Source organism: Mesocricetus auratus, unplaced genomic scaffold (genome assembly GCF_017639785.1).
Source record: "Mesocricetus auratus isolate SY011 unplaced genomic scaffold, BCM_Maur_2.0 Super-Scaffold_100003, whole genome shotgun sequence".
In the NCBI taxonomy this organism is placed as follows: domain Eukaryota; kingdom Metazoa; phylum Chordata; class Mammalia; order Rodentia; family Cricetidae; genus Mesocricetus; species Mesocricetus auratus.
This window is the reverse complement of record NW_024429188.1, coordinates 103780696-103841643: the sequence shown is the minus strand read 5'-3', so window position 1 is coordinate 103841643 and position 60948 is coordinate 103780696. Positions and strand designations below refer to the sequence as shown.

The following is a 60948-nucleotide window of genomic DNA, read 5'->3' as shown; positions in this document are numbered from 1 at the left end:
GCGGGTGGATCGCTGTGAGTTTGAAGCCACCCAGGACTAGCTAAATAATTCCAGGCCCCCAAGGACTACACAATAAAAGTACCTCTCAGAAGGAGGGGCTATCAATCACAAGTACTTTGATTTTAAATAGCTTTCCTTGTTATGGGGCAATAAATAAAACAATGCGAGATTTTTTTGTTTTGTTTAAAATTATTTTACCTATTATTTTTAAATATGGCTACCAAAATGGGGATATTTTATTTTATTTGACTCCGTAGCTATGACTGGCCTGCAGCTTGCTATATAGACCACGGTGGTCTAGAACTCACAGAGATCAGCCTTCTCCTGCCCCCCACTGAACTCACAGAAAGCTGAGTTTTTCTGCCTACTGGGAGTATTAAAGGCATATACCACTGTGCCCTGCCTCAAAAGGTTTTTTTTCCTTCCTTCCTTCCTTTCTTTTTTCTTAAGACAGCCTCACCCTTTCTCGAAAACACCAAAAAAAAAACCCAAAAAAACAAAACAAAAAGATAATCTCATTATATATCCCTGGTTAGCCTGGAACTCACTATGTAGACCAGGCTAGTGCCAAATTCACAGAAATCACCTGCCTCTGGTCCAACAGAAACCCTGAATATGTTTTTTTCTGGGTTTTGAGACAAGAGCTAAGTTGCCCAGGCTGGCCTTGAATTTACCCTGTAGCTTACGTAGGCATTGAAATTGTGGTCCCCTTGCCTCAGCCTCCTAACTTGGTTTACAGGTCTATGCAACTTGGCCTGGCCTATACTATACTATAAAATGGGGGCTGTTTTCTTTTCATTTTTCTTTCTTTTTTGTCTATTTGTTTGATCCACGTTGTTACAATGTAGACCAGGCTGGATTAAAGGCATGCACCTCTGTACAGACCTTGGTTTTCTTTTGAATCTGTATGTCTTTGTATTTCTTTTTCTTCTTCTGTTGGCCTGGTTAGGAATTTCCAATAGAATATTGAACAGAAATGCAGAGGATGGATTTCCTGGTCTTCTTTCCCACATTTGGGGGGATAGGGTTCAGTCTTCCATTACTGAATATTGATATTAACTGTATTTTTTCATAGAGCTCTTTAATGGGTTAAGAAGTTTACAACCCTTTCTAGTTCACTGAGAATCATCTTTCTCTTGCCATGAGAAAATACCTGAAATAAACAACCTAAAGGAGGAAAAATTTATTTGGGCTCATTCTTTCAGAGGTTCAAGGCCTACCTGCTCACTTAGTGTTTTCGTTTCTATCTTTTAGGAGTATGGGTGCTTTGTCTGTGTGTATGTGTGAGTACCGATTGTATACACTGCCTGTGGAGGCTAGAAGAGGTATTGAATCTCCTGGAACTGGCATTAGATACAGTTGTAAGCTGCTGGTGTTGGGAACTGAACCCACGTCCTCTGGAAGAGCAGCCAGTGCCATTAACCACTGAACCATCTCTCAATCTCCATGTCCCATGTTTTAATTTCTTGAGGTATTGTCTTAATTACTTTTGGGAGGTTGAGACAGGGGTTTTTCTGTAGTTGTGGAGCCTGTCCTGAAACTCTGTCTGTTAATTTGACAGTGGATGATTCATTATTGTATCTTGTACATGAAGTACCCCCTTTCCAAGTGCCTATATTTCCAGAACTCAGGAAGTGGAGGCAGGAGGGTCAGGAGTTCAAGGATGGAAGAAGTATATAGGTCACGAGACATCCATTGTCTCCTGTGAATTTTCCAGTGTCCATTTTTCCAATGCAAGGTTGTAATTGGTATCTCCATTTCATGTGAAGTAAATGATGCCAGGAGAGGAAAAATTAATTGGTGCTAGGCAACCCAGCTCTAAGAAAAGGAGAAGTGAGTCAGTCATGGACCATGCCAGTCATCCCAGCAGGAGGCAGGAGCATCAGAAATACAGACTAGCCTGGGCTAGACAGCAAGTTTGAGGCCAATCTGAGCTACATGAGACTGTGTCAAAAACAATCAAAGGGAAATTAACCTAATGCTAATATTGATACTGATAAACAAAAGAAAAAAAGAGGAGACCAGAAAGAAGGTCTGGTGCTTAATATAGTTATGAAATTTAATGGTAGAAAAGGGAAATGCGAAGTGTGTAGCAGTACAAAAATAGCCTGATATATCTGCTAAATTTCAATCTATATCAATTGAGAATGATTAAAATATAAACAACCCAAAGGTTGCATGAAACCTGTGAACTCGAGGGAAGAGATCGTGATGATACCTGGGGTGGTTCGAATGAGAATCATCCCCAGAGGCTCATGTATTTGATGGAAATGTTTGGAAAGATTAGGAGATTTGGCCTTGTTGGAGACGTTGTGCCACTGGGGCTGGCTGGCTGGCCATTGGGCTCTCAAAGGCCCACAGCATTCCCAGTTATTGCTCTCCAGTACCACCCCTCTCTCTTCTTTCTCTCTGACTTGTGGTTGTCTCAGGATACGAACTCTCAGCTACTGTTCCATTGCCATGCCTCATGCCTGCCTGCTGCTACGCTCTTTTGCCAGATGGCCACATTCTAATCATCTTGGAACCATGAGCTCCAATTAAATGTTTTCTTTTATACATTGCCTTGGTCATGGTATTTTGTCATGTCAACAGAAAAGTAACTGAGATGACAGGCGGTGGTGGGACATGCCATTAATCCTAGCACTTGGGAGGCAGAAGCAGGCAGATTTCTGTGAGTTTGAGACCAGACTGGTCTGCAAAGAAAGTTTCAGGACGGGCTTCAAAGCTACAGAGAAACCCTGTATAGAAAAACAAAACAAAACAACAAAGTAACTGAGACAATACCTCAAGAAATTAAAACATGGAGCTCAGTGGTTAAGGGCACTGGCTACTTTTCCAAAGGACATGCGTTCCGTTCTCAGCACCAGCAGCTCTCAACTATATCTAACTCCAGTTCCAGGAGATTTAATGCCTCTTCTGGCCTCCATAGGCAGTGTACACACTCAGTATTCACACATACACGCAGACAAAACACCACCCATACTCCTAAAAGATAGAAATTAAAACACAATATTTGTGATACGTGGTGATCACAAACAAGGGTGTTCTGGTCACATTAAAGAAAACAAATAACTATATTAGCGCAGTGACTAGATCTTAAACAGTTAGTTTTCTAAGTTTCTAACCACATAAGACTATATGTATCCGACAGTTCCTTGGGTACATGCCCATTTCAAGTACTGAGACACAGAAGTGCTGTGATGCATGGGATCATGCTGTATTCCAGCCATGTTCTTAAATCAGCACCATAGAGTGTCACAACAGGAACAAGGGTGCCATATAGAGCGAGCACCGTTTCCAGAGGACACACGCTGTCTTTCATATGTGCTAATACCGCCACACTACGTAATCTCTGGGGCTTCCAGTCTTGGCTTTTAAACAGATTAACTCAAATCAGATCAGTCCTCTTTAGAGCACTCTACTGACTGGGCCTGGTAGTACAATCATGTAAGACCAGCTACTCAGGAAACTGATGCAGGAGGATAGAAAAATCAAGGAGGAAGCCCAGACAACTCAGACCCTGTATCAAAAGAAGAAAATATAAAAGGGAGCTGAAAAAAAGGGCCAGCAATAGAATGCTTGGCTAGCATATGCTGAACACAGGCTGTGAGGACACTTTGTGGTGAGAAACTGAGGTGTGTGAGTTAGTAGCCAGGACAGAAACTGAAAGCTCAGCTCTGTTTATGATTTGGAGCATGAGCTCATATATATGCATATATATTTATAACATGTATATATAATCAAAAGGATAGTAGTGCAGTCATATTCTGGGTGATCTATCCCCTGTTTCTGTGAGACCAGGGGCCAGATAGTGTCCTACTGAGAGGAGAGGAGATGGAGAAATTGGCCTCTATCATCACCGTTCTCTTTAAGGCAGTGGCAGTAGGTCATGAGCCCACAGACTCAGAAAGAACAAGTGTCTAGTGCGTCTCCAGGGCTAAGCATATTCTAGGGGTACAGCTAAGATGCCTGGCTAGGTGGGATCCTGGATGACCAGCGGGGTTACGCTCACTCATTATTCATTAATTCTTTTACTAATGTGCAGAGTACTAGCTGTTGACACTGGAGCTGACTATACTTTAGTTCATGGAAATCTAACTTGCTTTCCCTGGCCAACCACATATGTAGGCAAGTATGGTGGTCATATGGTCAAGCCAAACTCAGTGACTTATTTTGGGTATCTGTCACTTGACCTCTAGCTATATACAATGTATGCTTCTCTTGAGGCTGAATATATCCTAGAGGCAGCAAACCTCCAAGAAACCACCCAGGAGTTCTAACTGCAAGTGAAGAATATGAAACCAATGGGGAGAGGCCACCTTCCTCGTCCCCAAGGGCTGCCAGCACCAAAAGGAGTGGTCACATCCACCAGGACCCGTTGCCTGCTACGGGTAGTATGGCAGTATTATTTGGGCAACACATAGCCCTACACTGCCCCCGTGTGGTCACGTGTAGAAACCAGCATGACAGTGGCCCTTTAATGATAAAGAACCAATTGTCTTAAAGGGGGTGGAATGTGGGAAACAATGCCTTAAGGGCCAGCTTATGTTTAGACAACATGGCACTCATGAAGATAACCAATAGGAATAATTAAATATATGGCTGTCACTAGATGTCCTAGAACCCCAAAGTAAACAGTAATCTAGTATATAATTGTTTTGGCAGAATGCCACTTTTTGTGTGATTCTGTATTAATACAGCCTTGAGACCTGAGCTTTCATCTCCTCCTTCACCAGCCTGATTCTCTGTGTCTGTCTTTAAGTCTGGTGCCACCCGCCTGTGTATGGACATATGTGCCAAGATGTGCCTGGGAGCCTGATGACAGCTGCCTATGTAACAGCCTTTGTCTAGAAGGAGTAAAGTAGTCTCTGATTTTCTAGCAACCTCTTCAATCTCCCAGTCTCCCATGACCCTCCTCTCTTCCTGCATTGGGGCATGGTCTTCATAGCTCCTGTGGTTGACCTCTGGCCTTCATATATATATGAGCACACATGCATGTATACCCACACAATCACGAACAGAAAATGAGAAAAACTGAAAAGAGCTGGTGATATAGCTTATTAATAGACTACTTACATCATATGTGTGAGACCCTAGGGTCAATCCCTACTACTTCATAAAGTAATTAATCAAGTGATTAGTATGCGTATACATACATACATATATACATACATGAACGAATCCTTTACCGAATAGACAATTAAATGTAATGTGGGAACTTGCAACTTAAAAGGGCATTAATGAAAACCTTTTGAAACCCAAATAAATCCTGTAGTTTACTTAATTATATTATACTAATACTAATTTTGTACTTTGGTCAAAGTATCAGGATTGTGTAAGATGGAGACATTAGTAGAATTTGGGTGAAGAGTATACAAAACCACTCTGAGCTATTTTTCATTTGTAACTAAGCCTCTTTGATATTTTTTGTTTTGTTTTTATTTGTTCGGAGACAGAAACTCACTGTGTAGCCCTGGCTGACCTGGAACTTACTAGGTAAAACAGGCTGGCTTCAAACTCAGAAATCTGGTGCTTCTAAAAGATGTAAAATTCATAGTATGTATACAAACTAACTCAAAATAAATAACAACACATTTTGGGAGTTAAAACAATGAAATGTTTAGAATAAAGCACAGGGAAACACTTTGAAAATTTGGGTTAAGTAAATATTTTGTGGATAAGGGGCTGAGAGATAGATCCGTGGTGTTCAGTCCCCGGCATTCCTACAAAGCAGCTCACAATTGCTTGTAACTCTAGCTCCAGGGAATTAAATATGGATTCTTATGGGTCATGTGGGGCACACACACATATATGAGTAAACAAAAAACTAAGATAAATAATACTTTTTAAGTTTCATAGTTAAAACACCGTATTTGTCATTTATAAATATAATTTTGGGCCTTATCGATGTGTAAATAATTTGCATCTCAAAATTATCATTAAGGAAATGGAGCCAAGTGTAGTGGCGCTCATCAGTAATGTTAGCAAGATAGAGGTGAAGACAGACGCAGGAGGATCCAAGGTTCAAGCTCAGCATCTTAGTTAGGGTTACTGTTGCTGTGATGAGACACTATGACCAAAAAGCAAGTTCTGTATCACTGTTCATCATCAGAAGGAGTCAGGACAGGAACTCAAACAAGGCAGGAACCTGGATGCAGGAGCTGATGCAGAGGCCATGGAGGGTACTGCTTACTGACTTGCTTCCCAAGGCTTGCTCAACCTACTTCTTCTTCTTCTTCTTCTTCTTCTTCTTCTTCTTCTTCTTCTTCTTCTTCTTCTTCTTCTTCTTCTTCTTCTTCTTCTTGTTTTTGTTTTTGTTTTTTGAGACAGGTTTCTCTGTGTCTACAACCTTCTTTTTTGTAGAACCCAGAACCACAAACCCAGGGATGGCACCACCCACCATGGGCTGTGTCTTCCCCCATCAATCACTAATTAAGAAAATGTTCTATAAGCTTGCCTGCAGGCCAATCTTGTAGAGGCATTTTCTCAAATGGGGTTCCCTCCTCTCAGGTGACTCTCTAGTTTGTGTCAAGTGAGCACAACAATCCTCAGCTATCTATAAAGCCTGAGGCCAGGCTAGGCTTCATGAGACATTGTCTCAAGCAAAACATTAAAGAGAGGAAAGGGGAAAGAAGAAAGAAGGAATGAGTAGAAGGGCTCCAGGTGTGTTGAGCAGCTACTTGGAGACTGACGGTAAAGAAAAGAATGATGACTGCTTGCCTTGGTAACATGATAAGACCCTGAAAACTCAAAATTGAAGAAAAGGTAAGCCAGGCATAGTGGCACACACCTTTAATCCTAGATCTTGGGAGGCAGGGGACCAGGAGTTTACAGATAGCCTCAGCTAAGGAGACCCTCTCTCTCCATAGACGAGTGGTGGCAGCACATCCCTTTAATCCTAACACTGCAGAGACAGGCAGATCTCTGTGAGTTCGAGGTCAAACTGGTCTACAGAGCAAGTTCCAGAACAGCCAGGGCTACACAGTGAAACCCTGTCTTGAAAAAAACCAAAACTCAAAAACAAAAACACACAAACAAGAAACCTCTCTCAAATAAATAAATAAATAAACAAATATATAAATAGAGCTGGCATGATGGCGCAGTAGGTAATGGGCCTTGCTTCTAACCCTGATGACTTGAGTTTGATCTCCAGGCCCCGCATGGAAGAAAGAGAAAAACTAACTCCTTAACTTGTTTTATGCCTGCTACACATGCCACATGTGCACCCACATACATACCCAAAAGTAAATAAATGTGATGTATGAAGAACTGTAGATGTAATTAGATACACAGAAAATATAAGAGAGAATTTCAGCCAGGTATAGTTGGAGCATGTTCGCAATCCCAGCACGTAGGAGTAGGAGACAAGAGTAGCACAAGGCTAGCAAGCTCCAGGCCGGGCAAGCAGAGTTTTCAGTAGTTTTGGTATTTGATGGTAAGTAGTACAGAAAGGGAAACCTGTGCCACAGATGACTCACTGGTTTCAGGTCAAGACCTCGTATTCAAACACAGAATACTCTGATAAGCAAGTAAAGTTAAAGACGAATGTTTTGCTCTGGAATGTTCATAAGTCTTGGGAGGTGATGGCTTATGAATAACAGAAGAGAGAGTACAGGAAAAGAAGACGGTGTAAGAGCAAACTTTGGAAAATTCGGTGACTTGTGGTCTGACAGAGGATGCACTGCAGATTTGGTGAAGCAGCAGAAATGGATCCAGTAAAAACCTGAAGAACATGATGTAATATAGAAATGCGGAATTCGGTTGCCAGGGGGAGAGACAGTTTCACAGAGGAAATGGGCCAGAGAATCAAAGGCCAAATTAAATAGTAGAATTTTTCTTTTTGGCTTTGTAACAGATATGGAAAGCAAGCTCTTGGTGCTGGGTGTGCTGAAGCCCAAAAGTAATTCCAGCACAAGTGGGGGAAGGAAGAGCAAGGGAGAATGGAAGTGTGAACTTGTCTTTGGCTACATAGGGAGTTCAAGGCCAGATTGGGTTACATGAGACCCTGTCAGATGGAAAGAAGGGAAAGAGACATGGAGAGAGGGAAGGAGGGAGGGAGGGAGGGAAGGAGCGCAGATTATCTATTTGGGGGAAATGATCAAGATAAAAGAAGGGAGTAACTTTAATCCCACCTGCAAGGCAGAAGCAGGTGTATGTCTGTGAGTTCAAGGTCAGCCTGGTCTACAGAGCAAGTACAAGGAGAGCCAAGGCTGTTTGTTACACAGAAAAATCTTGTCTTGAAAAAAAAAGACAGGAGTGGGTTGAGAATTGAGTGAGAGGTGATGAAATGGAAGTGCTTAATATAGATGGCTCATTTTATTAGCTATTTTTTAAATTACATAAGTACAAGAAAACTATGTAACCTCCTTTAAAAAATCAAAACAGCCATGTATTGTGATATACATACACCTTAATCCCTGGTCTACATTGCCTCAGTTTCAGAACAGCCAGGGCTACATAAAGGAACCCTGTCTCAAAAAAAGAAAGAAAGAAAGATTATTGGGAAGACAAAGCATTCCTTTGCTAACTACCATTAACCTGAACTTCGCTCCCATCTTCCATAAAAAAGCTTTGTTTCATCATTGCTGTGTGTCCTTCCTGACTTTTGATTTATATACACACATACATATGCAATGGTGCATATACTTAATTAAGTTAGTTTTGGTATAGCATGACATAAAATGGACTAGTTAATTATTTTAAGATATGGTATTAAATCAGCGTACCATGGTCTGGAGGGATGGCTCACTGGTTAAGAGCACTTGTTCCTCTTGGAGAGGACTCCAGTTCAGTCCCAGCAAGCACATCACGTACCTTACTTACTGCCTGTGCTTCAGTTCCAGGATGTCTGTCTCCATTTGAGCTCAGCAGGCACTTGAATGCACACGGTATGCATAAACCAATGGAGGCACATTGTCAATAAATACATATTTGTGGGTTTTTGTTTTTCTTTGAGACAGGGTTTTTCTCTGTGTCACAGCCCTGGCTGTCCAGGAACTCACTCTGTAGATCAGACTGGCCTCAGACTCACAGAGATCCACCTGCCTCTACCTCCCAAGTTCTGGGATTATAGTTGTGAGTCACAATACACAGCTATATTTGTGGTAATTTAAGTTGTAATATTTTTTTCTATGATCACTAACAGTTCTGTAAAAAATTATCTTATGTGCTCTATACCCTTGACCCGTTTGATACCTTTCCAGAGCGAACAAGAAATTTAGTAGAGCCAGGTATGGGGATGTGTGCCTTTAATCCCAGAACTCTAGAAACAGAGGCAGGGGATCTCTGTGATTTCCAGGCCAGCCTGGTCTGTCAGACCCTGTCTCAAGAAAAAGAAAGAAAAGAAGGGAAGGAAGGAAGGAAAGAAGGAAGGGACTGAGGGAGGGAGGGAGGAAGGAAGGAAGGAATGAAGGAAGGAAGGGAAAGAGAGAGACATTAAGAGAAAAAGAAAAGAAAGAACTAATGAATATCACCTGTACTTTTTAAATGTATTTTCTCATTTCATTGAAAATGTTTTTTTGGGGGGTCTCAAGACAGGATTTCTCTGTGGCTTTGGGGGCTGTCCTGGAACTAGTTTTTTTTTTTTTTGGTTTTTTCGAGACAGGGTTTCTCTGTGGCTTTGGAGGCTGTCCTGGGACTCGCTCTGTAGACCAGGCTGGTCTCGAACTCACAGAGATCCGCCTGCCTCTGCCTCCCGAGTGCTGGGATTAAAGGCGTGCGCCACCACCACCCAGCCTGAAAATGGTTTTTTAACATATAATATATCCTGATTATGGTTTCCCCTCCCTCTGCTCCGCCCAGTTCCTCCCCACCTCCCTCCCATCTGGATCCACCCTATTCTGTCTCTCATTAAAAAAGAACATGATTCTAATGGATAATAATATAATATAATAATATAAAACAAAAAGCATCACATCAAGATAGATCGAAACAAACAGAAGGGAAGTTGCCAAAAAGAAGGCACAAGAAACAGACCCACTGGTTCACACACTGAGGAATCTCATAAAAACACTGTATCAGAAGCATATATATATGTATATATATATATGCAAAGAATCTGTAGAATAAAAGAATCTGTAGGATAAAAAGAAAGAAAAATATGAATATAATAAGATAAAAATAAAGACAAAATTATAGTGTACATTTTTTAATTATAAAAAATGAAGCCATGAATTGGTGGCACACGCCTTGAATCCCAGCACTCCAGAGACAGAGGCAAGTGGATCTCTGTGAGTTTGAGACCAGCCTGGTCTACAAGAGCTAGTTCCAGGACAGCCTCCAAAGCCACAGAGAAACCCTGTCTCAAAAAACCAAAAAAAAAAAAAAGGAAGGAAGGAAGAAAGAAAGAAAGAAAGAAAGAAAGAGAGAGAGAGAGAGAGAGAGAGAGAGAGAGAGAGAGAGAGAGAGAGAGAGAGAGAGAGAGAGAGAGAGAGAGAGAGAGAGAGAGAAGCCCTAACACAGCATTATGAGACAAGGAACCTCCAAAGATATTGTTGGGTTCTGGGCATGCAGCCTACACTTTAGAGCAGTTTGTTACTGGGCAGTGGTGGCACACACCTTTAATCCCAGCACTCAAAGAGGTCAGGCTGGCCTCCAAAACCACAGAGAAACCCTGTCTCAAAAAAACAAACAAACAAACAAATAAACAAAAAAGAGTAGTTTGTTTCTCCAGTGAGGCTCCCTTGGAGAAAAGTAAATTTGCATTTGCAAGTGATTATCATCTAGAGAGGTTTGGGATGGGAGCCTATCTCCAGGCTCCTTTCAGCACTAGGAACCTATTTGGCACACACCTACCTGTGCAAGGCCCTATGAAGGCCCCCCAGTCTCTGTGACTTCATACGTTCATAGATCTTGTTGATTTAGAGAAACTTGGTGTTTTGGTTTTGTTTTGTTTTGTTTTTTGCTATCCTCTGTTGCACCCTTCCCTCATGGGGGTCTGCTGACCAGCTTGTGACTAGGAGCTTCTAGCAAAACACTTCTTATCCCCACCTCCCAGTAAAGCCTGTATGCAAGTTCCTGTTTTCTGTCCATCCTTATTGTCTAAATGGGAATTCATCTTTTTGGCCCACCCTTTGCCGGAGGGCCCCGGGAATGTAGGCTTCTGACCTTGGTGGTTTTCCACCATGCCTGCTATCGGTATATAATGCTCCTCTCTTGTTAAAATAAATGTCATTCTCCTTGTAAGAATGAGCCACTGTCTTTGTCTTCATTTACATCCTTAGCCCTTTGCCTGGATTTGAGAAGTGTTGTAACCGAACCAGAGGCTACAGTCCTCTATCAGAACATGGTCAAAAGAATGATGCATGATGAACAATGCCTTGGGGAAGTATGAGAGAGGCTCTAGGCAAAAAGGCAGGGGGGGCTTTACCTCAGGTGCATTTTGTTCCCTGAATTGTTCTTGGATGTGATTTCGTGACGCTTCTGACAAACATTTACATTCAATTTATGAGACACGTTTATTCTTGTTGGAACCCTATCTGGTCAGTATATCCTGAATCTGGACATTGCCTTCTGCCTTGCCTTCATACTTTCCCAGATAGAATCTGTAGCATTTGCCAAGCAATTGTGTTTAGATTTGTCTGTCCTGAGAAAGTTCTGGGAAGGGGCTGCTCTGTTAATAATAATAATAATAATAATAGCATGTGCTTGCTGATGTTTATTTACATGTTTATCTGATCATGTTTTTCTGAACTAAAACAACCTTCCTTAGATCTTTGCTTTCTTTGTTTCATCCATGCATAAAAGTACACTGAAACTGAAGTAAGGTTGTCACAGCATTAGATTGTAGTATGCCCGTTCTGTCAGGTCCGAAGACCCCAGGTCCAGCAGACAAGATCTGCATAGGTTGGTGAAAGTTAACAGTCCTTCATTCCCTCTGGCTCTTATATTCTTTCAGCCTCCTCATCTGAGCCCTGAAAGAAAGGATTTGCTGGAGACACCCTGTTTAGGGAAGATGGTTTCAAGGTCTCTTACTTTCTGGATAATGTCTGACTGTGGGGCTCTGTATTCCCATCTATTGCAGAGGGGAGCTTCTCTGATGATAGCTGTGCAAGGCACTGATCTATGAGTATGGGAGAGCATCGTTAGGAGTAATTTTTTGTTTTTAGAACAGTAGTATTTGGCTTTACACTAGGTCTCTGATCTGTCTAGTCTCAAATTCGTGGTCATCCAAGTGGTGTGATGTATGGGTTTTGTCCTGTGGAGGGAGTGGGCCTTAAGTCAGATTACATATGGGTTGGTCACTCCCACAAGCTTTGTGCCACCATTTCACTAGCATACCTTGCAGACATTGTAGATCAAGGGGATTGTGGCTGCATTTGCATTGATGTTCCTTTTTAGACAGCATGCAAAGTACCTTTATGTACCAAAGAAGCTAGAACATTGTGGTGAAGTGTCATCATAGGCACCAACTCAACTCCTCCATGTTCACTGAATTGTGTAGCTTCTGTCTTTAGCAATGAGATCTTTCTGTCAGTTTGTGGAGAGAAACCTATAGTCTTGGCAACAGCCTGGGCTGTTTAGGTGTTCCCATGGGACACTGTTAGCCAACATCTGGATTAGATGGAACCCAATCCTGCTACTGGAAACTCCATTTGATGACAAAAGATGGCAAGTTGGGATTCTGTCTCCCCTATTATTTGGAGATTTCATTTAGATCACCTTCATATATGTATATGTTTTAGGAAGTTTCTATTGCATTAGATTTCCATATTATTCTTCAAATGGCTCATAATTTTAGTTGTCTCTCCCATATTCCCTCCTTTGTCCTCTTTCTGCCCCCCCAACTTGATCCTCTCTTTCCAGTCAGCCCCATCCATCCATACTGTATATTCTATGTCCCTTTCCAAATGATATCTATTACACAGACACACACACACCTTATTCTATACATAATCTCTGTCATCCAAGATTATAGCTTGGTTATAATCAAATTTATTAGCTAATATTCACATATAAGGAATACTTAACATGTTTTTCTTTCTGCATGAGTTACCTCACTCAAGATGATTTTTTTCTAGTTCGATCAATTTACCTGTGACTTTTATGAATTCGGTATTTTTTTAAACTAATACTCTATTGTGTATTGAGGGATATCTTGTAGGTGGAGTTTTTCATTGGAACTGCTGACCAGCTCCCAAATAACCACAAAGAGACTTAATATTAATTTTAAATGCTTGGCTGATAGATTAGATTGTTACTAACTAGCTCTTACAACTTAAATTAACCCATATTTATTTTTTAATTAGAAACAAGTTTGCTTCACATGTCAATCCCAGCTCCCTCACTCTCCCCTGTTCCCCCACCCCTCCAATCTCCCCAGCCCCCCCAATACCTACTGTGTTCCCCAGGGAGGGTGATACCCTCCATGGGGATCTCCAAAGTCTGTCACATCATCCAGGGCAGGGCCTAGGCCCTTTCCGTGTGTCCAGGCTGATAGAACATCCCTCCATGTGGAATGGGCTCCCAAAGTCCATTTGTATGACAGGGATAAATACTAATCTACTACCCGAGGCCCCATAGACTGCCGAGGTCTCCTCACTGACACCCAAATTTAGGGGATCTGCATCAGTCCCATGCTGGCCTCTCAGCCATCAGTCTGGGGTCCATGAGCTCCCCCTTGTTCAGGTCAGCTGTCTCTGTGGGTTTCACCCACCAGGTCTTGACTCCTCCCTCTCTGCAGCTGGGTTCCAGGAGTTCAGTTCAGTGTTAGCTGTGGGTGTCTGCCTCTGCTTCCATCAGCCACTGGATGAAGGCTCTAGAATGGCATATAAGGTAGTCGCCAAGCTCATTATTGGGAAAGGCGTTTAAGGTAGCCTCTCCACTATTGCTTAGTTTGGCGGTTGGTGTCATCCACGTAAATCTCTGGAAATCTCACTAGTGCCAGAACTCTCCTCAAACCTTTATGATTCTGTCTATTATGGCATCCCTTATCCTGCTCTCCTCTATTCTTCCCCTGACTAAACCTTCCTGCTCCCCCATGCCCTCCTATCCCCTCCCCCCTCTCTTTTTCCCAGTTCCCTCTCCCCTCCCCTATGCTCACAATCTGCTCAGGAGATCCTGTCTCATTCCCCTTCTCCAGGGTATCAGGCATATCTCTATTAGGGTTCTCCCTGATTCCCAGAATCTCTGGCAGTGGGACTGTAGGCTGGCATTCCCCTTATCCATGTCTAAAATCCATATATGAGTGAGTACATACCATGTTTGTACTCAATTATGTAAATGTACATTTTCTCTATCCACTCTTCAGTTTAGGGGCATCTAGCTTGTTTTCCAGGTTCTGGCTGTTATAAATAATGCTGCTATGAACATAGTGGAACAGACATCCTTGTTGTATGAATGGGCATCTTTTGTGTATATGCCTAAGAGTGGAATTGCTGGGTCTTGTGGTAGATTGATTCCCATTTTCCTGAGTGCTTTCCAAAGTGGCTGTACGAGTTGGCACTCCCACCAGCTGTGGGGGAGTGTTCCCCTCTCTCCACATCCTCTCCAGCATAAACTGCCCTTGGTGTTTTTTATTTTAGCCATTCTGACAGGAGTGAGATGGTATCTCAAAGTTGTTTTGATTTGCATTTCCCTGGTGGCTAAGGATGTTGAGCACTTTCTTAAGTATCTGTCAGCCATTTTAGACTCCTCTATGGAAAATTCTCTATTTAGTTCTGTACCCCACTTTTTATTGGATCCTTTGGTGTTTTGGAGACTTGCTTCTTGAATTCTTTGTAAATTTTGGAAATCAGCCCTCTGTCAGATGTGGAGTCAGTGAATATGTTTTCCCATTTTGTGGGCTGCCATTTTGTCTTGTTGACTATGTGTTTTGCCTTACAGAAGCTTCTCAGTTTTAGGAGATCCCATTTATTAATTATCGATCTCAGTGTCAGTACTACTGGTATTATGTTCAGGAAGTGGTCTCCTGTACCAATTCGTTCAAGGGCACCCCCCACTTCTCTTCTAACAGGTTCTGTGTGGCTGGATTTATGTTGAGGTCATGATCCCTTTGGACTTAAGTTTTGTGCATTGTGATAGACATGATCTATCTGCAGTCTTCTACAGGCCAGCATCTAATTATGCCAGCACCATTTACTGAAGATGCTTTTATTTCATTGTATAATTTTAGCTTCTTTGTCAAATATGAGGTGTTTGTATGTGTGTGGGTTAATATCAGGGTTTTCATTCGATTCCATTGGTCTACCTGTCTATTTTTGTGCCAATACCAAGCTGTTTTCAGGACTATACCTCTGTGAAGAATTGTGCTCATATTTTGATGGGGATTGCCTTAAATCTGTAGATTACTTTTGGCAAGATTGTCATTTTTACTATGTTGATCCTACCTATCCAAGAGCATGGCAGATCTTTCCATTTTCTCATATCTTCTTTAATTTCTTTCTTTAAAGACGCAAAGTTCTTGCTATACATGTCTTTCACTTGTTTGGTTAGTGATACCCCAACATATTTTTACCCCAAGATGTTTTATGTTGTTTGTGGCTATTGTAAAGGATGATGTTTCTCTGATTTCTTCCTCAACCCATTTATCATATAGTAGGGCTACTGATTTTTTTCAGTCAATCTTGTATCCTGCCACTTTGCTGAAGGTGTTTATCAGCTGTAGGAGTTACTTGGTAGAGTTTTTCAGGTCACTTATGTAAACTATCATATCATCTGCAAATAGTGAAGGTTTGACTTCTTCCTTTCCAATTTGTATTCACTTGATCTCCTTGTGTTGTCTTATTGCTCTAGCTAGGACTTCAAGTACAATATTGAAGAGCTATGGAGAGAGTGGGCAGCCTTGTCTTTGTTCCTGATTTTAGAGAATCCTGTTGAATTTCTCTCCATTTAGTTTGATGTTGGCTGTTGGTTTGTCGTATATTGCTTTTATTATGTTTAGGTATGTTCCTGTTATCCTTGATCTCTCCAGGACCTTTATCATGAATGGGTGTTTGATTTTTTTAAAAGCTTTTTCATCATCTAGTGAGATGATTATGTGGTTTTTCTTTTGCAGTTTGTTTATATGGTCGATTACACTGATGGATGGATTCTCGTATGTTGAGCCATCCCTGCGTTCCTAGGATGAAGCCTACTTGAGTATGGTGGATGATTATTCTAATGTGTTTTTGGGCCCAATTTGCCAGTATTTTATTGAATATTTTTGCATTAATGTTCATGAGTGATATTGGTCTGTAGTTCTCTTTCTTAGTTGTGTCTTTGTGGGGCTTAGGTACCAAGGTAATTGCAGCCTTGTAAAAGGAGTTTGACAATGAACCTTCTGCTTCTATTGTGTGGAACACTTTGAGGAGTATTGGTGTTATTGCTTCTTTGAATTTCTGGTAGAATTTTGCACTGAAGCCATCAGGGCCTAGGCTTTTTTTGAATGGGAGACTTTTGATGACTGCCTCTGTTTCACTAGGGGTTATCGGTCTGTTTAGATTGCTTATCTGCTCTTGATTTAATTTTGGTAAGTGATATCTATCCATAAAATTGTCCATTTCCTTTGAATTTTCGAAATTTGTGGAGTACAGGTTTCCAAAGTATGACCTGATGATTCTCTGGATTTCCTCAGTGTCCGTTGTTCCCCTTTTCATTGCTGGTTTTGTTAATTTGCATGTTTTCTCTGCCTTTTGTTTAGTGGGTTTGTCTATCTTGTTGATTTTCTCGAAGAATCAACTCCTTGTTACATTGACTCTGTATTTTTTCCTTGTTTCGACTTTATTGATTTCAGTCCTCAGTTTGATTATTTTCTGGCATCTAATCCTCTGAGGTGAGTTTGCTTCTTTTTGGTTTAAAGCTTTCAGTTGTGCTGTTAATTATCTAGTGTGACTATTCTCCAGTTTCTTCATGAGGGCACTTAGTGTTATGAACTTTCCTCATAGAACTGCTTTCAAAGTATCCCATAAGTTTGGGTAAGATGTGTCTTCATTCTCACTGAATTCCAGGAAGTCTTTAATTTCTTTATTTCTTCCTTTACCCAGGAATGGTGCAATTGTGCATTGTTCAATTTCCATGAGTATTAAAAGAAGCTTTTCCTTGAGAGAAGCCTTCCCGCCAGCCTGGTTGTAGATCCGCATCAGTCCCAAATAAACACACAGGAGGCTATATTAATTATGAAGCTGTTGGCCTTGCTTGTCTCTTATTGGCTAGCTCTGCTTAAGTAATTACCCCATAATTGTTAATCTAAGTATGTCTCTTACCGGAGAATAGTTCCGGGCTCCTACCCCATGGCGTTACATCTCGAACTCTCCTGTGTTTCTCCTTCCCAGAATCCTAGTGCAGCCAGGGCTGTTACACAGAGAAACCCTGTCTAGAAACTACCCCCAAAATAATAAAGATTGAGGATATGATAGGAGGGGAGAGCTGATGGTTTTCACAGTAGGAAGGAAAGCAGGGTGTTCCACCAGGGTCTTCTTAGTCCCCTGGTAATGGGCATAGAGAATAAGGAAAGGCCACAGCAGGTAGTGTGCCACAGAGCTAGGAATGGGACTGGGGAATGGATTTGGAGAAGAAGAGGGACAGTGAAGTTCTGAAACTCACTGATACTCACCCTTACTCCTTAGCTGGCCTACTTACTTCTCTGGCAGGCTTGACTGGTGCGTTCCCAGAGAATGCTTGCTGCAGTTGAGGGCTCAGATAACAGGGTGAGAAGGGAGGATGTGCTACTGGTTGTTTTTTACTCTTAACTCTTTTTTTGACTCTTTTGAAGGGCCCACCACCTAGCTCCCAAATAACTCACACATGGAGACTTATTATTAGTTATAAATGCCCGGCCTTAGCTTGGCTTGTTTCTAGCAAGCTTTTCTTTTTTTCTTTTTATTTTTCTTTTGGTTTTTCGAGACAGGGTTTCTCTGTGGCTTTGGAGGCTGTCCTGGAACTAGCTCTTGTAGACCAGGCTGGTCTCGAACTCACAGAGATCCACCTGCCTCTGCCTCCAAAGTGCTGGGATTAAAGGCGTGCACCACCAACGCCCGGCATCTAGCAAGCTTTTCTTAACTTAAATCATCCAGTCTACCTTTTCCCTCTGGGGTTTTACGTTTCTCTTCTGTATTCTTACCTTCCTTCTTACTCCATGGCCAGCTAGATGGCTGGCCTCTGACACCCTCCTCATTCATTTATTTATTTATTTATTATTTATTTTTGTTCTCCTTTCCTCGTTTCTCCTCCTACTTACCCTCTTTGCCTGCCAGCCCCGCCTGTCCTTGCTCCTGCCTCGCTATTGGCTGTTCAGCTCTTTATTAGGACCATCAGGTGTTTTAGGCAGGCACAGTAACACAGCTTCATGGAGTTAAACAAATACAGCATAAACAAAATCCACACAGCTTTACATCATTAAACAAATGTTCCACAGCATAAACAAAAGTAACACACCTTAAAAGAATATTCTACCACAAGGATGGTTGGAGGAGATCTGCATCATCCACTGGAGATGGGAGCAGAGAAGAAGGGAGGCCACAGCAGATGGTCTTCTATAAAGATGGGGGTGAGACTAGGAGTATGGACTTGGTGGAACTGAGAGAGACGTGAAGATCTGCAGTTAGCCTACCTGCCTTCTTGGCCAGCATGGCCTGAGAGGTTCCCAGGGAATGCCTGCTCCTCCTTGTACTTTCTCCATTTTAATATGTCCTACTGAATTGTACTCCCCAATGGCTGTGCTAATTTCCCATCCCATAAGCAATATATAAACCTACTCTATATATTCAACTCTTCTTTGGTTTTTCTTTGTTTTTATTTTCACATTGGTAAGCACTTACCACTGATTCTATTCTCCTAATAGATACTAAGTGCACAATATATTTTTATTTAATTTTATTTTGCTTTTTGTCATTTGAGATAAGGTTTCTCACTGCACCTCATGCTGGCCTGCAGCTCACAATCTGCCTGCCTTAGCTTCCCAAACCTTAGAACTAACAGGCATGAATAATTTTGTTGGGTTTATAATATGATGTTGATATCTATGTGAAAGACCCCAGGCGGGGGGACTTTCACGGGAGGGAGACCCGAACCCAAGGAGCAACGAGACCACAAGCTTGGATGCAACAGCAAGAGGCTTTATTTACATACGGGTACCCGGGCGTCTCAGTCTTGGGGGGGCTGAGCGCCCCCGAGCTGGGGACTCAGGGGTCCTTTTATAGCAAAAAGCGGAGTACAGAAGCAAGAAGCCTAGTTACAGGACCCTGATTGGGCAATATGAATGAAGCCGGGGCTATTGAGGTTTCTTTCAGAACTCAAGTCTCGGCCTTGGCCCTATCTGAGGAACAATAGGTCTCTGTGCCTGCCCAATCTTGCTGGGCTGGCTATGCAGACGCTATGCAGATAGCAGACACCTGTGTCCTGCCTGGACAGAGATAGTAGTGACTATTCAGCTGTAAAGACCTTGAGCTGAGCTCTCTTCTGACCAAAAAAATGACTATTCGGCTGAGCTGTGGGGGAAAGGAATTTTCCATAGGCCTCAGCCGCCTGTGCTGGGCCGGGGTCTTTCATTCCCCCATTGCTCTTGTAACTGAATGAAATCTTTCATTCAGAGGTTTCTGCCATCTCGAAATCCCTTTGCTTTAGCTGCTGGTATTGTTGAGTCAAAACCAGTGATTGTACAACTGATAACCTTTTCTTTATAAACTGGATCAATCTGTCTGTTTAAGATGCATGGCCCAAACATCAGAATCAGAAATATAATGATCAGGGGTCCCATAATGGTGGATATGAGAGTCGAATACCAAGGGGACCTGTTATACCAGTTCTGAAACCATCCCTGTTGGGACTCAATTAATTGGTGGTACTTTTGGCGTCTTTCTTTTATTTTAGCCAGGTTGTCTCTTACCACTCCGGTATGGTCTGTGTAAAAGCAGCATTCTTCTTTAAGGGCCGCACAAATTCCCCCCTGCTGTAAAAATAAGAGGTCTAGTCCCCTTCTGTTTTGGAGGGCTACTTCTGCCAGGGAGGACAGAGACTTCTCCAGGACAGCGACAGATTCCTCTAAAGACCGAATATCTGCACGCATTACTTGTTGTAGGAGTTGGAACTGTTTAGTTTCCTGCAGTGCGGCAGTACCAGTTCCTATTCCTGCTGCTATGCCTCCCATGGTTAATCCCCCTAGTAGGATGGCAGTAGTGATGGAGATAGGTTCCCTCTCACTGCGGCCAGTTCTTATCAAGTCATAGTCAGAGGGGTGGTAAATTACCTTAGGCCATAATTCGATCAGAACACAATAGTCAACGGTGGCATCTAGTACCGTGGTGGAGACACAAGGGGTTAATCCAGTGTTGCATGCCCAATATGTCCCATTGGGGGCTATCAAGTAGCGGCCACTTTGGGGCAAAGGCTCAGTGGCATTGCATAGTCCTTGATGCGTGGCGGGGACATTACCTATACATAGCCCCTTTCCAGACACTTCTGAGATGGTCAATTTATGTTGCATGGCTGTTCCACAAAGAGCCACGGCTGTGGCCTGATTTGTATATTCGCCCACAACCGCTAAGCCTTCATAATAGGGAAGTTGCGGAGTCAGACAAAGCCAGCATTCCTTAGTCTTATCTGGGCGAGTTAAATTCAAAGTGGCATATGTCCCTTTGATCAGGGCTAATATTCTATCTCCCGTGCCTTCAAGGGGGGGACCCGAGGAGGGGGGTTTGGGAGTGCTTTCTGTAGGCGCGGGAGCGGCTGTGGTTTTAGGCAGGGTCAGGAGCCTGGTATCAGCCTTGGGCATGAATAGGCTAGGCTGCTTTTGATCAGCAAGGACCTGGTTAGGGCCTATGGCCTGTGGATTGACAGGAGCCACCTTACATCTGATTGTAAAGATTACTCCCCTGTCTGGCCCGTATAGATACCAACGCAAACCCCAGGTATACCCAGTCTGCCAGTCCGGGGCTTGCTTTCCCTGCGCAGTGAAGGAAATGGCAAGGGGCATACCTATCATTCCAGATTGTCCTTTGTCCCAGCCTCTGCGTACTTGTATTTTATCCCAGGATGAGGATGGCCTCCAAAACGCATCCCCTGTAGTCTCGCACCCCCAAGCTGCACAGAAAAAGGAATCATGTCCCCCACATTTCCGGGCCTGTTGCCAGGTACGTCCATCTTGGGGGCAGACATAGAAGTCCTGTGAATGTAGCTGCTCTCTGGCTCTGCGACTAACACACCCGGGGGGTGGTTTCTCTAGAGTCCATGAATATGAATGTACGTCGACATCTGTAAAGGTGGGAACCACTGGCGCATGCCTTTGGGTGGCAATGGGAAATGTCCCAAGTGTCCAACCCTGCTACTAAATCACAAAATTCAGGCCATAGAGTAGGCCACCATGTCCCAAGTGCATGTGGCTCCGTGACAGCATAAATGACCTCCCCCATCTGGGAGAGAACCTCCCAGGTTAATTTATAAACGGTATGGGGACTGGAGGCCACACCAGTGTTTGATTTTATGAGGAGGGCTATTAGCAGGAGGGAGAGGAGCGGGTAAGTTTTATTTTTAAAGGATTTTGAGTGCGCTGAGCCTTCCATCCTGGGTCCGGATCCTCAGGGGAGGCAGCTTTTACATGCGAGGCATGTATCCAAGCAGCAATCCCGTCCACCTTGAGAGCAGTAGGGGTGGTCAACAGGACCGTGTATGGTCCCTTCCAGCGGGGTTCAAGGTTCTTAGCCTGGTGGCGCCGGACCCAAACGCTGTCTCCCACGTGATAGGAGTGAGGGACGATAGGGTGTCTCCTCTGGTCTCGGTAGGCTTGGGCCAGAGGCTTCCAGACTTCCTGCTGAACCAGCTGGAGTGCCTGCAGGTGAGCTTGAAGAGAGGAGGAATTGGCATAGTCAGAAATATCTTGGTCAAAGAACTGAACAAAGGGAACGGTGGTTCCATACAGAATTTCAAAAGGGGTGAGGCCATGGGGGCCCGGTGTATTCCGGGCACGATAGAGGACAAGGGGGAGCAAGAGGACCCAGTCTTTAGTGCCAGCTGCCAGCGATAATTTAGTTATAGTCTCCTTAATGGTTCTATTCATTCGCTCTACCTGCCCTGAACTTTGGGGTCGATAAGCACAATGTAATTTCCAATCAATCCCCAACAAGGTGGCCACAGACTGACTTACCTGAGAAACAAAGGCAGGCCCGTTGTCTGTCCCCAATACCTGTGGCATTCCGTAACGGGGGAAGATTTCTTCAAGAAGTTTCTTGGTGACCACCTTTGCCGTCTCGTGCTTGGTGGGGTAGGCTTCAGTCCATCCCGAGAAGGTGTCAACAAAAACCAGGAGGTACTTGGATCCATATTTTCCTGGTTTAATTTCTGTGAAATCTATTTCCCAATGCACCCCAGGCCGGTGCCCACGAGCTCGAGTCCCCATGGGTAGCTTTAGCCTGGTCATATTGACGCGGGCGCAGGCGTCACATTGCTCAGTCACTTGTTTTATTATTTCTTCTATTCCCAACAGGTGGCGAGTATTTTCTTCCCGGGCTAATAGTTCTCGCATTTTCCTGGAGCTCAAATGAGTGAGTTTGTGTAGGCTGTTAACCAGATATCTAGTCATTAGGTGGGGAAGGACAGTTTTTCCTTGATAGGTCCAGAGACCATCATGTACTCGGGTCGCCCCCAGTCTTTTCATGGCTTTGATGTCTTTTATCTCATAGTCCCATGACGGGGAGGTCTTCTCGGAAGCCTCATTAGTTACAGGGACTACAGCTGCCTGGAGGAGGTGGCTGCTGCTTTCCATGGCCAGGGCAGCCTCCCGGGCGGCCAGGTCTGCCCTCCGGTTTCCCCGGGCGACTGGGCTGTCGCCTTTCTGGTGCCCTGGGCAATGTATGATACTGAGGGCGGTTGGCAGGTGCAGAGCCTCTAAGAGGGCCAGGATTTCCTTTTTATTTTTAATGTCTCTGCCCTCTGAGGTCAATAGCCCCCTTCGCCTATAAATTTCACCATGGATGTGAGCGGTGGCAAAAGCATAGCGGCTGTCTGTATAGACAGTGAGTTTCTTACCTTCTGCCAGTCTCAGGGCCTGTGTTAAGGCAATCAGTTCTGCTCGTTGGGCTGATGTTCCTGGCGGCAGGGCCTCGGCCCAAATTGTTTCTGACTCAGTTGTCACTGCAGCACCGACTTTCCGCTCCCCTTGATGTACAAAGCTGCTTCCGTCCGTGAACCAGACAAGGTCAGGGTTGGGAAGGGGTTGATCCGTGAGGTCAGCTCTCGTCCCATGGACCTCAGCCAGGACCTGCAAGCAGTCATGAGTCTCTGCTTCCCCGGGGAGGGAAGTAGCGAGGCGGGGTTCAGGGTCACCGGAGCCCCGAAGTGGTCGGTCCTTGTCCAGCAACAGAGTCTGGTAATGAGTCATCCTGGCATTGGTGAGCCAGCGGCCTGGTGGCTGTCTGATGACCGCCTCCATAGCATGGGGGGCATAGATAGTCAAAGGCTGCCCCAAAGTCAATTTGTGAGAGTCCTTTATGAGAACTGTGGTGGCGGCGATCATGCGGAGACATGGGGGCCATCCTGACGCTACGGGGTCTAATCTCTTAGATAAGTAGGCAACCGGTCGTCTCCAGGGCCCAAGTTTTTGAGTTAGGACCCCCTTCGCATAACCCTCTTGCTCAGCCACGAATAAGTCAAAGGGTTTAGTCAGATCAGGTAACCCCAGAGCTGGGGAGCAGAGCAGAGCCTTCTTGATGTCCATGAAGGCTTTTTCTTGGCTCTCCCCCCAGTCAAAAGCAGCCCCCGTCTTGGTGAGGGGGTACAGGGGTGCTGCCATCTCCGCAAACCCGGGGATCCACAGTCTACAGAAACCTGCTGTTCCCAAGAATTCCCGCAGTTTTCGGGGGGTCTTGGGAGGAGGGATATCAAGTATGGCCTGTTTGCGGGCTTCTGTTAGCCAACGTTTTCCATCCTGGATTTTGTACCCCACGTAGGTGACCTGGGTCCGGCAGATTTGGGCCTTCTTGGCAGAGGCCCTGTACCCCAAGTCTCCTAAAGTCTTTAAGAGAGCTTCTGTCCCCCTAAGGCATTCCTCCTCTGTTTTGGTGGCTATCAGGATGTCATCCACATATTGTAAGAGGATGACCTCAGGGTTGTGGACTCTAAATCCGGCCAAATCCTGATGCAAGGCCTCATCAAAGAGGGTGGGGCTATTTTTGAACCCTTGGGGCAACCTAGTCCATGTAAGTTGTCCCGAGATTCCCAGGTCTGCATCCTGCCATTCAAAGGCAAACAGTGGCTGACTGTCTTTGTGTAACCGCAGGCAGAAGAAGGCATCCTTTAAATCCAGGACTAAGTACCAAACATAGTCAGGTGGCAGTCCACTCAGGAGGTTATAGGGATTGGGGACCGTGGGGTGTATGTCCTCAACCCGCTTATTGACTTCCCGGAGGTCCTGGACCGGCCTATAGTCATTGGTTCCGGGCTTTTTGACTGGCAACAGGGGAGTGTTCCAGGGGGACCGGCAGGGGTTAGAATGCCCTGCTCCAGTAGCCTCCTAATGTGAGGTTTGATCCCATCGCGGGCCTCCCGGGACATGGGATATTGTTTAATTGAGGCCGGGAGAGCAGATGCATTTAAATGGACTATGATGGGAGCCTGCTGGAGGGCTAGTCCCATGCCTCCGGTCTCTGCCCAGGACTGGGGAAAGTCGGTCAGCCAGCGGTCCTCGACCTTAACAGAATCATCCTTGGGCTCATGTATTCTATATTCCTCTTCTAAGGCTATGGTCAGCACCGTGAGTGGGGCCCCTTCTGGCCCCGTGACTCTTATGTTGGCTTTCTCGAAATGTACTTGAGCCTTTAACTTCGTTAGGAGGTCTCGACCCAGGAGGGGGTATGTACAGTCAGGAACATGTAAAAAGGAGTGCATCACCTTACCGGTCGCTAGGTGGAGCTGGCGGTCCGTGGTCCATCGATATTGTTTCCCGCCAGTGGCTCCTTGTACCCAGGCAGTTCTTCGGCTCAGAGGGCCGGGTGACCGATTTAGAACAGAGTGTTGAGCCCCCGTGTCGACCAGGAAGGTGACCGGGTGCCCCCCTACTGGTATGGTTATCCGGGGCTCAGGGGGGGGCTCCTGGCCCTGACCTCCCTAATCTTCGAGACTCAGCAGGTCAGAGGTCTGAGAACAAGGTTTGGGCCTTTGAAATGCCCTTCTCTGTTTCTTGTTCTTGGGGCATTCTCTAGCCCAGTGTCCTCTCTCCTTGCAATATGCACATCGGTCTCTTTCTAGGCGAGGCCCTCTTTGTCCCTCTCTCTGCCTGTCCTGTCTCTGCTCTGCTACTACTGTGGCCAACAGTTTAGTCATTTCTCTATTATGCTTCTTATCCCTCTCTCTGTCCTTCTCTTCCATTTCCTGCCTCTGACGTTCTGCCCTTTCTTGGTCCTCTTTTCTCCATCTCTCTTCCCTTTCCTCCCGTGTTTCTCTCTTGTTAAAGATGCGCTCCGCCTCCTTTAATACATCTGGTAGTGTATAACCCTGTAAATTCTCCAGCCGCTGCAATTTGTTTCTGATGTCAGCGGCCGACTGCCAAATGAAGGACATGGTCAGGCTAGTAGCTTGCCCGGGGTCCTCAGGGTCATATGGAGTATACATTCTGTAAGCTTCCTTAAGCCTCTCTAAAAATGCAGCTGGGGATTCCTCTGCCTTCTGAACAATCTGTCTTACCTGGGCCAAATTGGTAGGACGTTTACCTGCCCCTCGGAGACCCGCTACAAGCAACTGGCGATAAAGATGTAGATGGGTCCTACCTGCCTCAGTGGTGAAGTCCCAGTCTGGGCGGTCGAGGGGAAAAGCAGCATCAATTTCATTTGGGAGCTGCGTAGGTTGTCCATTTGCCCCAGGAACATTCTTCCGGGCTTCAAGGACCCGTTGTTTTTCCTCCGAAGTGAGGAGGACCTGTAAAAGCTGTTGGCAATCGTCCCAGGTGGGCTGGTGGGTAGTAAGTACCGACTCCAATAAATCAGTCAGTCTCACAGGATCTGCTGAAAAGGAGGGGTTATTATTTTTCCAGTTATAAAGATCAGAGGCAGAAAACGGCCAATACTGTAATTGGCCATCATGGCCCGTCCGGAGGGGCAGGGCAGTGGAATCCGGAGCGGGCTGCTCCATGTGGCCTCGCAGTCTAGAGGCCATAGGTGAGGGCTCCGGGTCAGTGGGAGGCGAAGGTTGGGCCTCAGCTGCCGCCGGTTGACCTGCTGGAGGAGCCTGGTACGGTGGGGGTTCCTCCGTCAGTAGATCCAACAGGAGACCGTCTTCTGGAGGGAGGACTTTGGGGTCTCTTTTTTTCTCTTTCTGCTTAGTTACGGTGGGGTACAGGCCAGAATGGGAGGACTGAGGATACGGGGAGGGGGCCAAAGGGGGCGGAAGGGGGTGCGGATGGGTTGGATTTGGCGGGCGTTAGGGAAGAGGGAGAGGGGGACCCTCCGGGGTGCACAAAGGGACGCACCCAGGTAGGAGGGTTATGAACTAACGCTTCCCAGGTGACTATGTATGGCACTTGGTCCGGGCGGCCGTGGGGCCCAGGATCCATCACTTTCTCTTTCACCTGGAAGATAATTTGAGAGTTAAAGGTGCCATCCCGGGGCCAGCCAACATTTAAAGCTGGCCACTCGGAAGAGCAAAGGGTGATCCATTCCTTCTTGCGCACATCGACAGTCCGGTTACGAGCATACTCCTGAACCTGTGGCCAATGTGAAAGGGTCAAACTGAGCGGAGTGGTAACTGTCTGGCCCATCTTCTCGAGAGTGATGACTAAGACAAACAAACAAACAAGAAACAAAAACGAACAGATTTTCGCTGCGCGGCTTCGACGTAGAGTCGAAAGCAAAACTTCAGTTGGGCTCGAGGTCGGGGGCCCTCCGTCCTCGTCCCCTACCAGGATGGAAAATCCCTCTGTCAGCGGGGGTTCCCCAAACAGACGTGGCAGATTCCTAGGCATCTACCCCAAACAAACGGTTCCTTAAGAACCTCAAATACAAACGGGGCAGATTGACATCCACCCCAAACAAATGAGTACTCCAAATACAAACGGGGCAGATTGACATCCACCCCAAACAAATGAGTACTCCAAACGCTACCAGGACGTCTCCTGGAGCTGCGGTCGGGAGTACGAACCCGTCAGTTCCTCCTCGGTGGCCGCCAAATACAAATGTATACAGCTGTATACTACAAACGCAGGCGCGAGAGAATAACAGGCATAGACAGACAGCAGACAACAGAAACAACAGAAATTTAGTCCGGACAATCCTTACCTCCCAGAAGTGGGTCGGTGGTCCCTGGGCGGGGTCTCAATTTCCCGGCCAATGCACCAAATGAAAGACCCCAGGCGGGGGACTTTCACGGGAGGGAGACCCGAACCCAAGGAGCAACGAGACCACAAGCTTGGATGCAACAGCAAGAGGCTTTATTTACATACGGGTACCCGGGCGTCTCAGTCTTGGGGGGGCTGAGCGCCCCGAGCTGGGGACTCAGGGGTCCTTTTATAGCAAAAAGCGGAGTACAGAAGCAAGAAGCCTAGTTACAGGACCCTGATTGGGCAATGTGAATGAGGCCGGGGCTATTGAGGTTTCTTTCAGAACTCAAGTCTCGGCCTTGGCCCTATCTGAGGAACAATAGGTCTCTGTGCCTGCCCAATCTTGCTGGGCTGGCTATGCAGACGCTATGCAGATAGCAGACACCTGTGTCCTGCCTGGACAGAGATAGTAGTGACTATTCAGCTGTAAAGACCTTGAGCTGAGCTCTCTTCTGACCAAAAAAATGACTATTCGGCTGAGCTGTGGGGGAAAGGAATTTTCCATAGGCCTCAGCCGCCTGTGCTGGGCCGGGGTCTTTCATATGTTCATAAGGCTATATAGCAGATAGCTTGAACTCACTATGTAGGCAACCCTTTGTCCTTCATCTCACAGAGACATGTCTGTTCCTGTCAGGATTAAAAGTATGCACCACCATGCTTGGTCCTCATTCCTGTTTTGTTTTGTTTTTTAATGTGGGTGTTAGGGTTTCAACTGAGCCATCCCCTCAGCTCCTGTGATCTGACCTCAGTTTTTTTTTTTTTTTGGTTTTTTCGAGACAGAGTTTCTCTGTATTGTTTTGGAGGCTGTCTTGGAACTCACTCTGTAGACTAGGCTGGCCTCGAACTCACAGAGATCTGACTGATCTCAGTTTTAATGCTTTGGGATTAATCTCCAAAGTTGCATTGCTGGATCGGATGATATTCCTGAATGACTCTTTTAAAGTGTTTGACTGCATAGAAGTCAGTTATGTCATATCTGCAAGATGGATGATTGAGAGAATGAGGGGTATGTACAAAGAAGTCCTGAGCATGTTTTAATATGCATGAGAAGTTTCCAAGTGAGTATTCTAGAGGAAAGAAAAGAATATTTAGTGACACATAGTTGTAGCACAAATAATAAAAACCCAGAGACAGATATTGGGGTTAAAGCTGAAGATCAGAGAAGCAAAGCAGCCAGCCACTAGAGTTCTCACCTCTACCAATGCTCAGACCAAAGGGGCAGATTGTTTCCTCTGATTGCATCTCCTGACTGCACTGCTCCTCAGACTGCCTCAGACTGCACTGAGCTCCTGCCTTCTATTCCTCTCTAGTGCTGGGATTAAAGGCCTGTCATCCCAAGTGCTGGGATCAAAGGTGTGGGCTCTGATTCTCTCTTAGACTGATTCACTCTCATGTAGCCCAGGGTGGCCTTGAACTCAAAGATATTTGTCTGCCTCTGCTTTTCAAGTGATGGGATTGAAGGTGTGGCCACCACAGCCTGGCCTCTATGGCTAACCAGTGGCTTAGTTTGTGTGTGGGTAACCAGTGGCTTAGTGAGTGTGTGTGTCTATCTCATGGATTAGCTTTGCACTCTGATCTTCAGGCAAGCTTTATTTGTTAGATTACAAGCAAAATAGCACTACACTTATTCCTAAGAAGATGAGAGCAGACATTAGCCAAAGCATAGGCAGAAGAATAGCCTGAGAAGAGGCTTTGTGCTTCTATTATGGCGATTCCCTAGCTTGCCTGTCTCCTCCAGGAACAGAGTGTGATGGTACACTTGGGAGGCTGACTCAGGAAAACCGCAATCCGGGCATCAGCCTGAACTGAAACTTTGTCTCAAAAGAAGTCCTTGGGAAGCAGAGGAAGGAGAATCAGAAGGGCAAGGTCATCGATGGATACAATGTGTGAGGCAAGTCGGTGCTTTGTGAACACTTAATCTCAAAAATAAAAGAAACAGGGCTGGAGAGATGGCTCAGAGGCTAAGAGCACTGACTGCTCTTCTAGAGATCCTGAGTTCAATTCCCAGCACCCACATGATGACTCACAACCATCCATAATGAGTTCCAGTGCCCTCTTCTGGCCTGTAGGCATACATGAATGCAGAACAGTATATAAATAAATAAACAAACAAATAAATAAATCTTTAAAAAGTAAAATAAAAAACAAATTACTAGCCAGGCGTTGGTGGCGCACGCCTTTAATCCCAGCACTTGGGAGGCAGAGGCAGGCGGATCTCTGTGAGTTCGAGGCCAGCCTGGTCTACAAGAGCTAGTTCCAGGACAGCCTCCAAAGCCACAGAGAAACCCTGTCTCGAAAAACCAAAAAAACAAAACAAACAAAAACAAATTACTTTTTTTTCAGGCCTGGCCTGATAGTGCACATCTTTATTCACAAGTAGAAAAGCAGATACATGTGAGTTCAAGGCCAGCTAGATCTACATAGTGTTATGAGGTGTCCACCATCGTAGGCACTGGGTCACTGATTCAAGTCAATAAAAAGTCTTATTAGCTGGCTGGCCACTACCCTGGGTGTTTGAAACCCAAGTACAGTCCTGAACCTTTCTCAGCACAAAGAGCATACCCTGGGTTGACATACCTCAGTTAGCAAGGGCAGTCAGCCTTAGAATCAGAACTACAGAAGCTAAAAAGCAAGGGTAGTATATTTAGGGACTTTCCCAAAACTATGGACTTCGATGGATTATGTCTTTGCTCTCATTTTAACAGGCATTAAGGTCTACATGCTGGCCTCTTAGGTCAGAATGGTACAATGTTTCTAACATGGTGTCAGATTTGCTGATGTCTTAAGACTGTCACAATAGCAAGTTCAGGGCTAGCCAGGGCTACAGAGTGAGACTGTGTTAAAATAAATCCCTACCCCAGATAGGTGCAGAAATACAAAATGCTACTCCTGAGTTTGGAGAGGTAGCTCAGAGGTTAAGAACACTTGCTGCTCTTGTAGAAGACCCGAGTTTGATTCTAAGAAGCCACATAGAAGCTCACAATTGTCAGTAACTCCAATTCAGGGGTTATCCAATGCCCTCTTCTGGTCTCTTTACAGGCAACACACAAACATAAACTACCTAAAAAAATACATCTTTAAAAGCCATTACCTTTTCACTCACCCTAACCCCATGTTTGTTATTCTGAGGCTCTGGGTAGGCACTGAGGGTTTGTGCTGCTCCGGAGCATTAATTACAGTCTGAGATCCACTATTCTACATAGGAGGAGGACACAGAGTGGGGACTGAGCTGTGTATAATGCATGTTTGTAGTCTGCAGATAAATTCAGATGCCCAGTTGTGGTGGTGCACGGCTTTAATCCCAGCACTCAGGAGGCAGAGGCAGGAGGATGGATCTCTGTGAGTTCCAGGATAGCCAGGGTTACACAGGGAAACCATGTCTCAAAAAAAGTTCCCATATAATAGCTTCTATTTTTTTAAATAGGAGTATGTAAGCATATAAAATATGTATGTAAATGGAACATTTAGTGATAATGAGGTATACAGAATCTGTATTATGTAATCCTGGCTGAATGTTTGATACTAGAAGATATAGAGTCTTCAATTTTTTTACTTTATGAAAGCTAACGCTGAGAATTCTGTTTCCCATACATAGGTAATATAAAATGGCAGAAATACTGGGCAGTGATGGCGCACGCCTTTAATCCTAGCACTCGGGAGGTAGAGGCAAGTGGATCTCTGTGAGTTTGAGACTAAGCCTGGTCTACCGATTGAGTTCCAGGACAGGCTCCAAAACAATACAGAGAAACCCTGTCTTGAGAAACCAAAAAAAAAAATTATGGCAGAAATATGGTTATGTGGTTTCAGACATTCTTGGAAATTTTGGACTAGTCCTGAGTCAAAATTAATTTGACATTTTTTATTCTGGAGACAGGGTATCTGTATGTAGTCCTGGCTGTCCTGGAGTTTATAGATCCTCCCTGGGATTAAAGGTGCCTTGCACCACAATGAGCTCCTTTGCATTTGTGTGTGTGTTGTGAATTTCAAGTCCTCAACTCCAAAAGCAATTATCTGAGGACAGGACAAAGCTACTTGTAACTCTGGCTAACATCAAATTCATTGTGTACTTAAAATTGGCTTTGAACTCCCAACTCTCCTTTCTCTATGGGATGGCTATTCTTTGGTTGTCAACTTGACTACATCTGGAATTAACTAAAATCCAAGTAAAAAGATGCCCTTTTTTTTACTTGTTTGTTTGTTTTTGTTTGGCGGCAGGGTTCCTCTGTGTACCATCTGCCCCTTCCTCTTGAGTGCTGCTATCACAGGTGTGCGCCACCATGCCTCTCCGAAGATCCACTTCTAACCCTGATCTTTGAGGCAGACATGCCTTTAATTTAGATCTTTCCATGTGGAAAGACATGTGCCTTTAATCTGGATCTGGAGGTGGGAATCCAGATCTTGAAGACACACCTTCAATCTGGGCCACACCTTCTGCTGGAAGCCTATATAAGGACTTGGAAGAAGGAAGCTTTTGCTCCTTGACTGCTGGCTCTCACCTTACTAGCAAGTCCATTCCTTCACTGACACTAGAGGCCACTTCTTCGGGATCCCAATGTCAACTGAAGACCAGCTGAGAGACTTCCATCTTGTAGACTGAGAAACTTTTGGATTCTTGAACTTTCCTGTTCATAGCCAGCCATTGTTGGGTTACCTGTCCCACAGTCTGTAAGTCATTTTAGTAAATCACCTTATATATATATATACATATATATATACATATATATATGTAATTCTAGGTGTTGATATTTGGTCTTGTCTTTGTTGGATGGATGTTTTATTCCTTTGTTTTTGTTGTGGTCTCTAGTTCTTAGGCAAGTATGGTGGCTGTATGTTGTCTGGTAGGAATTTCTTCTGGGATCCTGATAGATATGGCCACTGGGGAGCTTCCTAGTAAAATGTGTTTCTAGGTATTGAGTGCTGATACCTAGCAATAGGAATGGAGCTGGTGTTGGTGGTACATGTCTCTACTCCCAGTAATGGAGGCAGGGGCAGGACTAGGCTACCCTAGTCCACAAAGCCAAGTTCTAGTGCAGCCAGGGCTGCTACACAGAGAAACCCTGTCTAGAAACTACCCCCAAAATAATAAAGAATGAGGATCTGCTAGGAGGGGAGAGCTGAGAGTTTTCACAGGAGGAAGGAAAGCAGGGTGTTCCAGCAGTCTTCATATACATGTTCACTCTGTAAGTTCTGCTATTTTACTCTGGAGAACTCTGACTACCTCCCAAGTGCTAGGAGTACAGACATGAGCCACCTTATCCATCTTCAGATTGCAGTTTTCAAATCAAGCATTTTAAATTAATACAACCCAAAGATATACTAATTTGGTACTCACAAGCTGAGAATGGTGCTTTGAAAATATTATGTCTTTGTTCTCTGTAATTAAATTACTGTGTTTCCATAAGAACAGAAAACTTTTTATGTACTGTGTACTGTGGTGATATTCTGTTTATAGTCTAACAAATAAAGCTTGCCTGAAGATTAAAGTGCAAAAACTAGCCACACTAGTTAGCCATAGAGGTCAGGCAGTGGTGATACACATCTTTTTCCCAGCATACTAGTTAGCGGTAGAAGCTGGTGGTGGCACACACCTTTAATCCCAGCAGCCACACTAGTCAGTCACAGAGGCCAGGCAGTGGTGGCACACACCTTTAATCCCAGCACTTGGGAGACAGAAGTAGACTGTTAGTTCAAGGCTACATGAGATTAATCCAGGCTTAAAGAGAGCTCACACAAAGGTGATCCTAGCACTTTGGATCCCATGCCTTTAATCCAAACACTAAGGAGGTGGAGACAGGATTGACGTGGCTGGACAGAGAGAGGAATTTAAGAGGGGAGGAGACACGGGGAAGTCTAGGCAGAAGACAGTCTGAGGAGCAGTGCAGTCTGAGAACAAGGGAAGTTTGAGGATCTGTAGAGGTGGATGCAGGTTGAGAAACAGTCTGAAGCACTCAGTCTGAGGCATGTCAGTCTGAGGCAGTCTGAGGTAGGGGTAAGAGCTAGTGGCTGGTTGGTTTACTCTTCTGATCTTTCTGCTTTACACCTAATCTCCGGCTCACAGGTTTTTATTATTATTAATACCAACTAGAATTTGTGCTACAATGTGCAATAAAATCATTGCAATCTGTAACACACAATCTTCTCAAATCTGGGCAGAGGTGTTTCACATGTTTTTAGCACCATATGAAACAAAGGCATACACAAAGCCAAGTACACATGTTGTATGTTCAGAACCATGATCCAGCATGGGTGATAATGCCAGAAACATCTGAGATTCATTATGCATTCGATTTTTGAATTGTCTTTTTGTTGTTATGCATCAGGAGCCTTTTACTATTGTCATTTTTATTACGCTGCACACATCCAGTTACATTACCCCATATGAGGTCACATAATCCATAGTATAATAAGTTGGTGTCTAGAATGTTCTTTCTACAGTTGTTTCTCATTCTTCAGCTTTGGTTCTTCGTACCACCTCAATGAGCTCCTCCTTGACTATTCTAAGTAGGTTTCTTCCTCTAGTGCATACATTTCTATCTTTTTAAAAGACATTTTAAAAAGTCATCCGGGAGCCGGGTGGTGGCAGCGCACGCCTTTAATCCCAGCACTCGGGAGGCAGAGGCAGGCAGATCTCTGTGAGTTCGAGGCCAGGCTGGACCGACAGCCTCCAAAACAATACAGAGAAACCTTGTCTCGTAAAAAGCAAAAAATAAAAAAAATAAAGTCATCCGGGCTGGCCTAGTACTTACTCCCCATTAAATTCTAATAATTATTCCTCCCCCACTAGACTATTGGCCTCATTAGGGCAAAAATCAAGTCTATTTTCTTCATTTATCCTTGTACATTAGTTTCTTCTATAATCTGTAAAATGTACTAGGTACACTACTGGATGTGGTGACACACTCCTGTAATATCACTTGGGAAGAAAGGTAAAGGGCTCAAAATAGCCCCAGCTGTCATCGATGTTGATCTGTAGACCAGGCTTTCCTCAAATTCAGTGATCTACCTCCCAAGTGCTGGGATTGAAGATATGAGTCACCACACCAGGACCTCTGCCTCTGCCTCTGGTGCCGGGATTAAAGGCGTGCACCGCCACCGCCACCGCCCGGCCACGATGAATTTTTTAAGTTGTAAGGAAATTAGAAAAACCCTGATGGTGGGGGTTAGGGGAAATTCCCCTGCATCAAAAGGGTTAAGAATGTAATGTTTGCCCCAGGTGATGGCACACCCTGGTCTACAGAGTGAGTTCCAGGACAGTCAGGGCTGCACCGAGAAACCCTGTTTGGAAACACCTCCGCCCCAATGTAATTTTCCACTCCCAGTGGTGGCCAACGCCTTTAATCCCAGCACTCAGAGAGCAGAGACAGGCTAATATCTGTAGTCCGAGGTCAGCCTGGTCTACAAAGCGAGTTCCAGGACAGGCTCCAAAGCCACACAGGGAAACCCTGTCTCATAAAATCAAAACAAAAAAGAAAAAAATGTGATTTTTCCCTCTACAAGGCAGATAAAAATTTAGGATCAGAACCTGGTATGGTAGTTTATGCCTGTAATCCTAGTACTTGGGAATATGAGGCAGGAGGACTGCTGTGAGTTCCAAGACCAGCCTCAGTCTGATTGAGACTGTCTCAAAACACAAAACAAACTATGAGTGCTCACTTGAAGTTCAAACATAACTGCTAGCATTTTTCCTGTTTTTGTTTTGCTTTTTTTTTTTTTTTGAGACAGGCTCGAACCATTCCAGGCTATTCTGGAATTCATACCTTCATTGCTGCCCCACTCCCACGTCCCAGATCCTGGGATTAAAGGTGTCAGCCAGCACCCCGACTATCATCGTTGTACTTTTATTTGGCAGTCTTAACTCTGAGGCGCCCTAGCCTAGACTCCCTTGTTCTTGGTTGTAAAGGAATCTGGTAGGTAGTCAGTAATTGTTCTGTATGGATGGTTTCTCTGTGCCATTCAAGTTGTTTTCAACTAACATTTACTTACCAGATTCTTCCCATTTATTAGTTATTGCTCAACAAAATTGGGCAGTTATAGCGTAGCAACTAAACTTCTTTGTTTGCTATTTCTACAATATTGGCGTTGTACTATCTACCATTTTCACATTGCTTTTAGAATTAAGATTTTGTGCCAAGTAAGTTTTGTGCCATGCTTAGTGTATTAGGTCGCTCAATGGGTTTGCTTTTTTATTCAATAAATCTGGTGCACCTTTCAGCAGAAAGCTAAAAGACACCTTGGAGGAAAATGGGTGGGTGCAGGGCAAACGGTTAAAATCGCGCTCCTGCAAGAACTTTAAGAGACAAGGGAAAGAGGTGGAGCGAATAGTGAGTGACATAGAAGATGGCCTATGAAGAGTCTGGGAATCACTCCCCTCCCACCCTTCGTGCTTCAAATTCTAAGCTTAATTTCCATCCGGGTTCTTCAGCCTCGTTCCCGGGTCATATAAAGATTGCTGTCTCCTTTGTTCGCCCTCGTTGCGCAGTCGTCCTAGCGTCATTTCTGTTCCTTTTCGAGACTCGGCTACTGTCAGTGGTGCAGCACTGCTCGGAAGGCCACGTCGGCGAGCTCGCAGGAGCTTGAGACCGTCGCTGTCCCCTCGGGTAGGAGCTTCCTTTCCTTGGTCTGTTTTCCGTACAGCCTTGTCATGTTAGGGCTGGTGATCATTTGTTTCCCTGGAGATAGTGGTGGCGGACGCCATTTTAAGACGCCCAAAGGTGCCAACCTAATTAAAGCAGAAGGGGTAGAAGCAGCATCCTAGGGGGTCCGGTGTCTTGCGCGCGTCTCTGGGAGGTTTGGCTGTCGCCTGAGGGCGGAGGGCGCAGCGCGCAGCTTGGAAGGTGGGGCGGGACGCGGAGCGACCGCGGGACTAGCACCAGGACAGCACCGGGGCTAATGATGGGGTGGAGGACTTCTCTGTGGCTTCCTCCGGTCCTTGGCGGTAAGGAGAGGGAGCCTTTGGAGTTTTTCCTGCCGGTGTCAATGGCAAAAGTTAGTTAGCCCGGCGGTTGTTGGTGGTTCTGGGTTGGATCCAAGTGTCGCCATTTTGTCTATAACACGCGGTTTTTAATGAGTCTTAATTAGGTGCCGGCACAGGGAAGGAGTGTTAACAGTGTGTGATTCTGAGTTGCGTTATTTTCTGACTCTTGACACTTTTTATCTTTTCAGTCAGATAGTAATCTTGTTGGGGTTAGATGCGGCAACTTTGTTCTAACTTAGAGATTTGTGCCTAAACTTACTAGGAAATCAAGAAAAGGGCTTTGTTTTTACTTGGTGCATCTGGCTGATGACCTTGAATGAATAGGAAGTCTTTATATACCCTTCCCTGTGGGGAAGCTACTAGGGTGATAAGTAACGGAATGTTTAAAAGATAACAGGTCGATACAATAGCCGGGTGTGGTGGCATTTGCAGGTTAAGTCCTGCACTCTAGAGGTTGCAACTTTGTAAAAAAAAAAAGTTGCCTTTTCAAATAGCTGTTCTTTGACTTAACAGCGGCCAGAGTAGACTAAGAAGTTAGGAAATTAGGCAGGCCCTGTTAGCCCGGTTAATGAAAATGACACTGGCCTTTTAAACAAAAGTATTTCAATTGGTTTTCTACTCTTCTTGAGGGTTATTGGTGTCTTTAGTTACTAAAGAATAAAGATTTTTAGTAAAAACATGAGCCACAATTAAACTGTTCACTAAACTTAGGGAACTTTCTCCAGAGAGATAATATTATTATTTTTCAGCAGATTCCTATCGGTTGGAGGAAAAAATGGTTGAAGCAGATCGACCAGGAAAGCTCTTTATTGGTGGGCTCAATACAGAGACAAATGAGAAAGCCCTTGAGGCCGTATTTGGCAAATATGGACGGATAGTGGAAGGTGAGTTATCTAAAATTATGTGCTGTATTAGTATAATGAAAAGACAAGCTGTGATGAATTTGAACCCACTGATCTTTCTGACATGATAATGTATTTTGTCCTCTAAGAAGTTCTGAGCTTGCTTTTGGTAAATGTGCTCTGGTTATTTTTATTTGCATGAAAATAACTGACTCCCCCTACCCCCAAACTGTTTTAGTGCTTTTGATGAAGGACCGAGAAACGAACAAGTCAAGAGGATTTGCTTTTGTCACTTTCGAAAGCCCAGCAGATGCAAAGGATGCTGCCCGAGACATGAATGGAAAGGTATGATTGTCTGCTTAGTAAAAAGGGGTCTCCTGGTGACAAAAAGAACAAAGTGTTAGGTTCCAGAGCAGCTCTGGAACTTTTATTGTGCATATGTATATCCAGAGGCTTTTGATCATAGCCATTAGTAGTACTATCCTGGATTTTATTTTATTTTGTTGGTTGTTTTTTGTAAGTGTGTGGGAGGGTCTCTATGTGGTCTTGACTATATAGATCAGGCTGACCTCAAACTCAGAGATCCTCCTGCTAGAATAAAAGAACACACCAAGTGTCTTGTGTATTTTATTATGATTGCACAATCAAATTTTGTAGCTAATGTTAAGGGTTATATGCCTAACAAAAGTTAGTTCAGAGCAGTATATGACGTTATGTGATACTATTTATCTTGGAATCCATAAACCATAATTTGATAACCTACCTCTTTTTATTAGTTTTGGTAACAAGCTGAACACCTACCTAAACTTGTTTTAATTTTACTGAATATCAGTGCAGTGAATCCCTTGTCTAAAAGTAGACATTTTAAATGAATGGAAAAGTGTTATTTATAGAATAGTATTTCAAAAAAGAAATATTTCCATCATTTTTTTGTATAGTACTTGTTTGACAAAACTATTTTGAAGGACATTGATTATTTTTGTCATGGGTTATAGTGGATCTATAAGTTTCTTTTAAAGTCTTGATAACATTTATTTTTTTAAAGTCCTTAGATGGAAAAGCCATCAAGGTGGAGCAAGCCACCAAACCATCATTTGAAAGTGGTAGACGCGGACTACCTCCACCTCCAAGAAGTCGAGGCCCCCCCAGAGGTCTTCGAGGAGCAAGAGGAGGAAGTGGAGGAACTAGAGGACCCCCCTCACGTGGAGGGCACATGGGTAATGATTTGATTGGAACTCAGGCTTGGTGCTTAAGTTACAATCTACAGAGCCACACTAGTATCTGCATTCTTTTTGAAAGGCTAAAGCAGTGGTTCTCACCCTTCCTAAACCTGTGGCTCTTTAATACAGTTCCACATGTTGATGGTCTACACAGTGGTTCTCACCCTTCCTAATGCTGTGACCCTTTAATACAGTTCCACATGTTGATGGTCTACACAGTGGTTCTCACCCTTCCTAATGCTGTGACCCCTTAATACAGTTCCTCATGTTGATGGGCTACACAGTGGTTCTCACCCTTCCTAATGCTGTGACCCTTTAATACAGTTCCTCATGTGGATGGTCTACACAGTGGTTCTCACCCTTCCTAATGCTGTGATCCTTTAATACAGTTCCACATGTTGATGGTCTACACAGTGGTTCTCACTCTTCCTAATGCCGTGACCCCTTAATACAGTTCCTCATGTTGTGGTGACCCCCGACCATAAAATTATTTCATTGTTACTTCATAATTGTAATTTTGCTACTGTTATGGATTGCAGTGTAAATACAAGAATATCTGGTATACGAACTCGTGAAAGGGTTGTTCGACCCCTAAGATCATGACCCACAGGTTGAGAACTGCTGGGCTAAGGCCTTTGAAACGGAGACTACCACCCCATTAATTAGTGTTCATGGCTTGAAAAAAATATGGGAGGTGTAAATTAAATTATAGTGTTGAAACAATGGGCCAAATAGTCTTGCCTAAGTAAAAAAAAAATTTGAAGAGCAGGACTGGGCCTATTGTTTTCCTAGTCTACGAGACTTCTGGTTTTCTGAAACTGTCTCCCTTGTTAATTCAGGCTGGTCCTGAACAATTGTCATGCTTGTCCTTGCTCAATGGGAAACAAACCTAGCTTCCCCAAGTGAGCAGAAAAGATATTAGTGATGTTTTGCCTTTAGGCAAATAGTTCTTAATTTTTTTCTTGATTATTGTGTTAATGCATTTTCTTTCTATTCTAATGTAGATGATGGTGGCTATTCCATGAATTTTACCATGAGTTCTTCGAGGGGACCTCTACCAGTAAAAAGAGGACCACCACCCCGAAGTGGGGGTCCTCCTCCTAAAAGATCAGCACCTTCAGGACCAGTTCGTAGCAGCAGTGGAATGGCAGGAAGAGGTAATTGTTGCATGCATTACAATCTGCTGGTCCCATACCACTGTGTTGAAGCCAAGCATGGTGGTACATTTCAAACCTAGCACTGGGGAGAATAGGAGGATTGACATGAATTCAAGACAGGTACATGGGGAGATCCTACTTTTTATTTTTATTTTTAAATGATTGGTCAGTGAGATGACTCAGTGGGTAAAGCATTTGCTATTCAAGTGCAAGAACTTGAATCCAATCCCCCTTCAGAAACCAAAGTGGAAAGAGAATTGAGCCTACAGAGTTATCCTCTGACCCTACATTTGCATCACAGTCTGTACATGCTCCCACCATAGACACTAATACGTTTTTAATGCCTTATGTTTAAGACTGATTTAGGGATTCCTCCAATTAATCTTATAATTAGTGAGCACTGAAATTCAGTGACTGGGAGGCTTCCTGTTTCAGCTACATGGGATATTTGATGAAATCACTGTTTCTTAGCCCTTGTGTAAGTTCACACTTTAGCTTTTTGATGGCTATATTTTGATGATTGTTTTTTCCTGAAGCCCCTGTGTCACGTGGAAGAGATAGTTATGGAGGCCCGCCACGAAGGGAACCCCTTCCCTCTCGCAGAGATGTTTATTTGTCCCCAAGAGATGATGGATATTCCACTAAAGACAGGTAACAGAAAAATGCAGTTTCTTTTATGAAGAATTGTGTTGAAAGAGATCACATCAGAAGCATAAACCAAATTCTCTTTCTGCAGCTATTCAAGCAGAGACTACCCAAGTTCCCGAGACACAAGAGATTATGTACCTCCACCAAGAGATTATACTTACCGTGATTATGGTCATTCCAGTTCACGTGATGACTACCCATCAAGAGGCTATAAGTAAGTGCTTTGTGTTTTAAGTATTTGCTGTAAAGCTTCATGCGTCCAGGGCTTGGCAGATGGCTCAGCTGTTAAAAGCGCCTCCCAAATAACCCTGGCAACCCAACTTCCATCCACGAAAGCCATGCAAAGGCGGAAGGGAGGGAAGAGACTCCGCAGAGTTGTCTTTTGACCACAGGATCACCGTGCATGTGTGTCTCCTCATATGCTCACACAATTTATTTTTCCACTGGACCGCTAAAAATAAAAATGAGATTTGAGACATTTATTTTCAAAGGGTTGGGGGGGGAGTTTTAGAGTATATTGCATTTAAATTACGAAATTAACATGTAACTTAGGGGAAAATACATATTTAATTAAAAATTGCTTTTTATTTAGTGACAGAGATGGATATGGCCGGGATCGTGACTATTCGGACCACCCAAGTGGAGGTTCCTACAGGGATTCCTATGAGAGTTATGGTAAGATACCGGTTAAGGGTCTTAACTAGCACCAGCTTGAGGTTTTAGGTTCATGAGCTGGATTAATAGGCTGCGTGGTGCTTGCTTTTAAAGGAACCTTTGCTTGCTTTCAAGGGGTAACTTTATCAGCTGGGCTTCTCCTAGTTTTATGAAGGGCTTTTTGGTTCTTTCCTTGTTCCGTTGTTGTTTCTTTTCTTTTGAGGCTGTTCGCTTGCTTTGGAGGGGATTTTGCTTGCTTAAATTGGCAGCCTGATGTGTTTTCCCTCAACAGTGAAAATACAATTTAAAAATTTTATTAACAAGATCAAATATTTACCATTGCAATATGAAGGAAACTCAACAGTTCAGAATTGCAACTTATCACTGGAAAGTGGCTGAGTGTCTACTATAAAATAACAAGCTGTCTGGAATGTCCTCTTGAAATACACAACGTCTTCAGTCTTTTCAAACAAACATTAAAACCAATCCATTTCCGTATCAGCAGATGAGCAATTCCCTCTTATGACCAGCAATGGTAGAGTTTAAAACATCCCAGTTGAGAAAGTAAACTTATAATACAAGAATTCTGTAAATTCAGATTTAATGTTGTATATATACAATTTATAGTGTTGCCATATTACCTGACCATTGACCCTGCAGGTAACTCACGTAGTGCTCCACCTACACGAGGGCCCCCGCCATCTTATGGTGGAAGCAGTCGCTATGATGATTACAGCAGCTCACGTGACGGATATGGTGGAAGTCGAGACAGTTACTCAAGCAGCCGAAGTGATCTCTACTCAAGTGGTCGTGATCGCGTTGGCAGACAAGAACGAGGGCTCCCCCCTTCTATGGAAAGGGGGTACCCTCCTCCACGTGATTCCTACAGCAGTTCAAGCCGCGGAGCACCAAGAGGTGGTGGCCGTGGAGGAAGCCGCTCTGATAGAGGGGGAGGCAGAAGCAGATACTAGGAACAAACAAAACTTTTGGACCAAAAATCCCCATTCAAAACAAACAAACAAAAATGGAAACTTTCTGTCATAAACTACCCAAGGACTACTCAAAGGAAAAATTGTGTTACCTTTTTAAAATTTCCTGTTCCCCTTAATTTTTATGTTCTTGTGAGGGAAAAAGTAAGACATGTTTAATTTTATTTCATATTATGAGTTGCTTTCAACAAGCAAATGTTAAATGTGTAAGCCTTGACTTGTACTAGTGTTGTAATTTTCCAAGTAAAAATGTCCCTGAAGGCCACTTCCTGATTTTTCCCAGTAATTGAGGAAAGCCATCCTAAGATCTTCCAGAAACTTTCAGCCATATAGATGTCCTTTGGTCTCCATTGAGGGATGAATCGCCCTGCCTATGCAGACAAGCTAGCTATTACAGAGGGTTGGTTGGGTGTGCTACTCTTATGATTTCAGGGTGTCTTCCAATTGAAATCTCAATGTACACAGTATAAAAAAACCCTGAGATCAGATGCCTAGGAGTGTGCTATTTACCCAGAAACCCAAAACAGCAAATGGATGCTGGCCATATTTTGCTTTTCTGACATTTCCTTGGGAATCTACAAGAAACCTCCCTTTTCCCCTCCCCTAGTAAGACCATTTAAGTGTGTGTTAAACAACTACAGAATACTAAATAAAAAGTTTGGCCAAAACCAACCATGAAGCTGCAAAACGATGCTTGCTCTTACTGTTTCAAATTTTTGCAACTCTGTAGTGTCTCACTTTTAAAGGAACAGCTTGATTGCAAAGGAGAAAATAGATAAGCAATGAAGTTATCTCCAACTTCCTAAAGGCTTATGACTTCTAAAAAGTGAATCTATCAGCATTCCACATCAGATTTAAAGCACCAAATGCCTGTGAAACAGCAAAGATGGTAAGCAAAGCAAACTAGTTTTTCCGTCTAAGTCGAAATTGAGCACTTACCTTCCTCATAGTACAGTGAAACATACTGTACTTCATGGCAATGGAAATGCCTGCTAGATTAAAAAAAAGCTTTTGAAAAAAAACTACAAATGTTCAATAGCATATTAGAAGTCCTCCAAATTCAACACTTGGATTTTTTAAAAGCATGTATGACACTTAAAGGCGTTAATGCAGCTGTTTATCAGTAGCAATCTGGGAATTGGGAGGGGGGTTTTTTCCTTTTTTACAAATTTTCGATGAAGACCTTTAAACATGCTTCATGTTTTGACTTTTTTCAAATTAGTCTTTTAGTCAATATAAGAAATGGCTTAGGATTGGGGTCCTCCTGTCTGACCCCTATAAGCCATTGCAAACTTGACCTTTAGTTGGATGCCTGACTTGTTTTAGTTCTATGAAACTACACTGTATGGAGAAAAAAATGTATTGAAAAAACCTGAGGCAGCATGACCCAGGTCCAGCCATGAAGTTGAAAAAGATGCTCTTGAATATAGTAAACTTGAAGACCTCCAACTAAAAATCCTTAGACTGCACTTATTCCTTCAGATGTTTTGTCCGTTCAACTTATGGATTTAACGTGGCAGTGCACCATTGGAAAAGAATGAGAATCCATAAGCCATGCAACTTAACCATTTAAGCCATTCCAGTCCATCCCAAGCCAGTGAACCTTCCACCAATTAAGAGAAGTAGTAGAACATGAAATAAGCATTAAGCTGCAAGTCTGAACTTGCCTGTTCTCTCTGGAAAAAAGGGCAGTTATAGGCAAGTTTTAAAGAGCTTCCTTTAGAGAAATAACTAGTTTTCATTTATGTAATTTTTGCAGGTTGAACCTAATGGTCATACTGTCATAGAGTGCTGATTGATTCACAGCAGATAAAGCTGGCAGTAAGAAAAAAAATCAAATGATCAGGTGAGTGTTGAAAGCAGTGTCCTTCAAAGCTTTAAACACTGTAACTTTGTCATTGTATGACTATGGGATTGGCAGCTATTTTCTGACCTCTAGTTTGTCTGTAAAATGGAATATTGCTCAACTCTGGACATGAGGATGAAATTGTTTTGTCATAAAAACCTAGCACATCCATTTGGAGTGAAAGTATATACATGTATTTTCATTTAATAGAGTATAGGTAGTATGGACTACTAGGAGTTTCTGAAATAGTTGCTAACAGCTCTTTGCCTGCAAGAGTTCTTGTGAAAAGAGCTATCTGGTTAATAGTTTGCTATGTGAGCAATGTTGTTTGAATTGCATACATGCTGTCAGTGTGCCTGCTTATTTTCAATTGGCTAGTTAGTGACAGAGCTGCCACTGCAACTTCCGAATTTCAGGGGCACCATGTGACAGGGTGTCTGATTTTAATATTGCAGAACTGATGCCTAGAGTAATTGTAGTGAACATGGCTCCACTTTAGAGCTAGTACTTAAACTGAGAAGCCCAGTTGTGTGCACTTAAGGAGGAGAGACAAGTTCAAAGTGCTTTGCAGTGTACAATACTCTGTAACTTGATCACATGCTTCTTTTACAGAGTTGTTGAAGCAGAGGAATGCTGAGACTAAGCCGCAGCAGTTACATACCCAGTGCTCATCAGAATTGGTTTGGTATAGGCAATAGATTCTTTTTGTCTTCAAGGGAGGGAGGCATCAGTGTCGGTTAAACCTTAATTAGGGAGTGGTGATCTTTTAAGATTGACCAAAGGAAGAGAGGGAGATGGAGAAATTGGTAAGTGGAGGTACCTAGCCAAGAAGTTCTCAGGGCTCTTTGTGTGGATTCCGTAGTTCAGGCAACTGTGCAATTTAGAGCTGATGCTCACTGAGTTAGCTGGGACTGTAACTCCATGGTGGAGTGCTTGCCTAAGTACAAGTGAAGCCTAGAGTTCAATCCCTGGCACCACACACAGAAAAAGAAAACTGCTTCCATGATAACTTTATACACTGATGTATAGTTTTCAGCAAGTAAACCATTAGAGGAATTACCTTATCGGGGGAAAACATTACTTGTCCTATAAAACTTTGAAGGGGAGGAGCAATGCTAGGAAATAAAAGTAAAAACTGGCACATTGTTAGGATAGTGGGAAGCATTCTGGAAACAAATATAAGTCCCCAGGTCAGTGTAGTTTTACAAAGGAACTTGACCTCAGGTTTCAGGCTTAGAAACAAATCATGATCCAACTCTGGTATTGCTTTGGAAACTTAAGAGCCAGTAGTGTAAAGTGTTGGTGTTGTAGGACTAAAGGATTTAACAAAGTCATTTAGTACTATTACATTTGGCATTCATGACTACAGAGAATGATCCAAAACACTTAAGCGCCATTGGTGACATTTCTCATCAGATTGTGAGGGTACTGACCAAATTTTGAATAGCTGCCTTAACTCAAGCCTTCAATAGTCTAATAATTCCTTGAGTAGGTGCTTCTGTCAGGTACCTTCAGCTCTCAAGCATTTATTTAGATTTCTTAATGATACTTTAGCATAGGGAATACTAGAGTAAAAATAAATGATAAATTCAAAGTAAGAAGCAGGAAGAAATTACCCAGAGACCTTTTTTGTTTTTTTTTGTTTTTATTTTATAAAGTCTTTGTTTATTATAGCGTAACTTATGGTAAACACTTCATAAATTTTAACAACAACATAACAATAAAGTTTACCAAAGACAAGCAGTCAAAAGTGCTTTTTAATTGTTATACAAATTCACAGCTGGAGTAAGTCCATATTAAGTAGAGAAAGAAATTACTAGACTTGTCTTTACAAATGTAGTAGTGAAGCTACCATATAGGAACATTCATATAATATAGTCCCAGAGACCTTTTTGACAAACAGTAGTTTACAGACCCAACAGTTCTTAATCTTCAACTAGAAAAAAAACTGTCCTTGATTCTTCTAGCTATATACTTGTTGTAAGAGGATTTGAATAATACAAGAAGTGGTGTGGTTTATTTGGTATGGTAGTTGGATGTAGAGTTTAGGTATTATAGATCACTTTTTGGAATGTTTTGTATTGAAACCCAATAAAACTTGAACATGTATCTTTGTGGTGTTGGGTTCTTTTTTTAAAACACTTTTGAAAGTAGAAATTCATATAGGGTTTTCTGTGTTTTTTTTCTTAACTCATCTCCCCCAAACGTCAGTTCTAGGGTGCTGCTAATACTTCTGCAAGGGGCTATCTATCCATAGTCCCTGAGGTAGGCTGACCACTGGCCTTCCTCTATTGTGATGAGTTAATCTTATATAAACATGGTCATTCAGATGATTAATCCTTAACCTAAAAATGTAAGAGAGAGCTGTCACACCTAAGAAGTAAAGACTCATTTACCAAGAATTTCTGCTATTGCTTCTACCTTGATGTCCTGCATATCTTGAAGGGGTAGGGACAAAGGTGGGGGATGGGTTAGTAAGAAGTAGTTTATGATAGTGAATTTCAGTACTTTGGATCAGAGTCATTCACTGGTGTTAATAGAATAGCCCATAATTATATGCTTCTGTGTGGGAGGTTTCTAGCTTAACTTTCTGTGAAGTATACATTTAAGGGTGGCAGAATGTTGATTTCACAAAACTTATTTGACAAAGGAAACTAATAACCTTTATCAGACTATGGGAACTTGAGTTCCATCCCCAGAACCAAAATAAAAAGTCTTGAATGGAGGTTCATGTGTAATCCCAATGCTCAGGAGATGGAGATAGAAGGATCCTTGGGACTTGCTGGCTAGACAGACATTGAGAATTTATTGGAGAACACTGATGACAATTGATTTGTAATTGGCATAGAAAGTAATAGGGTTCTGTGGCATCACTGTGCATACTTTGCTTTGTTGATTCTCTCTTCTATCCCTGCTGCTGCCCTCTTGCTATTCCCCTTATACTAACCCCCACTTAAGATCTATTTCCTCTCCGTCTCCTTTCTTCTTGGACCACATCCCCCTTTCCCACTCATGTGTATAGTATACATAGATATTCAAAATCTACGCTCAGCTTGCCTAACATATACAAAGTCCCTAGTACCCTATAAACCAGGCATGGTGATGTATGCAGGGAGTTGAAGGCCAACCTAGGCTACATGAGACTTGATCTAAAAAAAAAAAAGCTGTAGAGATGGCTCCGTAGGTAAGGGTACTTTTGCCGCCAAGCCTGATGACAACCTGAGTTTGGTCCTCAGGATCCATATAGTGAGTGAGCATGGACCCCTGCAAGTTCCCTGCCAAGCACATGTGCATCATATACTTGCATACACCGGGCCTCAAAATACATTTTAATGATCATAGGAATAATGGTCGTAACCATAGGAAGTAAGTCTTTTTTTTTTTTTTTTTTTTGGTTTTTCGAGACAGGGTTTCTCTGTGGCTTTGGAGGCTGTCCTGGAACTAGCTCTTGTAGACCAGGCTGGCCTCGAACTCACAGAGATCCGCCTGCCTCTGCCTCCCAAGTGCTGGGATTAAAGGCGTGCGCCACCAACGCCCGGCTAAGAAGTAAGTCTTAATATGATTTACAAATCTGGAATCTGTGCCTGAGAGAATCTTCCCCTCTTGAGTCTATCAGAGTCCCCAAGGAAGGCTCCAGCAGATCTTTGCCTTGAGGGAAATAACCAGGACCTGACAGTGTAAAATTGGTTTTTTCTTTGTAACTACTCATGTAACATGCTCCATGATTCAATACTACTGTGAATTGACAGTTCCAATTGCTGTCTTACAGTGGCGCTGAAGGAGGGAATGGTCTTCCCAACACTAAGTTTGGGACAGGACACTTATACGCAAAATTTCTTCCCCCAGCCTCCTATATCTATGGTGACATTCATTGTAGGTGATACCCCTCTCCATCCCAGTCTCCATTACCTATCTCTAGACATATTTCTTACTGAGTTAAAACTCTCACTTCAGCATTATCCCTTGTACGTAGAACATGGGGGAAATTAACTCTGTAGTTGATTTCTCACCTGTAAAGAGGGTTGATAATCTGTCTCCCCGAGATGGAAATACGATTGAGTTCCTGTGCTTGCCTCATAGTAAATATTACATAATTTTGTTTTTTCTTGCTTTTTGTTTTTGTTTTTTGTTTATTTTTTGGAGACAGTTTCCCCTGTGTAACCCCCACTGTCCTGGAACTTGCTCTGTAGTCCAGGCTATCTTTGAACTCAGAGATCTATCTTACCTCTTCCTCCTCGGTGCTTGGATTAAAGGCATTCACACCATCACCCAGCAAAATTATTAAATATTATTTTCCACCAATTTCCCTCTTGTATTTAGGACTGCGCTTTTGGAGGAGGGATCTAGTTCTTACGAGCTGAGTTTGTATGTTAGTTAGTTCACATGTATTCTCATTCTCGAGCCGAGTTTGTATGTTGCAGTTAGTTCACATGTATTCTCATTCTCGAGCCGAGTTTGTATGTTACAGTTAGTTCACATGTATTCTCATTCTCAAGCTGAGTTTGTATGTTAGTTAGTTCACATGTATTCTCATTCTCGAGCCGAGTTTGTATGTTAGTTCACATGTATTCTCATTCTCGAGCCGAGTTTGTATGTTAGTTCACATGTATTCTCATTCTCGAGCTGAGTTTGTATGTTACAGTTAGTTCACATGTATTCTCATTCTCGAGCTGAGTTTGTATGTTACAGTTAGTTCACATGTATTCTCATTCTCGAGCTGAGTTTGTATGTTAGTTAGTTCACATGTATTCTCATTCTCGAGCCGAGTTTGTATGTTACAGTTAGTTCACATGTATTCTCATTCTTGAGCTGAGTTTGTATGTTAGTTCACATGTATTCTCATCCTCGAGCTGAGTTTGTATATTAGTTAGTTCACATGTATTCTTATTCTCGAGCTGAGTTTGTATGTTACAGTTAGTTCACATGTATTCTCATTCTGTTTTCACTTTCCTCCATTCACAATGTCCCCATTAGCAACTAATTGTTTTGGTTTTTTTTTTTGTTTGTTTCTGAGTCAGGGTTTTTCTGTATTGCTTTGGAGCCTGACTGGCACTAACTCTGTAGACCAGGAAGGCCTGGAGCTCACAGAGATCCACCTGCCTCTGCCTCCTAAATGCTGGGATTAAAGGTGTGCGCCACCAACACCCAGTAAGCAACTATTCTGATACAATGTATGCCCTTTTGTGTTGGTTTGCTTTTTTTCATTTTGAGACAGATGTGTAGATCAGACTGGCCTCACAGTCATAGAGATGCACCTGCCTCTGCCTGCCGGCATTAAAATGTATGCTACTATGCCTGGTCCAACCGTCATACTGACATTTTTGAGACAAGGTCTTACATAACACATACTGACCTTGAACTGCTTATCTCTTCTTTCCCCTCTAATGTGCTAGTATTATACTATCACACCCAGTTTACAAAGTGCTAGGAATAGAACTCAGGGCTTTGTTCATGGCTAGGCAAGCACTCTACCAAGTTATATCTCCCTAGTCCTATATTAATGTTTTCCATGTGTGTTTTAAATTACATCCATTTATAGTATTGTGTATATCTCTTGCCTTATGAACTGTTTGTTATCAATGCTTGAAAGATTTACCTAGAGGGCAAATATGAATTTAGTCCATTGCTTCTGGTTATAGCATAGTGTTTATTATATACTGACACTCTACCATATTTTGCCTGCTCATTCTTCCCAGCTTGATCTGTAAGCCCTTAGGTTGTGTGACATTTGACCCTGGTTGTAAGCCTATTGTTAGTTGAATATGGTTGTGGTGGATGTAGACGAAGATAGTATATTTCAAAGAATCATCCCAGGCAAGTTGCCTGTGATTTTTAAGCAGAGGAAGTCTTATTTCTGCAGACAGTAGGGCAAGCTGCTTCAGTTTCAGCAGGGAGGGGTCCAAGTGTGGATGCACTGTCACATGAGAGACGTGATAAGATTCAGGTGTCACTCAGAATTCTTCACAGCTGATTTTCAGCAGTATCTGTCCTAAGATTATACGAAACAAGCTTCTGTATAGCTATTGGGAAGCCCTCTGGTTCTTAGAGCAGCTGAACTGCAATTTTCTTTGTAGCCACAAGTAAAGAGCAAGAATTCATCCAGTCAGTCCCTGCCATGCAGTTGTTTCCACTACCACCACAGTGCAGCAGTCCCTGACGATTGCAGACATTTGTGTCACTCTATGACAAACAGTTGGCACTTTATGAATCACAAAATGTGGCTTGATTGTGATGTTCCTGCCTGCTGGACATTGCTAGCAGCTCAGTTCTCATTTGCTGAAAGCACTGTGCTCAGTCTGAAGGCATTTAGTTAACGGTCCCCATATGCTGTTGTGGCTTTATCTCTTGAGTTCCCTCTCTAGGCTCTTGTAGACACTAACTCATGATCAGGTTGGATTTGAGGAGTAAGAACACAGTATTTTGTACAAGGAAAATTTAGTATGAAGAATTCCCTAATGGGTAGGAGTAATGGAAGTAAAGGAAACTAGGGAATACAGGAGGGCTAGCTAGAATACCAAGCATAACATTACTATAATTACTAATCCTAGGGTTGAGATTAGAGTGCCCATGGAAGACCCTCCCCCAACTTTGTAGTCTTCTAAAACTACTGCAGGACTATTCTGGAATATCAGGGAGGAGTCTCACCAACTACTTCAGAGAAATCAAAACTTGAAGAGGCATGGCTGGGACTTTTTTAATGTTTAAGGAGGCCCTGGTACCACAATAGCAGAACCTACTAGAAATTGCCCTCCAGGTGCTGGGGAAAGTACAGAAGGAAGTGTCTTGCCAGATAAACATAAACATAAACTCAACATAAACACTGCCTAAGGGTGTTTCTGGGGAAGCTGTTACAGAGCCCAGAACACACGTACCCTGTACAAGCACAACACAGACAGTCTCCTTGAGCTAGAGACCGAACCAGGAGGCAAACCCAAGTCCTGTGGTGGCTTACTAACGCTTCACCTCCAAATGTGCCAGCTGGCAAAGGGTCAGGATTTGTTTTCATGGAACCAGAATAAAGGGAGTTTGGAGTCTGAGGCAGTTAGAAAAAGAAAAAACTTAAAAGCCTAAACCGAATAAGGGTGTGTTTCTTCCAATGTAACTATTTTTTCTGAAGATGCCGTAGCCAGGCACGGTAATTATACATCTTTAAAAATCCCAACACTCAGTGTATTCCAGGCTAGCCAGGGCTACATAAGTGAGACCATGTCTTAAAGATATCACAGAGAGCCTAAGCTGAACTTAAACTCCTCCTTCCCAAGAGCTGGTATTCCAAGCATGTACACGACTATGACTAGTTTATGTGACGCTAGAGATGGAACCATGACGTTTTGCATGTGAGGGTAGTACTCTTACCAAATGAACTATGTCCCCACCCCATTCTTTTCCTTTACATTACCCAGTACCTTAGCTGTGGGATAACATGCACTTTAGACCTGTAATGTAGAGGCTAGAAGATCAGGCTGTATCCAGTTCATAGTTTCTTGTTTTTAGTTAATGGTAACATTTTATTTGGTGTAATCTGAGGCTTAATCACTGAGCCTTTTACATTCTACCTGTGTGTTGTTCTATGGTAGAATTTACCTATGTCCTTATACATTTTACAACTGATTTATCTTTAGTCTATTCCTTGGTTTGTCTTGATAAGGTATTAAGAGACTGAGTCTCACTAAGTAGCCCAGTCTGGCCTGGAATGTGTTACTGTAGATCAGGTTGGCTTCTGGGGATCCTCCTGCTTTTGCCTCCCACATGCCAAGACTACTGGCATCACCATACTGTGCTTAATGGTTTTTTTTGGGGGGGGGCAGGACCTTGAACTTGATATCCTTCTGTCTCTACCTCTCAAGTACAAGAATTTCAAACATGCCCCACCATGCCCAGTTTTATTTGATGATAGGGGGGCTGGAGAGATGGCTCAGGGGTTAAGAACACTGAATACTCTCCCAGAGGACCCGAGTTTGATTCCCAGCACCTGCATGGCAGCTCACAACTGTCTGTAGTTTCAGTTCCGTGGCAAAATACCAATGCACATAAAAAATAAAAATATATTATTTGGTGATAGGGATTGACTCCATGCTTCATGCATGCTAAGCAAGCTCTCTGCTGTTGCTGAGATACAGCCCAGCCCTGGCTTGGCATTTAAAAATGATTTGTATCTTGTGTGTATGAGTCTTTTGCCTGTATGTGTGTCTGTGTACCACTTGCTTGCCTGGTGCCTGAGGAGTCCAGAAGAGGGCGTCAGATCACAGATAGGTTGTGAGCTGCCATGTGCATGCTGGGTCAAGAGCAGCCAGTTCTCGTTCCTGCTGACTGAGTCATCTCTCCTGTCCCCTTGGCCAATAAACACGAAAAGATGTTCGACCTCATTAGCAAATACAAATCAAAACTGCTGAGATTCTGTTTACCCTATTCAGAATGACATTCATTAAGAAATTAATAGCAATGAATTCTGGTAAGGATGTGGAGAAAAAGGAACACTTACATACTGCTTGTGGGAATGCAAACTTGGATACCCATTATAGAAACCAGTAGGTTTCTTGGAAAAAACTAAATATTATATTGGATATAGCCCAGCTATACCACACTTCAAGTCAGCTGTCACAGAGATACTTGAATATCAATGTGTACCGTAGCATTGTTCACCACAGCTAAGTTATAGAATCAGTCTAGTTGTCCAATAAGAAAAGAGTAGATAAAGGATATGTGGCATATATACATAAGGGGATTTTTTTCAGCCATGTCATTTGTAGAAAGAGAGAGGCAACTGGAAATAATCGTTAAGGGAACTACTAAGCCAATCTCAGACATGTTTTCCTCTCATTTGTGGTTCCTAAATTTTGTATACAGTAATGTATGCATGTTACATTACTGTAGAAGTGAAGCTGTTTGGAGGGATTTAGGCAAGGAAGAAGAGGCAAGAAAAAATTTTGGGGGTATGGGTAAGAATCTACTCAACACATAGTATATACTCAAATCATCAAATTATAGCATTTGCATATTTTTGAAAGTTTGAATTATAGCTGGGCATGGTTGTGCACATGTGCATTCCCAGAACATTCTGTGACAAGAGGTACCACGTGATAGGAGCCCCATATTCATTAGTGTCTGGGGAAGAATTTTCTGACCACAGCAAACAGAAGTAGAGTCCAAGCACAGTACATCAGTGTCACTGGACATAGGGGGCAGAGATCAGAATCAGCAGTTTCAGAGAGGAAGAGAAACACAGCTTCCCCAGATGTCACTTTGTGCTTTCCTTGTCGGTCACTTAGCCTGCACAATTCACAGTGTGACATTTGTCAGGCCTGGAAAGAATTCTAGCTGCTGTGGAGTTGAAAGAAGACTAGAAATACTAGAGGTCACACAGTTTTGATGCTCTTGGGACTCTGACCTAGCCAGAGTGGAGTCAGCTTTTTAACACACAGGCATTGAGTTGAAAAGCTATGCTTGAGAACTTCTCCCTGAGTAGGGATTGCTCTCTGTTTGCCTTGACAAAGCCTAAATTGTATTTCACCAGGATCAAGGAACGAGGAAATTGACTGCCTCTCAAAACAATGGTCTCCTTCTTTATTTGTGTTTTCTTATTGGAGACAGAGTCTCATGCAGCTCAGGTTAGCCTTGAACCCTTCATCTTTCCATCATTCCTTCCTTCCTTTGTGGTGTTTGTTTGGTTGGTTTTGGGTTTTTTTGAGCCATGGTCTCAGCTTAAATAGCCCAGGTTGGCCTTGAACTCACTATGCAGATCAGGATGGCCTCAAACTCAAGTGCTAGGTTCAAAGGCCTGTGCTACCATGCCTTGATCAATACTTTATGTGGTGCACATAATATACGTGCAGGCAAAACATACATAGAAAATCTTTTCAAACCAGGTGTTGGTGATACATGCCTTTAATCCTAGCACTTGGGAGGCAGAGGCAGGCGGATCTCTGTGAGTTCCATGCTAGCCTGGTCTACAGAGTGAGTGTCAGGATAGGCTCCAAAGCTACACAGAGAAACCCTGTCTCAAAAAAAAAAGCAAAAAGAAAACGAAAGAAAGAAAGAAAGAAAGAAAGAAAGAAAGAAAGAAAATCTTTTCAAAAAACCATGTAACAAATTTGGACATAAGGCAGAAGGATCAGGAGTTCAAGGTTAGTTTTAGCTACATAAAGATTTTAAGGCCAGTCTAGAATATATGACACCCTAACTTCAAAAAATATCCAGATATAAAGTTTTAAACAAAAATGTGGAGTGCTTTTAAAGCCCTCATACATTACTGATAGAAACAAAATGGTGCAGCCTCTTTCAGAAAGTTTGACATACCCAGTACAACCATTCAAAGAAATCAAAATAAACGTTCCCAGGGACATTTAAGGGCTGCCTGGGATAGATGAGAGAATTTATAAAGACAGAAAACAGACCCATTGAGAAATCTCCATAGATGGAAATATATTGGACTTTAAAAGATGATTCACACGGCTCTTGTTACAGTTTGCAGCAGGAATGTCCCTGAAGGTTCAAGTGTTAAAGGTTTTTGTCCCCAGCCTATGTTAGGAAACTTTGAAAGGTCAAACTTAATTGAAGGTCATCTGGTCACAGGATGAAAGTTGTTGAAGAAGATATCAGGCATTAGGTGAAGAGTTCTGCCATGTGTTTTCAGCTGTGATAAGCAACCTCATTGCAGGCTCATAAGTAATATGCTAATAGTCTCAGGTACTTGCACTTTAATAGGAAGTTAAAGTACAGGCATTCACACAAGCTTTATTTATAATTGCCAACAACTAGGACAGACATGGTGGATCACACCTGTAATCTTAGTACTATGAAGCTGATGTAGGAGTATATCCACGAGTTCAAGGCTAGTTCACATTAGAGAGTGAAGCCCTGTCTGAAAGCAAAACCAAATAAAAAATAGCCAATAATTAGAAATTATCCAAATGTGTATAGACTGGTGAATGAATAAACAAAAGGTCATAATCATTCAGTGGTATGCTGTTCAGCAGTAAAAGGAGCATATGACTGTGTTACAGCATAGGAGCTTCAAAACTACACAGGAGTGCTAGAGAGATGCTCAGAGGTTACTTGCACCCACACGGCACCTCGTAAGGGTGTGTGACTCACTCCGGTTCCAGGGGGTTCTTGTGCCCTCTCCTGTCCTGTGGGCACTGCATGCACATCTTGCATACATGTAGGCACTCAATAACTACAAAGGACCATGTTCTCTTAATCCATTTACAATAAGTGTTTAGACATGATGAATTTATAGAGACAGAAAATAAATCCGTCGTGTTTTAGGGTTAAGGAAGTAGAGATTAGTTGTGCATGTGTAATTTCATCTAATCAAAATCACTGGATTTTGAAGATGACCACATAGTTCTGTGAACTTACCAAAAAATAGCTGAGTTTTGTAGTTTCTAAATGACACCTCAATAAAACTATTTTTAAAAAACATCTGATGAACATGAAAATGTGATAATCATCACTAGTAGTTATGGTGATGTACTGCAAGATCACAATAATTTCATTTTCCTTGGCTATCTAACTAGAAAGTGGATTGCTGGATTTTCCAGTTTTGTATGTGTTCCTGTGTTTTAGTTGTTGAGGAACCTCCACACTGTGTTGCACAGTGGCTTTATTAAATTATATTCCCATCAAATAAGTGTAATGTATCCCTTTTGTGTTTTTCAAAACGGCTATTTCTACTGGGTCAAGTCAACATTTCAACATGGTTTGATTTCCATCTCTCTGATAGTGACGTGGAACATTTTCACACACATATATATGGGCTATCTTTTCATTTAATTTGTTTTGGTTTCTGTTTTGAAACAGGGTCTCAAAATGTAATTGAGGCTGGCCTGAAACTCACTGTGTAGTGTAGGATGGTCTCAAAGTCATGGCAGTCCTCTTGCCTTGGTTTCCTGAGTGCTGGGAATACAGGTATACACCACTTCACCTGTCTCTGTATGTCTTGTTTTTTAGAGCTAAGTGTTGTGTCATACATTTCTGAATCCTTGTTATTCACAAGGCAGAGGCAGGAGGATTATGATTTAAAGGTCATCCTGGTCTTCATAAGAGTACGACCCTGTCTAAAAAATACAACAACAGAAACAAAGCTATTGAGGGGGTGAATAACAGAGTTTTATTAAGATACTTGATTTACTTTAAAAGTTGGGTTACTTTCAGGTGTTTACCCCACTTGCCCCCACCCAAGTCCTTTTATAGCCCAGATTAGCCTTAAACTCATGGGAATCCTTCTGCTTCAGACTCCAAGGGCTGGGGCTACAGAGGTGGGCCCCCAATATTTGTACTAGTTTTTGTTGGTTAGTTTGGGGAGTGTTTTTTTTTTTTTTGGTTTTTCGAGACAGGGTTTCTCTGTATTGTTTTGGAGCCTGTCCTGGAACTAGCTTGGTAGACCAGGCTGGTCTTGAACTCACAGAGATCCTCCTGCCTCTGCCTCCTGAGTGCTGGGATTAAAGGCGTGCGCCATGGTATTTTTTTTTTTTGCTTATTCACTTTTTATTTGTTTCTCAATTTTAGCTATTGAAAAGAAAAAAAGGGGGGTGACAAGATGACTCATTGGGTAAAGGCTCTTGCTTGGAAAGTCCGATGACTTGCGTTTAATCCCCTGAGTCCATGACAGAAGGAGAGAACCAACTCCTGAGAGTTGTCCTCTGACCTACACACACACACACACACACACACACACACACACACACACACACACACACTTAAAATTCTGGATATTGCCATCACATTAGATACACAGTCTTGGCTCTGTTGATTGTCTTTGCTCACCCAGGACTTTCTCCCATACATTGCTGAGGATCTCACTGACTCAGGACTTTCTCCCATACATTGCTGAGGATCTCACTGACTCAGGACTTTCTCCCATACATTGATTTAGGATCTCACTCACTCAAGACTTTCTCCCATACATTGATTCAGGATCTTACTCACTCAAGACTTTCTCCCATACATTGATTCAGGATCTCACTCACTCAAGACTTTCTCCCATACATTGCTGAGGCTCTCACTGACTCAGGACTTTCTCCCATACATTGATTCAGGATCTCACTGACTCAGGACTTTCTCCCATACATTGATTCAGGATCTCACTGACTCAGGATTTTCTCCCATACATTGATTCAGGATCTCACTGACTCAGGACTTTCTCCCATACATTGATTCAGGATCTCACTGACTCAGGATTTTCTCCCATACATTGATTCAGGATCTCACTGACTCAGGACTTTCTCCAATCCTCAAAGGCAGGGATTGAGGCTGAGTTAATTCTTGCCAAGACAATGTATTATGTAAAGAAGTCTTGATATGAAGCCTTCAACAGGCCAAGTTGATGTGCAAAGCCTTTGAATATCCAGAACTTGGAGATAAAGTTACCTAACCTCAGTGTTTCATTACGCTGAAAGAAAACGGACTAATACAATCTCCTTGGTTATAAGTTATTCTTAGGTCATTATACATTATGTATTTGTGTATGTAGCCGTACACATGCCACAATGCATATGTGGAATTCACAAGGCAGCTTGAAGGAACTGGTTCTCTCTTCCAGCTCTTGGATCCCAGGGATCAAGCTCAAGTCGTCTGGCTTGGTGGCAAATGCTTCTACCCACTGAGCCATCTTGCCTGCCTTTTTCGGGTATTTTTATCAATTGTAAATAGAAATTTTTAGTTGAAAATGGTGGCACATGCCTGTAATGCTAACAGTTGGTAGGCTGAGGCAGGAGTTTCACCATGAGTTTGAAGTCAGCCCGGACTGGATAGCAAAGTCCTTCCTCAAAAAAAAAATGTTTTCTTATATCTTCAGATTGTTTTTGTTAATCTGTAGAAATGCTATTGTTTTTAATTGTGTTGTGCACCTTGACTGAATTTACTAGTTGTAACAATTCTTTGTCTTTAATCAGTATGTGAAAGGCAAATCTGTATTCCCACTCCACTTATGTCACAATTACAATAGCCAATATAAGGAATCAAGCTAATTGTCTATCAACATGAATGAATAAAAGAAAATTGTGTGTGTGTTGAAAGAAAGATATGATACTATTCATCCATAAACTGGATAAAATTCTGTCCTTTTCAACAATATGGATGAGGCTGTTGAACATTTATATTAAACGACACATCAGACAGAGAAATAAAAATGCCACATGATCTGAGTCATTCGTGGAAATGTTTTAAAGCAAAAATGCTTATTTATTTAGTATACTGTAAGAGTACAGTGGGCACTGCACTAATGAAGGAATGTTCTGTGGACACATGTTATTGTTAAAAATTGACTTCTTGTTTATCAGGAGTAGAACTGTCATGAGACCCTGGGGAGGGCAAGTGGGAGATGTTGGGCAATAGGTATGCTGCTGTAGTTAAACAGGAGGAATAAGTTCTGGTATGCTATTACACAGCAGGGTGTCTAGTTAACAGTAATGTATTATCCATTTCAAAATAGCCATAATATTGCAAATAGTCTTCTGTAAAGATATAACTAAGGTTATGGATATGCTAATTATCCTTATTCAACCTCTCAAGATTTCATATTGCATCCCATAAATATTTAGAAGAACCTGTGATTTACGAACCAAATTAGGAGCTGGTCTGGTGGTGTAGGTCAGTTATCCCAGCTACTAGAAAGATTCAGGCAGAAGGAGCACAAATTCAAGGATAGCCTGGACAAATTAGTGAGACCCTATTCTAGAATAAAAAGTAAGAAGAATTACAGTTTGGCATTTTTTTTTCTGTTTGGATGTGGTTTTATGTAGTTGGATATTTCTGTCTTACCAGCCAGTTCCCAAATAACCACAGAGAGACTTCTTATTAATTATGAAAGCTCTGCCAATAGCTTAGGCTTGTTTCTAACCAGTTCTTATCATTTAAACTAACCCCTGTATATTTCTGTCTCGTGGCTTTATTATCTTTATCCATGCTGCTTTCCTGTTTCCTTTGTGTCTGGCTGGCAAGTCCACCTCTCTTTTTCCCAGCGTCCTCTCTGCCTGAAAATCCTGCCTAGTTATTAACTATTCAGCTTTTTATTAGACCAGTCGGAATGATATATCTTAACAGTGTACAAAAGTTAATCCACAACAGTTTTATTTCATTTTCTTGGTTGGTTTGGAGGGTTTTTGTCGTATTTTTTGTTTCTTTTTTGAGAAAGAACTTAAAGTTGGGAGATGGGGGGGAGAAGAATCTGAAGGGACTTGGGGAGGGGAAGAATATGATCAAAATATTTAAATTTAAAAATTTAAATAATGAAACTTATAATAATAAAGAAAAGTTTTAAAAAACTGGATGTGGCTCAATGACACAGTACTCAAATGCCACATGTGAGGTCCTGGGTTCAGCTCTTTGCATAGCAAAAGGAAAATGTAAAATGGGCCTGGGATGTAGTATCACTGAATAGTGCTTGTCTAGTGTATGCAAGACTCTGGGTTTAATCCTCAGTACTTTCCAGAATTTTTGAAATAAGAATAAATAAAATAAACCCACAGTGTTAGATCATTATTTGTCCACTGGGAAGGATAAAGTTTAGGGGGTAAGAATTGCTGGAAGATATGGAGAAATAAATTGCTGACCTGGAAGGCATGGTGTGCTCACTCTGGAAAATAGATTGGCAGTTTCTTAATAAGCAAAGTGTAGCTTCATCATATACAGCGATTCTCCTCCACGGTATATGCACAAGGAAGAATGGATAAGTATGAATACACGAAGACTAGTAAAATAATCTTCATAGCTGTATTACTTATGTTAGCCAAAATGGAAACAATGAGACTGTCTACTCTGTGGTTACTGAGTGAAGATCAAGGGTAGACTATCATAAAAGAAATGTAGTACTGACACATACTACAATCTAGAAATGTGAACACAGGATACTAAATGAAAGAAGGCAGACACAAAAGGTGAAGTGTTGTACAAGTCTATCTATTTGAAATGTTCCTAATAGACAAATTCATAGAGACAGTGATTGCAGGAGCCTTATGACAAGAAAGGGAATTTAAAATAAATTGGATCTAAATAAATTATCCAAAACAGATTCACTGTGATAGTTATATAATTTGATACTATCTTTAAAAAAGTCTCTCAGACTCAGGGGCAAAAAGAATGTAAGCAGGAGGGAAGGACGGGAGCAGTATGGAACTCTGACCCCCAAGAATGACATGGCTGCTGTACTCTTGACCCCACAGCAGCTGTGAGTACTAACATAGCCACTCCACTAGATTGAGCCTGTCAAAACCCCGTCATGGTCAGGTATGGTGGCGCACGCCTTTAATCTCAGTACTCAACTGACGCATGCAGTGGATCTCTGAGTTCTAGGCCAGCCAGGGCTACAGAGAGAGGCCCTATCACAACAAATAGCAGCAGCAGCAAACACAAACACTATGAGAACTTACATGCAGTTAAAGGTTGGTGGGGGAATTAAAGCCGTTTTCTTTCAGTGGTTTAGCTACTGGCAAGGTGCCAATTCTTTTACCAAAAACTATTGAAACTCATGGGGTCACACTTAAACAAAAGACTTGAAAGTAGAAGACTTGAAATCACCCCACAAGAGGTGATTAGCAGGAATGGCAGGGGGACAAGAAAGGGAAATGGGGATGAATGCAATCATAATACAATATGTACAATATGGAAATGTCATTATAAAACCTACTCTGTATGATTAATATATGCTAATAAAAACATTGAAACTGATAAATTGGCTCAGGCATGGATGCACATGCTTGTCACTGAGCACTTGGAAGTAGGAGGCAGGATGATTGAGTTCAATATCATTGTCAGCTACATGGTGAGTCCAAGGCCAGCCTGCGCTGTATGAGACCCTGTCTCAACAAATTGGTGAATTGTGTACTTGAAATGGATAAATTATATGTAAAATATGCATTGAGCGGGAAAAAACTAATAGTGAATTTCAGGACTTTGTTACTTTTGTTCTGTCCATGTCTTTGGAGTCTTGAGTATTTTTTTTGTAGGCATTCACCCTGTCACCCAGGCTTCTCCCAAACCTGTGGTCCTCCTGTGTCAGCCTCTTGAATACTGCTGAGATCACAGGTGTGAGCCACCTTGCCCAGCTACCTCTAACAATTTCTGAGCATTCTTTTGTATATACTTATCTGTAAAGGCCTACACTTGTCTCTTAGGCTAACAACTTAAAGGAGAAAAATTTAGTTTAACTTGTTTCAGTCCCTAGTCACTTGGCCCTGTTGCTTCTTGACCGTATGTAACAAAGCAGAGCATCATAGCAAAACCATGTGGCAGAAGAAGAAAGAGCAGACATAGACAAGGACGGGGACAAGATATTTGCAGCCAAGGCAGGCCCCAGTGACTTCTTTTAACCGGTCCCTCCCATCTCCCAGTATTGTTGCTATAGTATGACTCCATCAGTGAATTAATTGATTGGGTTAGATGCTCCATGATCCAAATGCTTTAC

At 42.8% G+C, this 60948-nt stretch overlaps 1 protein-coding gene, 1 long non-coding RNA gene and 1 other non-coding gene across 5 annotated transcripts; 2 read left to right on the top strand and 1 right to left on the bottom strand.

Moving 5' to 3' along the window:
• Positions 1-19188: 19188 nt before the first annotated feature.
• LOC121139879 lies at positions 19189-26542 on the bottom strand. Its single transcript, XR_005876699.1, has 3 exons — positions 26532-26542; positions 22043-22045; positions 19189-19318 (listed from the first exon to the last, which is right to left on the bottom strand). It is a non-coding gene; the product is annotated as an uncharacterized LOC121139879 (long non-coding RNA).
• A 9092-nt stretch (positions 26543-35634) lies between these two features.
• Rbmx (RNA binding motif protein X-linked) lies at positions 35635-45653 on the top strand. 3 transcript variants are annotated; one of them, XM_005084524.4, is made up of 11 exons: positions 35635-35811; positions 36941-37072; positions 37269-37375; positions 38076-38247; positions 39255-39407; positions 39944-40058; positions 40144-40269; positions 40648-40730; positions 41370-42587; positions 43458-43544; positions 44157-45653. In XM_005084524.4, exons 2-9 carry the CDS (start codon positions 36964-36966, stop codon positions 41678-41680), a joined length of 1176 nt encoding a protein of 391 aa, XP_005084581.1. In that variant the 5' UTR covers positions 35635-35811; positions 36941-36963; the 3' UTR covers positions 41681-42587; positions 43458-43544; positions 44157-45653. The 3 variants fall into 3 exon arrangements, with proteins under 3 accessions (XP_005084581.1, XP_005084582.1, XP_021091239.2); XM_005084525.4 differs by having other exon boundaries at positions 36938-37072; XM_021235580.2 differs by lacking the exon at positions 35635-35811 and adding an exon at positions 36129-36149.
• On the top strand, positions 37120-37192 carry LOC121140096. The gene has a single exon (XR_005876929.1). It is a non-coding gene; the product is annotated as a small nucleolar RNA SNORD61 (small nucleolar RNA).
• Positions 45654-60948: the final 15295 nt, after the last annotated feature.

Bases quoted from the DNA above. Each gene is read 5' to 3' on its own strand.
- Rbmx (XM_005084524.4), top strand. From the start codon at position 36,964: ATGGTTGAAGCAGATCGACCAGGAAAGCTCTTTATTGGTGGGCTCAAT. The intron at 39,408-39,943 runs GTAATTGTTGCA...TTTTTCCTGAAG, and splicing joins CAGTGGAATGGCAGGAAGAG to CCCCTGTGTCACGTGGAAGA. The intron at 40,731-41,369 runs GTAAGATACCGG...TTGACCCTGCAG, and splicing joins GGATTCCTATGAGAGTTATG to GTAACTCACGTAGTGCTCCA.